This window comes from Balearica regulorum, chromosome 1 (assembly GCF_011004875.1).
Source record: "Balearica regulorum gibbericeps isolate bBalReg1 chromosome 1, bBalReg1.pri, whole genome shotgun sequence".
NCBI lineage: Eukaryota > Metazoa > Chordata > Aves > Gruiformes > Gruidae > Balearica > Balearica regulorum.
In genome coordinates, this window is record NC_046184.1 from 164,687,300 (window position 1) to 164,759,388 (window position 72,089).

Below are 72,089 nucleotides of genomic sequence, written 5' to 3' on the forward strand. Positions count from 1 at the left end.
TCACCAATACATCTAAATTACAAAAATTCTCTGTTTTTGCCTTGTTGGTTGGAAGAAAATTTTCCTTTCTTCCTGCACTTAAACTGACTGTTAACTGAGTGTTACATGAGGTGAAGGTAATTAATCTTTAGGCTCTTTCCTAAAGGAGAGGCTTAATGACTTAGCTAAAATAAGTGTATAAGCATAACATATACATGTGAAAAAAAATCATTACAAATCCAAATGGATCAGTTGATTGTGTAGACACACACACATTGTATATTTTTTTGTTAAGTGAAATAACTCCGGTCAAGGAGAAAAATACAGGTTTTGCATCATTACAGAGAATGAATTAGCAAAAATAAGATCACTAAGATAAAAAAAGACATGCAGCAGGAAAAGAATGAACTATTGGTTAGGATGCTAGCCAGGGGCTTAGCACAACTGATTTTAACTCTTCTGATAGCCCCAGCCTATCTATGGTCCTCTGATAAGACTTTTAGGACTAGACTGAAAATAATATTTTTGATCAGCTCTTTTAGAAAAGGCCTTATTTTAGGCAATCTGGACTTAACATAAAGCAACATTTCAGTGCATTAAGTGCAACGTAGGTGAAACGAGTACATAAAGTCAAGACATCAATATTAAAAAGCCCTGTCTTAAAGTATTTGGGGAACTTGAATCATCTATATCTGTATATAAATGCTGAAAAGGCACCAGCCTGTAATCTGATGCCAAGTGACACTGAATAGTTTTTATATATATTGGGTTGATCTACTCCCTTTGTAATGCCTCTGCCTTGGAAAAAAGATAATTGAGGTGGTAAAGAACACAAACAAAGAATGAACTGACAGATAAATAGGATAGACAATAAGGGGTCCAGTGCATGAGTTTGAGAGAGAAATCTAAGTTTTGTACTGAAAATACCTTAGACACTTGCAATTAGGTTCATTTTACATAAGTTCAGTTTCCTGGAGGTCACATTTCTAGTATAAAATAATTTTTTATTCCTCTTCAGTTCACAGAAAGATATGGGTGTCTCCATAGAACAGTTAATTCTATCTCAAAACAAGAGTTATGGTTCATCTAAAAGAGCTTTTCACTTTGGAGGAAGATTCAGATTTCCAGACTGCAGAACCCAAAAATTAGATTTCTGAAAGTAACCATCTCTATTTGATTTAAATCTATATTTGTATTTTTTACAAAAGTGATCTAGTTCTTGATTCATTGCCTGAACAAAGGAATTTAAAGGAAGAGTGGTTTGGTTTTTGGAGGGTTTTTTGTTTGGTTGTTTTTGTGTTGCTGTTTTTGGTTGTCTTTTTTTTTTCTTTTTTTAAATCAGACTGCTTAAGCATTTTGGAGGCAAGAATGAAATCAAAATGAAATATGCAATGGGGCACCAACAGTATAGTCTCACTGTATCTGAAATAAAGTCTTGAATAATGAATTTCAGGTTGCAGCTACGACTTATGGAACTAGTCCAGGAGAGATGTTAGCATTCAAACCTGTCCCACTGCCCAATATTTTCCATCAGTGGGCTTAAGCTAAAATCAGTGTGGTGATGCTCAGAGATTCCCTGTTTCCTAAAAGATGTAACAAAAGGCTTTCTGAACAACTTGTTTTCTTGGTACTGATTGCTGGAGAATACAGGCTACATCATGTTACACATACTCTGTTTTGTTGGGTTTTTTTAAATAGATGACATTTGAAGCATATAAAATACATTGCAACAAAAAGAAAAACTACATACTTTCCATGTCATTTTGACCTGGAAAGGAAAAAAAAAAAAAACCACAAAAAAACCCCCACAAATAGGATTAGTTATCTAACTTTAAATGTAGGAGAAAAGGGTCTCCAGATCTAAGCTAGTCATCCTTGGATATTTTTATAACCAACTGAGAGAAAAAGGGGCTTCAAGGTCACGATTTGTCTTATCTTGAGGTATATATCTAAAAGTAGGTTTGATCACTTATGGCCTTAACATATTTGTTTCTTTCCACTGACTGTACAGTGATCCAGGATAGAATAGGTGACATGTCCACAACTGGTAAATAGTTTCCTCCCTCACCCCTCTATTGCATTCATTTCATTCAGATCAGAAAGAATCTGAGACACTTCTTTCATCACTTTCTTCTGAAATTTCTTATTTTCTTTTAGAGTACAGATCCAAAGGAACTTAAAAGTAGCTACTTGATCCTAAGACCAATTTTCGATTTCTTTATTTGCCCCTCTTTTTTTATAACTTATGAATACTCTCATTAGGCAAGGAAAGATAATTAGGTATCACTGCAAGAGTCCATGGGTTAATTTACAGATTATCTAGCAAGCTAATCCTTTGTTAAAAAAGATGTTTTCTAAACTCTCCTCCCTGAGAAAGAGAAATTCTAAGGCTTAATAAAATTACTTCTGTGACAATCCTTTCACATTTCTTCCCAGCACAGAGACTGAAAAATTAGAGTGGATTCATGTTCAAAATGGAATATTTAGTTAACCTAAAAGCAAAGTGGACATACATAAATCCATGGGCCGTTATAAGAAGCACTCGTAAGCTCTAGGAAGCTTGCTGATATTGCAAGGACACTCTCAATAATCTTTGATGGTGACTGGGAGAAGTGCCTGAGGACTGAAGGAAAGCAAATGTCACTTCCGTCTTCAAGAAGGTGAATAAGGAGGATCCAGAGAAACACAGGTCTGTCAGTCTCACTTCGATCCCTGGGAACGTGATGGAGCAGCTAATCCTGGAAACCAATTCCAGGCACATGAACAACAAGAAAATAATCAGTAGTCAGCATGTATTCACCAAGGGGAAGTCATGCTTGACCAACTTGATAAACTTCTATAATGAAATAACCAGCCTGGTAGATGAGGGGAGAGCAGCGGATATTCTCTACTCAGATGTTAGTAAGGCCTTTGACTCTGTCTCCGATATGATCCTCATAGACCAGCTGTTGATATATGGGCTGGATGAGGTACGGCAGCAAAGCCATTTGCCTGGCAGCAAAGAGGGCTAATTGTATCCTGGGCTGCATTAGACAAAGTATTGCCAGCAGGTGGAGGGAGGCGATCCTTCCCCTTTATTCAGCACTGGAGATGCCACATATGCAGTACTGTGTCCAGTTCTGAGCTCCCCACTAAACGAGAAGCGTGGGAACACTGGACAGAGTCCAGCAAAGGACCACTAAGATGATTGCTCTGGTTTTGGCTGGGATAGAGTGAGTTTCCTTCCTAGTACCTGGTATGGGGCTGTGTTTTCAATTTATGCTGAAAACAGTGTTGATAATATAGAGATATTTTTGTTACTGCTGAGCAGTGCTTACACAGAGCCAAGGCCTTTTCCGATTCTCACCTCACCCCACCAGCGAGTAGGCTGGGGGTGCACAAGAAGCTGGGAGGGGACACAGCCGGGACAGCTGACCCCAACTGACCAAAGGGATATTCCATACCATATGACATCATGCTCAGCATATAAAGCTGCGAGAAGAAAAAGGAAGGGCGGGACATTCAGACTGATGGCGTTTGTCTTCCCAAGTCACCATTACACGTGACATAGCCCTGCTTTCCTGGAGATGGCTGAACACCTGCCTGCCCATGGGAAGTGGTGAATGAATTCCTGGTTTTGCTTTGCTTGCATACGCAGCTTTTGTTTTACTTATTAAACTGTCTTTATCTCAAGCTATGAGTTTTCTCACTTTTATTCTTCTGATTCTCTGCCCTACCCTGCCAGGGAGAAGTGAGCAAGCGGCTGCATGGTGCTTAGCTACCAGCTGGGGCAAAACCGTGACAGTGGTGAAGGGATTAGATTCTCTCTCCTGTGAGGAAAGGCTGAGAGAGCTGGCACTGTTCAGCCTAGAGAAGAGAAGGCTCAGGGGGATCTTATCGATGTATATATATATACACCTGAAGGGAGGGTACAAAGAAGATGGAACCAGTCTCTTTTCAGTGATAGGACGTAGTGAAAGGGCCAGAGACAATGGGCACAAACTGAAGCATTTAACGTTCTCTCTGAACATCAGGAAACACTGTTTTTTACTTGGAGAGTGACAAAGCACTGGCACAGGTTGCCCAGAGTTGTTGTGGAGTTGCCATCCTTGGAGATATTCAAAAGCCATGATGAGATGGTCCTGGGCAAATGAGCTTGAGCAGGCAGGTTGGACCAGGTGGCCTCCAGAGGTGCCTCCTAGAGTCAACCATTCTGTGATTGTGTGAACCTCAAAACAGAATTCATATTTTGAACATACATGATTCTAAAATCATCTTAAGTGTTACAGTTCTGCCATCTTAATTCTCAGAACAGGTAAATAACTAGGGAAAAATATTTAAATAATATTATAATATTTCATCTGCAGATTCTCAAAAAGTACAACATAACTACATGAAGAGCATGGATTAATATCAGAATTTCTAAGTTGTCTAAAAAATTTGTCTAATAAACAATTGTTATCTTAGGGTAGAAATAGCCTGCAACAGAGTCTACAAAATTGGTTTCTATACTTTTTGTGAAATCAGTGATGAATCTGTAAAGATATGTAATTTTACACGTCAGGCTAAACCCTGTTAACATTCAAATTAATTACTTAACTCTATTCCTTTCCTATCAGTAACATGCTATCTATAAATGAATTACATTTCATGAATTTGTGAAAACATAGAATAGCTAAATTCTTTACAAGAGATTGCACAATATTTTCCATGTTGAATTGAATGACAACTGAAAGCTATTTCTATAGGTAAAGCCTTATACGTAAATAATTGTATAAATACACACTTTTTTGAAAAACAGCTCAGAATATTTACTTCATTAGAATAATAAATATTGACTTCAACATGCTTACTACAATAAGTAGAGTTATAAATGATCTTCTATTTTCCATTCCAACTGTTTTCATTAGTTTTAACAATGTAATATAGTATTCACTTCCAGGAACATTTAAAATGTCTTAATGCTTTCCAAATTTAAAAAAAAAAAAAAAAATAAAAATAAATCTAGTCTATCTATTCTTAAGGCTACCCTTAGGTAACTTGAAAGACTCCAAGTGTACATCCCAGAAATTTTGTTGTTGAGTTGAGAGCTGCCACAGTCTGACTAACTCTCCAAGTCTCTTTTGAAAAAGTTTAAAATCTTGGTACCACATAGTGGCATAACAAAGCAATGGAATAGCAATTCACAGTTTAGATTCATACATCAGTAAATATTTTAAAATTTTATATCCCATAAAATTACACAAAGATCTCATGTCATTTTATGGGGCAAACATACATAAGAAATTAGCTTGATATTGTGGTTTTTTAAAATGTTTTAGCAACGTTAGTATCCATAGAATTAAGGCCTATTGAACTTAACAAAAACAAGAAGGAAAACTAAAAATGCACAAAACAATATAGAAGTTGGTAACTATCAACTCAATCATTTCAATGGAAATGTATTTTTGTCCAAACTGTGTAGCTGTGACTTTTAGTTCCTTGACAAAAGAAAAAAATCCGTCTTCCTCCTGATTTTTGATATTCAATGGGCCAAGCCATACTAGCTGTTTGCCCAAGTCACCAAATGACAACATTGCACCTAGTGGAGAAGTGTGTGATTGTTCAAATAATTCATTTCGAATTAGACATCTTAACTAGCTATTTTCAAACTGAGAAGCACTTTAACATATGTTTTTGTCACAATAGGATGGATAGTTGCTTAAATCAAAATTGGTAAATTATCCTATACCTGGACACAGTGACCTATGTAGTTCAATCCTATTTTTCCCACTAGATTTAATTTAAAGAGGTAGGTATCATGAAAAATCTCTGTACAGATGGAAGTGAGCTAATGAATCAATACATTTACAACTCCAATAAATAAGACACAAGCATCAAGTAAAATAAGTTCCAGTGATTAATTCTTTCAGAACACAGCTGTGAGCATCTTCAATTTAAACCATGACACTTGAGTAGGAATTAATTTGGAAGTTACCATAATGGCTTGATGAAGTTGGGCAGACTACTCTTGCCAGCTGTTTTACCTCATTCTAATACAAAGTTTCTGGAATTCAGTTTAAAGGGGAAAAACTTTGTCAATATACCGCAATTTGTGAGACTAGAACATGATGAAAAGGGCATGCTTATTCCTTGGGTTTGTTTATTCTTTTTTTCCCACACACAATAATGTCTGGGGTTTTTTTTGTTTGGTTGGTTGGGGTTTTTTTAAGTTAAATACCAAACTCAAATACCAGTATTTGTTACTGAAAATCACACAAACTTTTCTTCAGAAAGACGTTTCTTTAGAAGCTTACTTAATTGATTTTTTTTTTCTTTCAGCAGATACTGCTTCACCATATGGCAGCAGGCTTTTAACTAATAAATTGGCACTTAGAGAAGAAAGGGAAGAATATTGTTTATGGTTAACTTTAAATCACAGGTACAGTTCCAGATAAAAGGAGTGTGTTCAAGTGCCAGCAAAGCACAGCAGATTTAATTATATCACTTGCCATCTCAATGAACAAGCAAGGACTGATTATTCAGTTTTGACACGTTTTAAACTATGTTATTTTTCCTCATGTCCATGAAATTTCTTTAGTATCAAAGTGATGAAAGCTTATTAGACTTCACTAAAAATCTCCAGGAAATGCTTTATCGTGATACATCAGAGTCTGGGTGTCCCAGGGAAAGGCATTCTTTAGATGAAAATCTGTTTGAAAAGCTTGTTTGCGTGAAAGTAACTTATTGTTTGCTTCAGTTGGTAATTCTGCTTGTGTCAGGGAATTAGAGGAGGTAGAATTACTTTGTGGATGTGATTATTACTTCTAAATGCCACCTCAATATGGGAAGGTCAGGCTGGCACAGAGGGTCAGACTAAGACCAAGAGACTACCAGCCAATTTAATTTTCAGAAGTGCTCACCTGAAGCCCTACATTAATCTTTAGAGTTGGTCATATATCTACTTGTGCAAACCAAATGACAAGTTAGACATGTTAATTAGAACATCCTCTGGGGGTTACTTTGGATACAAGTAAATGAATAAAATAAAATACTTCTGAACACACAAGGGCGGATAAGATTTGGAAAAAATAGAGTAAGATTGCAGAAATCAAAAGTGGAATTCAACTCCGGATTGTATACCCCTAAATTAAAGTATCTAGATGTGGTGTCTGTCATTTATGAGTTTAAGCTGCTAGAATACTCGAAGAAAAAACAAAACCACAACTCTTTGGTCTCATCATAGGGATCTCATGCCACTTGAGGCTCATTAGAGCAAACCATCTGGCTGTATGCTGGTGATCCAGAAAGACACTAGTCTCCCTTAAGATCTGTATCAGACTCTTCTGCATTATGAGAGTGCTTCAGATACCTAGCCACTAGACATATTATTAAGCAGTTATATTTAACCCTTATTCAATATTGTTGATGGAATATGAAGACCTAAATTGTCTTATGGTAAGTTTAATTGTTTACATTCCAATGCCTGTGATACTATGTTATTCCTTCATTTAAAAAAAAAAAAAAAAAAGTATATTAAATGTTTTTCATCAGTAGCAATGTTGATATTCTGCTATAAAAGCCTCACTTCAGAAAACTTAACAGATCAGTGTTGGAAATACAAATCCAAGTGATATTACTTGATCCCTAAATTCTGTCTTTTGTCCTCACAACATGAATCATCTTCTATTTGTGGAGATGACATCTAATCGAAATGTTCACAACCTCCCCCTTCTGCCCTCCCCGTCCCCCCCAAACTAATAAATCTATGGTGCATTATAACATATATAAAAGTAATTCCAGTGACAATTTATTTGTTGAGTAATCTCTTTTCTCTCCTACAAATTACTACCAGAAGACTTCAATTTTATATTTGAAATAGTGGCATGTTTTATAGTTATTGTTTCTTTCTATTGCTATAAAGAAAGTGAAGTTTAACAGCTTTCATGTTTCACAGAAACTGAAATTAAATGTTTGTAAAGACAAATGTAGATAGATAAATAGTAGTATTGGCTCTGAGCTGTAACATCTGTGTTATGATGTTTACTGCCACAAGTTAGGTATTTCCAGATGGAAAAAATGTTGTAATTGATGAATTTTCTAGGGAAAAGATTATGTATGCTCTTGAAAAGCAGATAGCCACTTCAGTGGCTGCATAAAGAAAATTCCACAGATTGGGTAAGTAAAACCAATTTGTTACCTGAAGGGAGCAAAATCAGATGCTTCTTTATTGTCTTTTGTAAACTGAATAATGGAGCAATGATTCATGTCCAAGGTACCACAATGGTTTCAGAGAGATATGTTGGTATAAAAGCTAGAGTAATACAAGTGAATTAAGACTATGTTTTAATATATATTGCAATCAACAATTTATTATACCCTATTAACAAAGCTGAATGAATAATTGCTTAACTTAATTTAAAGCTTGTTGTCTATCTAAGCTAGTGAGACATCGCTTTTTACTAGAACACCCATATCAGGGAGGGTAAATGGAAACTTATGAATATTGTTATCTATGCTGATTTTTCAAGCTAACCAAAAATGGATTCACAGTGAACATTGGGAAACATTTTCCCTTAATCTTGCAGAGGAATTTGTCTGTTACTTTCTGTGTTTTATTTTTCCTTGAGAACAGGGATCTATATGTTGCACAGATTCAGGAAGTACCATACAAAAGTAAAAATGAAACTGGTACTACTTTAATTGTTTCTGCAAAAGATTTTTTTTTCTCCTTTTTGTAACTCTTCAAATAGACTTTCCACAGAAAATTTCCAAAGACACCAATCAGAAAGAAAATACAAAAAATCCTACTTAATTTCAAAGAAATTAATATTCAGGAAACAAACCATTTTTTTCCAGATGTGTAGTTCCAAAAGTATTGTATTTCTTCCTTAATTTTCTTGGAAAGGCTTACGTACACTTGCAGATACACAAATGGTTTGTAGTGATTCTAAATGGAAGACTATTGCACATGGAGGAGTTAGCGATCCACCCAACAGTTAACGTGAGTACGTGCAGACCTGTGCTGTGCTGCGAATAGCACTTCGCCTTCAGGCCTGTGTTGTGCTGAACATGTTCCTTGGCTGCTGGATAAACCTAGCCAGCTAATCGTAACAGATGGACCTGTAGGCATCTCCCACTTGGCAATGACATTACACCACCTGCGTGTCCTTCTCTTTATGTTCAGGTGAAGCGGAATGTTCTCATGTGAACGTCCTCGTGTTTGACAATAGAAATGATGAATGGAGTTGTTTTCTTCTAAGAGCATGCTATCAAAACTCTAAAGACCAAAACGCCAGGGAACCTCTTCATGGACAGGGTCTGTGCAATATGCTGTACCCGATTTGGAGGTCTGTCCAATGGAGCATAACATGTAAAGTTATGGAAGGGATGTGAGGTTATCTATACTCTTTTTTATTTTTCATGTTGTCTCTAATAAATGATATTTTAATCAATACCTCAGGGTGTTTGAGTGCCTTTTTTATTGGGACTACTAGAAACATTTGCACAGGTGCATTACAACATCCAATTTAGATACAGATCAACAATTTAGCAGATCATAGACCTTTATTTAGGATATTCTTGTGAATAAATTTTGGGGGATTTGTATTTGGTTCTAAATGGTTACATTTTGGCATTAAGCATTCATTTTCAAGGTAAATATGTAGGAAAAGATTAATGACTGTGAAAGCATGCAGCTTACAATATAATACTAATAATTTATTTTGTCTTTAAACACTTTTGAAAAATAGATCACTACCTTCACATCCAGGCACCAAAAAGTATCTGAATAGTAATCGATACTAAGGGCTTTCAGGTTTCTTTATTTTTATATATATTCTAATTATGTAAGCAAATCAAGAAGTTGTTTCCTTCCATATTGATTTATCTGCCTGTATTTCAGAACCCTAAATGTTTAAAAACACGAATACTGTTTATATACTTTGGATCACATTTAAAATAACATCTGAGAGTGATCTTACTTTTTGACTCTTAACTCCAACTTGGAATCACTAGGATTTGTGTGCCTACTTAAATATTTTCTTATGGTACTAAAAAGCACATGGTCCAATTTTTTTCTTTTCATTAAAAAAAAAAAAAAAAAAAAAAAAAAAAAAAAAAGATAGTCCATGAGGCAAGATCTTTGAAATTTTCCCAATCTTTTTTACTAACCTTTCTGGTTACATGCAGTTCATCATAGAAAATATTTTGTTTATTTCAGTACAACTAGTTCTAAATAAAACATGAAAGCATGAGAGACAAATGTTATATTTGAATCTCAGACTTCTTCATCATTAGTGACTTCAGTTTACATTTTGCCTGTTATGCTTTTTCCATTGTGATAAGTTATATGATTATAATGCATGCTTGTTTGGATTTTTTATCTGCAATAGCAGTGGAAAAAAATTAAAGTACCAATATAGATGGCCTACTTAAAACATTAAAACTAATACTGAACATATAAATACCTATAATCTAAGAAATTTAAGCCTCAAGTTTGCTAAATGGGAGAAAAGTCAGTTACATATTTATGACTTTATTAAGAGAGATCTCACAATATTTTCATGTCCCTTCCACACCCTTCTCTAATGGGGCATATGGTATGATTTCTTGTCGTATAAAAAGCAGAGCTACTGTACCATGTGCAAGCCAGCTGTTGATTTTCCTGACAGCTTGCACAAAGCCTACAAAGTTGAACCTTTTTTCTTTTTCTTTTTTCTTCACAAAGTTGGCTTTCTAAGATTGGAGCATTTTAACATCTGATGCAGAGCAAAACAACCATTACTGTATATTTCAGAATGTTTTATTTCAACATATCCTTCTTATTAGAAAATTATTTGGTTCATGTACTATATTTAAAAAAGCTTAATAAATACACTGGTTCATTTAGAGGAGTTCATCATGCTATCAGTCATTCAGTCCTGTTGAAGCAAATGACCAAGACAAATGTTCAGGGATTATATAAAATTAAATTAAATATTTTGATTATAAAAAACCCCTCGGATTGCACACACAGACAAAAAGGGTGTCCTCCCAGAACAGTAATAAGTAGTGGATACGTCATATGAGTGTTCAGAAAAAGGATGACTGTAGTTGAAATAATAAAAAAGTTGGTATTGTACCTTCTAAAGACTTACCAGTGTGCAATTCTTTACATGGTATGCTAAGCTGTACCATGGGACATTAGGGACTGTACCTCACTATGTATTTACTGTATGTGATTTGCCAGAGGGTTTTCTGGTACTGTGACCAACTATGTGCACTCCATTAATCTCTCTTAGCCTTCTGAAGTGGGTGGTCCCGTCCCACTGCTAGTTGTAAATTGTCTCTGGCCAATACCCTACCAGACTATGTGCAGGAGTTTCAGGAGAATGCTTTTTGGCATGGTTCAAAACTGCTACTGGGCGTTATTTGAACAGTTTTGCAATACAAATAGCCAAACTCCAGGGACAGGGTATATTCTGTTACAATATTTAGTTGAGAGAGATGCCTTTTTCAGATAAAAAACAATATTTGCCTTATGATAATACTCTGCTCCCACAGTTATGATCCTGTAACTCTTCACACAGTAGAAAGGGTTTATTCACTCCTTGCCCAAAGGCTTTTTAAGTAAACTCCTCACACCTAATTTTTCAATTCTATATTGAAGATATCTATACTTAGGCTTTCCTTCTAGTCAGCAGGAAAAAATAGGCACTTTAGACCATGAGTCATCTGATTTATTTTAGAATCTACTTTAAAATTAAAGATTAAATGTGCCCTAAAAATACCTATTTGTTCTCTTCACACTCTTCACTTAAAGACTAGATGTTGAGCTCAAATGTAGATGTTTACATTACAGACATTTAGACCAATTCCTCTCCATACTGTAGATACATGGAAGGTTTTTGAAAAAAATCAGACATCCCCCTCCACCACCATTCTTTTAGGATTAGATCTGTTTGCTAGTCTGTGTTAAATCCACTTTTTTTAATGTTATTTTTTTAAGTCCCACTTTCAGCTGCTCTAAAGTGGAAGTATCTGTAATTAGTCCTGAATCTTGTTAAACATACAGATATTGTAATATTGTGGCTATGCATTTCTCTATTTTGCCACAGTCTTGCCCTGTATCATGATGTAAATATGCATTATACTCCACATCATACTATTTACTTAGGTTCTAGTGTTTAAATCTGCATTGAGTTGGAAGGTTTGGTTTCTCAGATGTTATTACTTTAACAAGTTTGGTGCACAAAGGTTATGGAATTTGTCTCATAATGAAAATAAAAAGAAAAAAAGACTTAAAATAGCAGACAAATAACTTTAATCTTTTTTTACTAATTATTAGCAACTATGTCATTTACTTCTGTAAGTTAAGATGGGTTCTGTTCATTAATTAACCACAAATCAATTTGATTTTATGATGTAGGATCTTAAACCCAACAGATGTAAATTTTCGAATCTCTAAACAAAAGTTAAATCATCAGAACTAATCGTGTAGTACATTGCGCATACTCTAGAAAAATAATTTCTTTGTATCTTCAAATCCATAAAAATACATATTCAGTTGCCTTCGGTGCAACATGTTATTAGTTGAATTTATTTCTAAAATCTGAAGGAATAGGTAATGATTTCTTCAGGCTTCAAGTTAATATCTAACATTTGTTCTGGCTACTAAAACATATTGCCTTCTGTGAGTAATCTTCATCATATATGAAGGCTCAGCTAAACAAGAAGACAGAAATAAAATAAATATTTTTCAAATCTAAGCAATTCCAATGACTTTCATTCAAAAAAGAAAGCTGGGAGAGCATACATGGATTTCCAGGCAGCGCACAGAAGCTGAATGCGGTGGGTTGACCTTGGCTGGATTCCAGGTGCCCACCAAGCCACTCTCTCATTTCCATCCTCAGCAGGACAGAGGGAAAGAAAATAAGATGGAAAAAACCACTTATGGGTCAACACAAAAACAGTTTAATAAAGCAAAAGCAAAAGGCCATGCACGAACTAAAGAAAAACAAAAGATTTACTCTCTACTTCCCATCAGCAGGCGATGTCCAGCCACTTCATTGGAAGCAGGGCTTCAGTACGCATAGTGGTTGCTCCAGAAGACAAACATCATAAATAATGAATGCCCCACTTCCTTCTCCTTTCTCTTATCTTCTTATTGCTGAGCAGACGTCATATGGTATGGAATATCCCTGTGGTCAGTTGGGGTCAGCTGTCCTGGCTGTGTACCTTCCCAAGATCTTGTCCACCCCCAGCCTACTTGTGGGCAGGGGAAAATGTTGTAGAGACAGCCTTGGTGCTGTGCCAGCACTGCTCAGCAGCAGCCAAAACCCTGGTGTGTTACCAGCACCTTGCTCAGTACCAACACACAGCACAACACTGTGAGGGCTGCTGTGGGGAAATTGACTCGATCTCAGCCAGACCCAATACAATGGAAAACATTGAAAATATTTTAACTTCTAAAAAGCTTCAGTGTAAACATGATAACATCGAGGAAGGTTTTCAAACATTAATAAAAGAAGAAGAATAAATACCTTAAAAATTTCTGCTGATGGATAAAAACTTTCTGATTTCTGACAGAATTGTTTTCTCCCAATTAGTCTTACACAGAAATTGTAGAGTTGATATTAAAATGTTATTAAATTTAATTAAAAATGAATACAGATTTTTTTTTTTAAAAAATAATTTTCAATAAGTTTATCATTTGGAAAAGGTAAAAAACCAAAACAAAACTAGGTTATCTTTGATTTATTTGTTGACTCAGAAATTACTCCTGTTCATTACAACTTTTCCCTGGGTACAATCTTAGAGGAAGTTTATAAAACTAATGAGTTGAACTAGTGTTATAACTATCTATGAGCAGAATGAAAATTACAAAAAGAGAAAAAATTATCTCTTTTACCTGCATGTCTTAGCTCTGTATTGTAAGGACTGAATGCAAACTCACTGCAATCCAAATGAACAAGGCCTACAAGGGAGTACAAAGGCATCCATTTTTGACAGGCAGTATTGTGAAACAGAGGTAGAACTGTTATTTATAGCATGAAAAAAAATTCTTGAAATTTATATGCAGACTTTTCTTTAGAAAATAAAAGAAGACAGCATAAACCATATTTTTTTGCAAACAATAAAAGCATAGAATCATGAGTTCCAAGTTAAGTGTGGAAAGGAGATTTTACCTGTGTGACAACCTCTGATTTGAAAGTCAGTTTGAGCAACTGCATTGGCAGATGAACTTTTCCTGTGAGAAATTGTAATAATTAGGCTACAAAAATAACTTCTGAAGAGGCAGTACTTATATAAATAGTATTCAACAGAATGAGTTACATGAATTATGACTTCAGGTCTATGCACACAGTGGGAACTATTAAACAATCATTGTCTGAGATTTGTTGTTGCTAGTTTCTTGAAGAAAACCTAGACTAATAATATACAGGATTCAAAGAAACAAAAGAAATAAATCATAAAGCATTATTCACATTTGCAATCGATTTATGTCATATGAGATTCTAAGTAAGTACACAGGATAATAGTAAGCAGGAAAATACGTCAAATATATTTGGATGTTTTAATACATCTTATCAATCATTTTACATGAAATGCAATTAAAAGGTAAAAATTATATAGATATGAGGAGTATGTTAACAAAAAGAAGTTTGATACTGCTTTTCATGCAAACATAGCATTGTTTAGAATTTTTTAAAAATACATTCTTGCCAATCCATAAGACAGGTTAGTACTTAAAAATTTGCCATTATTACTCTGTAATGGAGAGGAATTTCAATAAAATTTCTTCCAATGTAATTTCAAGAATTTGTTGGTTTTGCAGCTCATTTATGCACACTCTTCGATTTTAACAGTATGTATTTCAATTTCTGCACTGCTTTTCTGGTAGTTTTTGGGTTGGTTTTTTTTTTCCTCAAATGACATTGACTTTAAGACCACATGTCAAGTTATGAAGAGAATAATACTTTAGTTGGGGATGATATCTTTGATAATATACATGTATACCATCCGTTGAGTTGAAGTGGAAAAAAAATAGATTTCATTTAAAACCAATAGCTATCCATCATTTAGAAGGTTCTATGGTTTGATTTTCTTTTCTGGTTTTGTTTGATTGATTGTTTTTGTTGTTGTTCTTTTTATCAGTAACTATATTATGTCTTAGAACATAAATTATCTGAAGAAGCAATAACTTTAATGTCATGTCCCTTCTATATTTCACTAGCTAAACATTCATTATCAATGCTTCTGAGATACCATACAATGAAGAAGATCTTTAGTTAATGCAGATTGAAGTAACTGCATCAGCTTGAGTAAAGCACATCAAAATGAACATTTTGAGGCCTAACTCATTATCTATAAATGATAATTTGGTTTCCAGATAAATAATTAAAACATAGCATTTTATTTTAATATTAGATATCTGTGCTTCATTTATATATCTACTAAGGATTGAGCTTCTATAAAGCAAACTTTTAAAATTTCCCAAACCCCAGAACATTTAGACCATCACATCAGTGCTGTCTTATTGCAGCTGCAAGAAAGGAATTACATGACACAGATATGTAAAGAACTGAGGCAATTTGTAGCTAAGAGGAAGTGGTAAATAATACTATTAATGTAACTGTGTTCTTCATTTAGCTATATTATCTGAATTAGTAACCTTCAGAGATTAAAGGATTTTTCTTTAAGAGACAAGTTTAATAACTCATCCATACTTTTACACTAGTGCATGCTGGCTCCACCTGACTAAAATGTCTGGCTTCTTAAAAATGAAGAAAACAAAAATTACTAGGAAGCCATGGAATTAAAAGGTGACAAGTATGTGCTTTTGGACCAGAATGCTTGGAAACATACCAAGGTTTAGTAACATCAATGGAGAATCACATCTTAAGGAGATATACTACATGAAACAAGGTTCAATATACTTTTTCTGAATGATAGATAGGATATCAATCACGAATGATTATTTGATTCCAAGAAAAAAAAAATTACATCTCAACAATCTTCTTACTTGACTGTGGTTTGAACTTTAGAACTATACACTGATGTCCTGGTTCTGGCAAGGATAGAGTTAATTTCCCAAGGAGCCAGGACAGGTGACCCAAGCTGGCCAGGGGCTATTCCATACCATGTGACATCACGCTCACCATAACAGGGGGCTAGTCGGGCAGGGGCGGGTTCAGTGTGTCGCATGGCTCCTGGACTGGTCGAGCGTCTGGTCGGTCGGTCATCGGATCAGTAAATCGTTCTCTGTTATCACCCATTGTGAATATCTGTTACCAGTACTGTTGTTGATTGTTTCCCTCTCCCTTGCTGTCCCAGTAAACTGCCCTTATCCCAACCCTCGAGGCTTTGCCCTTGTTTTTCCGTTCTCCTCCCCATCCCGCCGGGGGAGGGGTGAGCGAGTGGCGCGTGGCACTTAGCTACCAGCTGGGGCTGAACCACGTCAGTCCTTTTTGGTGCCCAACGTGGGGCTCGAGAGGTTGTGATAACGACAAGTCTGACCCAAGTGTGTTAATACAAAGTTGTTATAAGCATTTATAATGTTACTGAAACAGTCACTGGTCATAATGATGTTCTGTTTGGTCACATGGCTCTGGTTTGTAAACCCGTGTTTACTCTATGTCATGCCTGTGGTGCTGTTTATCACCTCTGGGAGAGGGGTTCGTGTTCTCATGTTGTTGTATTGTGTGATAATGACTTATGATATCATTGACAGTCATGGGTCTGAGCTGGTATGTGTATGTAGCATTTCAGTCAGGCCCGTACCTCGGTCAATATCTTTCAGAATTCATTAATAATTGGACCCAATCTATGGGGAAGATGGGGGGGATACCTTCTGCCACTCTTTCACCTCCCCTTTTCCCTTTTGGTCGGTTACAACAATTTTTGAGTATTTTGAATACCCTTGGAATGTTCAGGCCAGTATATTCCTATTGCTAGGTCTCCTGAATGTTTTCCAAGTCCTGTTCAGGGTTAGCAAAAATCTTTTCAAGAGTACCACCCCAGGGATCTTCCCCAAGGCTGAATGGTCAGGGTTGGCATGGCATGTGGGAGAGTATGGGCGGGTATCTAGAGACCTTTTAACCCCCAAAGGTTTGGAGCTTCACTCCTGAACAATTGCAAGACCCTGATAAAATGGTAGAATATTTGAAAGGAAAATGCTGTGGGGATTCTAAGGACACACAACTTACTGCGCTGTGCTGGGCCCTGGCCACAATCTATCAAACACTGCTTGACAGCAGACAGCACCATCCAGAGGGAGAGAGCGGACCAACAGGCACTGCAGCTGCCCAGGCCCCCGCAACTGGCACTGCAGCCAAGCCAAAAGATCAACCCATACCAGTATCAGTCGCCCCCATACACAAAAAGAAATACACAAGGAAATCAGTTCGCTTAGTGAAAGATGATGATGAACCGGGGCCATCATGAGAACAAGAAGAGCCAGAACCAGAAGTGATTACTCAATCCCTGTCCCTGAGTGAGCTGCGAGATATGCGGAAAGATTTCAGCCGCCTTCCAGGGGAGCATATTATTACCCGGCTGCTCCGCTGCTGGGATAATGGGGCCAGTAGCCTGGAACTGGAGGGCAGGGAGGCCAAGCAGCTAGGATCCTTGTCTAGGGAAGGGGGCATTGACAAAGCAATTGGGAAGAAGGCACAGGCCCTTAGCCTCTGGAGGTGCCTCCTGTCAAGTGTGAGGGAAAGGTATCCTTTCAGCGAAGATGTCGTATGTCGGCCAGGCAAGTGGACCACTATGGAGAGAGGTATTCAATATCTGAGGGAATTAGCTGTGCGGGAGATGGTTTATTATGATCCGGACAATGCACAGTTGCCCACAGACCCCGATGAAGTCCAGTGTACCCGACCCATGTGGCGAAAATTTGTGCAAAGTGCACCATCATCGTACGCCAACTCACTGGCGGTAATTGACTGGAAGAGTGAAGAGGCACCCACGGTGGACGAAGTGGCTGGCCGACTCCGGCAGTATGAAGAAAGTGTCTCTTCCTCCCTCATTTCGGCGGTGGAGAAACTGTCTCAGGACGTCCGGCAACTCAAAGAGGATATATCTTACTCCCCACCTGTACAGACCCGCATTTCAGCTGTTAGGAGTAAGCGTTTTTCTGCTCCAGAGAGGGGATATGGAGCATACACACCACGAGGTATCCTGTGGTTTTTCCTGCTTGACCATGGAGAAGACATGAGGAAATGGGATGGGAAGCCCACCTCAACCCTGCGGGCACGCGTACATGAGCTACAAGGCAAGACAGCTGTACAAAGGGACTCTTCCAGAAAGAATGCTGCTCCAGTTTCCACCGGGCAGCCCCCCAGTCCAAGTGAAAGGCCAGATCACACTTCTGATCCTCTTGAAGGGACTTCTAAGTCCTTTTTGCAAGAGGTGAGTAGTGACTATGATGAGCAGGATTAGAGGGGCCCTGCCTTCAGCCAGGTGGAGGAAAGGGACAATAGGGTTTATTGGACTGGGTGGATCCGATGGCCTGGCACATCGAACCCACAAGAGTACAAGGCCCTAGTGGACACTGGTGCACAGTGTACCCTAATGCCATCGAACTATGAAGGGGTGGAACCGATTTCTATTTCTGGTGTGACGGGGGGATCCCAACAGTTGACTCTGTTGGAGGCTGAAGTAAGTCTAACTGGGAATGAGTGGCAAAAGCACCCCATTGTGACTGGGCCAGAGGCTCCGTGCATCCTGGGCACAGACTACCTCCGGAAAGGGTATTTCAAAGACCCAAAAGGTTACCGGTGGGCTTTTGGAATAGCTGCCTTGGAAGCGGAGGAAATTGAACCATTGTCTAGTTTGCCTGGTCTCTCGGAGGACCCTTCTGTCGTAGGGTTGCTGAAGGTTGAAGAGCAACAGGTGCCGATTGCTACTACAACCGTGCACCGGTGGCAATACCACACCAACCAAGACTCCCTGGTTCCCATCCACAAGCTAATTCATCAACTGGAGGGTCAGGGAGTGATCAGCAGAACCCACTCACCCTTTAACAGTCCCATATGGCCAGTGCGGAAGTCCAATGGCGAGTGGAGGCTGACGGTAGACTATCGTGGCCTGAATGAAGTCACACCGCCCATGAGTGCTGCTGTGCCGGATATGCTGGAACTTCAATATGAACTGGAGTGAAAGGCAGCCAAATGGTATGCCACAATTGATATCGCTAATGCATTTTTCTCGATCCCTTTGGCAGCAGAGTGCAGGCCACAGTTTGCCTTCACTTGGAGGGGCGTCTAGTACACCTGGAATCGACTGCCCCAGGGGTGGAAACACAGCCCCACCATTTGCCATGGACTGATCCAGACTGCACTGGAAAAGGGTGAAGCCCCAGAGCACCTGCAATACATTGATGACATCATTGTATGGGGCAACTCAGCAGAGGAAGTTTCTGAGAAAGGGAAGAAAATAATCCAAATCCTACTGCAGGCTGGCTTTGCCATAAAACGAAGTAAGGTGAAGGGGCCTGCGCAGGAAATCCAATTTTTAGGAATAAGGTGGCATGATGGGCGGCGTCAAATCCCTATGGATATTATCAACAAAATAGCAGCCATGTCTCCACCAACCAACAAAAAGGAGACACAGGCCGCCTTAGGCGTTGTGGGTTTCTGGAGAATGCACATTCCGAATTACAGTCTGATAGTAAGCCCTCTCTACCATGTAACCCGGAAGAAGAATGATTTCCAATGGGGCCCTGAGCAACAACAAGTTTTCGAACAAATTAAACAAGAAATAGTTCATGCCGTAGCTCTTGGGCCAGTCCGGGCAGGACCAGATGAAAAAAATGTGCTGTGCACGGCAGCCGGGGAGAATGGCCCTACCTGGAGTCTCTGGCAGAAAGCACCAGGGGAGACTCGAGGTTGACCCCTGGGGTTTTGGAGTCGGGGATACAGAGGATCCGAGGCCCGCTACACTCCAACGGAAAAGGAGATACTGGCAGCCTACGAAGGGGTTCGAGCTGCTTCAGAGGTGATTGGCACTGAAGCACAGCCCCTCTTGGCACCCCAACTGCCAGTGCTGGGTTGGATGTTCAAAGAGAGGGCTCCTTCTACACATCATGCAACCGTTGCTACATGGAGTAAGTGGGTTGCACTGATCACACAACGGGCTAGAATAGGAAGCCCCAGTTGTCCAGGAATTCTGGAAGTGATCACGGACTGGCCAGAAGGGAAAAATTTCAGAATGTCGCCAGAGGAGGAGGTGACACGTGCTGAAGAAGCCCCACCATATAATAAACTAACAGAAGATGAGAAACCATAATGCCCTCTTCACTGATGGGTCCTGTCGCATCGTGGGAAAGCATCGAAGGTGGAAGGCCACTGTATGGAGTCCTACACGGCGAGTTGCAGAAGCTGCTGAAGGAGAAGGTGAATCGAGCCAGTTTGCAGAGGTGAAAGCCATCCAGCTGGCCTTAGATATTGCTGAAAGAGAAAAGAGGCCAACGCTGTACCTCTACACTGACTCATGGATGGTGGCCAATGCCCTGTGGGGGTGGTTACAGCAGTGGAAGCAGAGCAACTGGCAGCGCAGAGGCAAACTCATCTGGGCTGCCCCATTGTGGCAAGATATTGCTGCCCGGCTAGAGAAGCTGGTTATGAAGGTACGTCATGTAGATGCCCACGTACCCAAGAGTTGGGCCACTAAGGAACATCAGAACAACCAGCAGGTAGATCAGGCTGCCAAGATTGAAGTGGCTCAGGTGGATTTGGACTGGCAGCGTAAGGGTGAATTATTTCTAGCTCGGTGGTCCCATGACACATCTCACAGGTCATCCATCAATGTGAAACATGTACCATAACCGAGCAAGCCAAGCGGGTAAAGCCTCTGTGGTATGGAGGCCGATAGTTGAAATATAAATATGGGGAAGCATGGCAAATCGACTACATCATGCTCCCACAAACCCGCCAAGGCAAGCGTTATGTTCTTACAATGGTGGAAGCAACCACTGGGTGGCTGGAAACATATCCTGTGCCCCATGCCACTGCCCGGAACACTATTCTGGGTCTTGAAAAGCAAGTCCTGTGGCAACATGGCACCCCAGAGAGAATTGAGTCAGACAGTGGGACTCATTTTCGGAACAACCTCATAGACACCTGGGCCAAAGAGCATGGTATTGAGTGGGTGTATCAGCCTCTGGGAAAGTTGAAAGGTGCAATGGGCTGCTAAAAACTACCCTGAGGGCAATGGGTGGTGGGACCCTCAAACACTGGGACACACATTTAGCAAAGGCCACCTGGTTAGTTAACACTTGGGGATCTGCCAATCGAGCTGGCCCTGCCCAGTCAAAATTCCCACGCCCAGTAGAAGGGGATAAAGTTCCTGTAGTGCACATGAAAAATATGTTGGGTAAAACAGTTTGGGTTATCCCTGCTTCAGGCAAAGGCAAGCCCATCTGCGGGATTGCTTTTGCTCAGGGACCAGGGTGCACCTGGTGGGTGATGAGAAAAGATGGGGAAGTCCAGTGTGTACCCCAAGGGGATTTGATTTTGGGTGAAAATAGCCAATAAATTAAATTGCATGATATTAATAGTGATATACTGTATCAATGTGTGTTGGTTTTGCGTGGCAAGGTTTTGGTAGCAGGGGGGCTACAGGGGTGGCTTCTGTGAGAAGCTGCTAGAAGCTTCCCCTGTGTCTGATAGAGCTAATGCCAGCCGGCTCCAAGACGGACCCGCCGCTGGCCAAGGCCAAGCCAATCAGTGCCTCTGTGATAACATATTTAAGAAAAAGAAAAACACTTAGAGAGTGCTTTTGCAGCCAGAGAGAGGAGTGAGAAGATGTAAGAAACTCTGCAGACACCAAGGTCAGTGCAGAAGGAGGGGCAGGAGGTGCTCCAGGCGCCGGAGCAAGATCCCCCTGCAGCCTGTGGTGAAGACCATGGTGAAGCAGGCTGTCCCCCTGCAGCCCATGGAGGGAGGATGAGGGGGTGTAGAGATTCCACCTGCAGCCCACGCCAGAGCAGGTGGAGACAGCTGAAGGAGGCTGTGGCCCCGTGGGAAGCCCGCGCTGGAGCAAGCTCCTGGCAGGACCTGTGGATCCGTGGAGAGAGGAGCCCACGCCAGAGCAGGTTTGCTGGCAGGACTTGTGACCCCGTGGAGGACCCACGCTGGAGCAGTTTGCTCCTGAAGGTCTGCACCCCGTGGAGGAGACTCACATTGGAGAAGGTCGTGAAGGACTGTCTCCCGTGAGAGGGACCCCACGCTGGAGCAGGGGAACGATGAGAGGAGTCCTCCCGCTGAGGACGAAGAAGCGGCAGAAACAACGTGTGATGAACTGACCGTAACCCCCACTCTCTGTCCCCCTGTGCCGCTGAGGGGGGCGGAGGTTGAAGCCGGGAGTGAAGTTGAGCCCGGGAAGATGGGAGGGGTGGGGGGAGGTGTTTTAAGATTTGGTTTTATTTCTCATTCCTCTACTCTGTTTTGCTTAGTAATAAATAAGATGAATTCCCTCTCTAAGTTCGGTCTGTTTTGCTCATGATGATAATTAGAGAATGATCTCTCCTTGTCCTTATCTCGACCCACAAGCTTTCCGTTATACCTTGTCTCCCCTGTCTAATGAAGGAGGGGAGTGATAGAGTGGCTCTGGTGGGCACCTGGCCCTCAGCCAGGGTCAACCCACCACACAATGGTATGACCATAAGAATCACCCAAAACTAATGAAGGATGGACTTTGAAACTGAACAAAGTGCCACGATGATGGAATTAGAACTGACTGCAACTGGTGCCCAGAAACTTTATCAAAAAATCACATCTTTGGCATCCAGACTGTGAGCATGGACCATACCAGATACATCGGCTGTGAAAACTCCGGATGCAGCGTGCAACAATCCAGCAGCACGCACCATTGCTCCTGCTCTGAGAGACTGTAATGGCAGATGGAACCCAAAACTATGGACTAAATGAACTCGACAGACATTTTAGAGCGATAGCCCATAGAGTAAGGCAATGAGATCTGTAAAATAATCTGGGCATGACGTAGATGGTATGGAATAAGGGGTGGATAATGTCCTGGTTCTGGCAAGGACAGAGTTAATTTCCCAAGGAGCCAGGACAGGTGAGCCAAGCTGGCCGGGGGCTATTCCATACCATGTGACATCATGCTCACCATAAAATGGGGCTAGTCGGGCAGGGGCAGGTTTGGTGCGGCTCTGGGAGGGGCTGAGTGTGGGCTGAGCATCTGGTCATTCCTTGGAGTGGTAAATTGCTTTCTGTTATCACCCATTGTGAATATCTGTTATCAGTACTGTGATTGTTTCCCTCTCCCTTGCTGTCCCAGTAAACTGCCCTTATCCCAACCCTCGAGGCTTTGCCCTTGTTTTTCCGTTCTCCTCCCCATCCCGCCGGGGGAGGGGTGAGCGAGCGGTGTGTGGCACTTAGCCACCGGCTGGGGCTAAACCACGTCAACTGAAAATGACATCTGTAATAGATCCAGATATTTCATGGCATTGGCTGTGTTTCCAAAAATACTTGGTGATTTGTGTTCATAGATACTTATCAAACACAGTCAATTTTCTGCTAAGATGAGATGGGAACTACAGCTATAAAGGCATGCACAGAAAACAATAAAAAATGTATTGGCACTGTATAATCCACTCAGTATATTAATGAAACATTTAAATTCTGACCAATTTTCACAAAATTTTGGAAGTTTCAGAACTGCAATTCTTTACGCCTGTGTATTTATTTTACAATTCCATACATTAGCTATTACTGTAAAAAGGAATGGAATTTTATGCGGAGTGAAATACTTGCACTTATAGAAGAATCTCATGGCACTGTGGCTCATGGTGCAACCTGATGGTCCCCTAGGCCATATGCTTTCTTCTTAGTATTGTCATTCCGAGATTTATTCACTTGGTCATTTTGAAGTAAAAAAAAAAAAAAAAAAAAAACAACCAAAAAACCAACCAAAAAACCAACAGATCAGCGCTCTGAATAGCAGTTTGATTTGCACTGAAACAACATTATAAAAAACTTCTATGAACAGAAACCCTGTTCTATGTTCTTCAACTTTGATTAACAGTTTAGTAATACAAAATCAATTTTTAAAACCAAGCAGACAACGTTATAAAAAGAATTTCAAGATTAAATATTTTTTTCTTTGTCCTCTTGCCACAGAATATAGGATGTACCAGACTTAATTTTCAGACTTTCCTTAGATCCCCATATTTATGGGAATCAGGAACAGTTTGAGAAATCTGTTCTGAGGACTGTTATGGGGACAATTCTGAGTGGCAGGAAAGTACTGATGAGCAGCAGAGTTTGTTTTCGTATGTTAGGAGGTGGTACTTAGGTCTGAATGTAGAAAAGCTGAGGAACTGGGATGAAAACGGGATTCAAACAGGGCCTGAAAGGAAAAAGAACTAAGTGTTTTTTAAAAAATAGTATCTCTGTGGGATGTGCTTTGAAAGTGTCTATTGTATTCTGAGCCAGAAATAAGCACAGAGTTCAGTGTTCATAAACCTCTGTTCATATCATCTGATTATATCTGTTCATAAACATCTGTAATGACAATACCTAAGGAGACATTTTGGCTACAGTAATCTAAATAACTATTATGTGAAAATATGCCAAATAAATCACATTTAAGGACTGTGGCAATAAGATTAAATAAAAAGGTAATAACCCATTTTTATAACAGATGGGGAAAAAAATCTCTATTAATAGTTAAATAAATGGATAAGTCCTGTTGGGTTTAGCTATTATAGCAGTAAGGGTATCTATTACAAGTGAGAAACGTAGATTATAGCCTGGAGGAATCCAACATGTCAAGCAAGTCTAATGTCCACTTCACCATTCAGTAGATGTTCAGTTGACTGCAAAGAATGATTTCTCAGCTTGAAGTTCATGAAGAAAAACTGCATATTCCGCACAGAACAGATATTTAGGATATCAAACATACGGCCAGTTAAGATAGCTTGGATGCACAGACTCACATCAAAACTCATAATACAGAAATAAGTGGAGAAAAAAATAGCACTCAAAGCATCAAATGAAAACTTAATTATGTTTGTGCTGAATTAGTTGAATGATACAGATAAGTAAGGGATTTTTCTCAGCAAAACCCCTCCTGTTCATTCAGAGATGTACAGGTTGGGTAGAGCATAAACTCCAGCACTTGACACTGGTATTTACACCTACATTGTAGGTGCTTATTCTGTGGAAATGAATAGAAGTTATAGTTCTGCAGATGTTGACATGAATATTACAGCTGAATGAATATATCTCTTTCTTGAAACTGCTAGCAGTTACACAGTGTGAGATTAGATGTATTTTTTTTCCAAAGAAAATTAAGAAAAGGCACTTGTGATAAACATGTATTCAATTATCCCCAAATAGACTAATGTAGTAATTCAAGCTGCATCAAGATATTTTCCTGTTTGTGAGTCCTCTTTTTATATACCACTTACAATGTGCTGTGTGTTGTTTTAAAACACTTTCCAGCACAATTACATTTACAAAAAAACCCCTAATGTCTAGTGGTGTAAATTCAAACCTCCTCCCTTCTGTGATCCATGCTTAAGATTCTTAAATGCCATGCGACTTTCTTTTCAGCTAAGTAGTGTAAAAAGTGCTATAAGAATGCTAGTACTCCTGAAAAATTGTGCTTGAAGTCCAAAAAGTTACGTTAAATATTTTACATCGTTCTAGCCTCTATAGGTTAAATATTTTTTTTACTGCTGTGTGACACTTCACTGTAACATGTATTTATGTGACATTTTGTTGTCTGTGAGCATCACTCAATGAATCACAGAATCACAGCCCCAGTTCCCTCAGCTGCTCCTCATCAGACTTTTGCTCTACACCCTTCACCAAATTTGCTGCCCTTCTTTGGACATGCTTCAGCACCTCAATGTCTTTCTTGCAGTGAGGGGCCCAAAACTGAACACAGGACTCAAGGTGTGGCCTCACCAGTGCCCAGTACAGGGGGATGATCCCTTCCCTAGTCCTGCTGGCCACACTGTTGCTGATACAAGCCAGGATGCTGTTGGCCTTCTTGGCCACCTGGGCACACTGTTGCCTCATATTCAGCCGGCTGTCGACCAACACCCCCAGGTCCTTTGCCTCCAGGCAGCTTTCCAGCCACACTTCCCCAAGCCTGTAGTGTTGCCTGGGGTTGTTCTGACCCAACTGCAGGACCCAGCACTGAGCCTTGTTGAACCTCAATACAGTTGGCCTTGGCCCATTGATCCAGCCTGTTCAGATCCCTCTGTAGACCCTTCCTACCCTCCAGCAGATCAACACTCCTGCCCAGCTTGGTGTCATCTGCAAACTTGCTGCAGGTGCAATCGATCCCCTCATCCAGATCATTGATAAAGATGTTAAACAGAACTGGCCCCAGTACTGAGCCCCAGGGAACACCACTTGTGACCAGCTGTCAACTGCATTTAACTCCATTCACCACAACTTGTTGGGTCCAGTCTTTCAGCTAGTTGTTTACCCAGCAAAATATCCCCCCATCCAAGCCATGAGCAGCTGGTTTCTCTAGGAGAATGCGGCAGGAAATGCTGTCAAAGGCTTTTCAAAGTCCAGGTAGACAACATCCACGGTCTCTCCCTCATCCACTAAGCGAGTCACCTTGTCATAGAAGATCAGGTTAGTCAAGCAGGACCTGCCTTTCATAAACCCATGCTGAGTGGGCCTGATCACCTGGTTGTCCTCTATGTGCGGCGTGATGGCACTCAAGAATATCTGCTATGTAACCTTCCCCAGCACCGAGGTCAGCCTGACAGGCCTGTAGTTCCCCACGTCCAGCTTCTGGCCCTTCTTGTAGATGTGTATCATGTTTTCTAATGTCCAGTCAACTGGGACCGCCCTGGTTAGCCAGGACTGCTGATAAATGATGGAAAGTGGCTTGGTGAGCACTTCCACCAGCTCCCTCAGTACCCTGAAGACCTGTGTGTGTCTAAGTGTTGCAGCAGGTCAGTAACCATTTCCCCTTGGGTTATGGGGGCTTCATTCTGCTCCCCATCCCTGCCTTCCACCTCAGGGGGCTGGGTACCCTGAGAACAACTGGTCTTACTGCTAAAGAGTGAGGCAAAGAAAGCATCAGGTATCTCAGCCTTTTCCTCATCCTTTGTCACTATGTTTCCCTCTGAATCCAATAAAGGATAGAGGTTCTCCTTAGCCCTCCTGTTGTTGTTAATTCATTTACAGAAACATTTTTTTCTTGTCTTTTATAGCAGTAGCCAGATTAAGTTCCAGCTGGGTTTTGGCCCTTCTAATTTTTCCCTGCATAGCCTAATGACATCCTTGTAGTCCTCCTGAGTTGCCTGTGGCTTCTTCCAAAGGCCAGAAACACTCATTTTTTCTTGAGTTCTAGCCAAAGATCTTGGTTCAGCTAGGTTGGTCTTCTTCCTGGGCAATGCGTCTTTCAGCACATGGGGACGGCCTGCTCCTGTACCTTTAAGATTTCTTTCTTGAAGAATATCCAGCCTTCCTGGACTCCTTTGCCCTTCAGGACTGCCTCCCATGAAGTCCAGCTGATCCTCAGGAAAAAAAAAAAAAAAAAGAACACACCCCCCCCCCCCCAAACCACAGCTCTAAAATATCATGTTTACTGGCAGTACTATATCAAAGGAAATAGAAAATGTGAAGAAATAAGGGTTCCATCTCAAAAGCCTCATTTATTTATAGATCACCATAAACTAGCTCTCTACTAGCTATCTAACCCCCATTTTTACCATGCCCTCCTGACATTCTTCTGCTGCCTAGTATGGAATCAGAAATACCACGCACTGTGGTAATTTATTTCCCTTAGTGTTAAAGAATGAATCAATAGACATGACATTAGCAAAAGCTGCAACTTTTTGCTACCATATCATTTTGTTATCTTATATAATTTCTTCCTAATCCTGCCAAACCCCATAATGTCATTTTCCATTTTTACACTGTAAAAATGCTATCTGGTTAATACATATGAAGGATGCTATCAGTCAATCTTATTTGTATGTCCCTTACATATTTCGGTCATAATCCAAATAAAATATTTAGGATTTTTGTCCACTTAGATGAGAACTGTGGTGTGGTCTGAACAGAAAGCAATTTGAATAATCAGCGAGAACTTCAGAAGCCATGACAGTGCATATCAGCTTGTAAGGGCTGTTGTAGTGTTAAATGTTTTTATAACCAGTAGAGGTAAACAGTATTTTCAAAGTCTGTAGAAGAACATTTGTTCTGTTAGGAGTATTTCAGAGGCATCAAGCTCTGTTCGCTGACTGTGAAAGGCATTTAAGAATTTAGGAAGATTGTCTCACTTGACACCTGTAGTTAAGATCCCACGAAGTAGGAAGTCTGGATCTCTTCCCAGGTGACTCAGTGTAACCAGTTCTGTACTGTGAAGGACTTTAAGAACCTTGCCACAGAGAAGCAGAATAAAATCATAATTTCCAAAAAAATGCTACTGCAAGTAACAGAACTAGCTTCTACCTAGAAGATCTGCTAGTATCTGCCATATATGGTTGTTCTGATGTTGCCATTATATTACTAATTAAACTCTTGTCAATTTTGAAAATACATATTATGGGTAGCTATGTTGAAAAAGAAGGATGAGTTCACATGCTTTCCACTTAAAATTTTGCTTTTGTTCACAGCACAGAGAATTGTAATATCCTTCACATACTTACATGTTAAACCATGTTTTTCCATTTTTTATATTTGCTATATTACTTCTGCAAAAACCCTGTGTATACTTAGGATGAATAGCAAATCTAGGAACATATTTGCTGCTGTTTTAAAAGCTAGGGATATAGCACTAACATATTGCTTTCATTCATCTTCAAGATGAATGTTATATTGACAGCTATTGACAGTTTGCTTTTTGGTAACTCACAAAAAATTACCACAGAGAATGTAATTTTTTTGTACTAGTACGTTAATGAAGTTACTGTGACAGAACAGTAAAGGAAATCAAGATCATTTGACTTCCTTTATAGCAGGTGTATAAGTAAAGGATGATGTGTCTTAGATTTTAAATGTCCTTGGTTTTCATCATTTCTGGGAGATGTAGGATCCCTGATATTTTCCACAATGAGATTCTGGTGTCCTAGATCTGGGCATATAATCCCAAATGTTCACCAATACAGGAATGAAGGAGAAAGATGTCCTGTACTTCTTGAATGTTCCCCCTCAGCTTGCAGAGAAAAATATCCGTGTTGAGAATACAGAGAAATGTTTTGGGGTTTTTTTTCACTTTGACTAGCTGGTGTGTAAGGGTAAAAATGAGAGGATTAAGTACTTCAGAATTTTCAAAATTTATTTTATGAACAGATTTTATTCAATATATATATGTACCAATAGAAATTTCTCTAAAACAGAGCCTTAATGTCTTACTCAAAAACTTAGTAGTCAAAGAGGGAAACAAAAAGTTCTGTTTTAGAGCGTTATGGTAACAATTCCTGTATCAGAATGTTTTGGAAAATAACAATTTGTAAGTTTTCCTTGTAGGTAAGAAGAAAATATTACACAACTCTAATATTAAAAAGAAAATATTCCCAATTACCTGACCTGCTATTTTATCATGTGTATATGTACTATTCTTTTCTATAGTCATATTTAATTGTTTATTATTTTAATTTTAATTATTCATAATTATTCATATTATTATTTATTATTTTATTAGAGCTCTTGCATTCTAAGAAAAATATCCTTAACAAACAGCCAGCTTTGTTCAGTTCCTTTATCCCTGAGGGCAGTTTCCCAGGGAGTCCTGTCCGTTAATTCCTTAAACAACTGAAAGTTCAGTCTCCTAAAATACAGGGTCTTGACTTCATTTTTCACCTGGCTCGTATCACTCAAGACTGTGAATTTCACCAGGGCATTCTAACTGCAGCCCAGGCTGCCACCAGTCTTGACCCCTCTAATTAGTTCATCTGTGTTGGTGAGCAACAGGCCAAGAAATGCTTATCCTCTAGTGGGGCTGCCTATCACCTGGATTAAGAAAGTTTACTCAATGCACTCCAGGAGTCTGCTGGGCCACTTGCAGCTTGCTGTGCTGCTTTCCAGCAGATGTCAGGGTGGTTGAAGTCCTCCAGCAGGATCAGAGCAATGCATGCAAGCATGATGCTTCTTGTAGTTCAAGTAAGAAAGCTTAATCTATGGGCTCCCTTTGGTCAGACAGCCTTTAGTAAACACCAGCCATAATGTGTCCTTTGTTGGCTTGGCCCCTAATTTTTACCCATAAGCTCTCAACGTGTATATCACTGTTTTTCAAAGATAGCTCTGTGCAGTCAATCCATATTGTTTTTTCAGAGAGGAGAACCCTCCTGTCCCTCCTTCCTTGCCTGTCCTTTCTGAACAGCTTATAGCTGTCAATTGCAGTGCTCCAGTCATGCGATTTGTCCCACCACGTTTCAGCAATAGCAACTAGATCATAGCTTTCTAGCTCCATAGTGGCTTCCAGCTCCTCCTGTTTGTTACCCTTGCTGTGTGCATTGGTATAGGGGTACTACAGTTGGGCTATCAACTGTGTCACCTTTTCAGAGGAACACACCCTAATTTCTTTGAGGCATTTCACAATTGTATTTCCCTGTTGATTCCTAATACATCAGCAGCCCCTGGCTCTTCTCTGTTACTCAAAACTCTATCCTGTCCCCCGACTAAATCTAGTTTAAAGCTCTCCTTACAAAGCTGGCCAGCTTGTACCTAATCCCCATTTTGAATTTTCTTCTTAAGTCCCTTCTTCTGAAGGAAGTACTTTTCATTTTTCTCCATAAATAAACTAAACAAAGAAATAGTGATATTTATTTCTTTTAGAAAATATCTCACAGGTTAGAGAACTCATCAAAAACATGGGAGATCTGCTAAATCTTTTCTAATCTTAAAGCTCCCCCTTCTTATCACTGTACTTTAAGTACTAGTCCACAGACCACTCTAGGTAAAACAAGGCAGGACAAAAAGCCTCAGTTTCTCCCACCAAAGTAAGTGTACTTCACACCTATAGCAAAAATTGAAAAAAAAAAAGTCCTTAGAAAGTGAAAGTGAGACTCTTCAGCCTTATGTTCAGGATATTCACTTGCACAAAGTCTGTCTTCCTGTTTTAAACAAACAATAGTTTGTTCTACCATTTTTTTGTTTAATTTTTATTCTTGACAGATATTGAATGAAATACACATACTCACTCCAAAGATTTCTTTCCCCTATAGTGAGTGCCTTAAGCACTAGACAAGTAAGTTAGGACAAGTGGAACATTAAAGGAAAATATTTTCCATTAATATCTCATCCTATCTGATGCTTGGCATACAAGGCATATGCACATACAGGTTTGTATTCCCTCAGGCAGAGCTGCAACTCATTTCAATGCTAGTTTAAATGAATCTGATTTTATTTGAAATAGATTGAAGTACTGACACAGTCAATCACCAGTCTCAGCTGAAAGCTATGACTAACAGCTGGAAGTGCAGATGAGTAACTTTCCGAGCTGACTCCTAGCTGGCTTTTTCTAGATAAGAGTTCTAAAGTACACCCTTTGTAGTCACAAACCAACCATAGTACAGTCAGCCTCATGGTCTGTTTGCACACAGGACTTCCTTAGCTCCATCTCTTGAGTTTTCCCTTGTTGGCCAGCGTGGTCTGTGCCCACTCTGGGAGTTGGACCTCATGTGTGGCATCAATATTGGATGAGGGTGACTACAAGTAGGATCTACTTCCTCTTGTGTAAATGACATTACCTACATAATGTTTAATTCCTTTTTAAGAAGAATTACCTAAGTAATATATATATTAAATATACCAGATTAGATTGGCTAGTGACCAAAATGTAATATTGTCTCACAACATTTTGATACTGCCATTTTTCTTCAATGATGTGCTTCGTGTATATTTATACATATCTGCAGACCTACTAAATATATTTTGCATTTTTGCTGCCTTTGAAAAGATTTCTTCCTTCTTTCTTTAACTTTCCCTTTTTTCTAAGAAAAATAAGTTCTCAAGTTTAAAAGGCTTCCTTCTATGAGTAGATAAGGGTAAGCAGTCGTGCCACAGGCAGAAGCAAACCTTTTCCTGGAAGCGTAGCATTGGATGAGATTTTTTTCATAAAATAACTAGACAGTTATTTTATAAACAGAGTAGAACAGAGTGCAAGTTCGAATCTGTTCATCATCATGACTTATAACGTATAAATGTCTAATTAATCAAATACTAAAAAATTAGTACTTCCTGTTCATGATTGTAAAATGTGCTTGACTAGGTCTAACATTTTGATCTCAGCTTTTTTTCTAACTCGATTTTTCTATTGACATCATTACTTTCTCAAATGTAACTTGATAAAACATTATTGATGTTGTAGGTCTGCAAAATGTGTTATATAAAAGCTGCTGTTTGACACCCACCTCTGACGCAATATCTTCCAATGAACACACGAAGCCAGAACTGCACGCATCCTTCACCCATCATATCAATCTGTGTCAATCCACATATTTCCTATTAAGGTTTTCATCTATGTTTATTTGTGTAAGGCTATATTAATTTTACCATTTTAGATATACAAGCTGAAGTCTTGAAATTGACTCCATGGATGTTCTACTACAGATGTTTCTCTTGGAAATTTGCTTTTCAGTTATCTTTTAGTACTTCACAGGTGACTGAGGTTGTTTAAGCTCATATCTTTTGAATTGCAAGAGAGCCAACCTTTCTCGCTTTCATCTGTGTGATTCTAATTGAAATAAGCCTTTCTATATATGTTTTTCCACAGCTGCTATCTACACTGTTTTTTTTCTTTTATTTGATATGATTTATTTCTCCCAGTCCTTGAGGCTTCTAACAATGTTTGAGTCATGCTTCAGATTGTCAAAAGTGGTGGTATACTGTCTACTAATTACTGTCTCTGCTGCCATTCACTTCAGTGCCCAAAGGAATCTTCAGAATAAATTCAGCTTCCATATAATATCCCAAAATAATTATTTATACCCAGATCTGGTAAAAAGACAGGGATTTTGTGGAAGAAGCTTACCTTTTTTTTCATTTAAAGTGAAATTGAAAATTTATTTTTCTAGAAACATATGTGGCAGATTATGTGATAAAAAAATCTTGTCTCCACACCCACAAAGGAACACAGAGAGACCATAGCAGGTAAGGACCCCCAAAATAGCCCTGCCTGGCTATTCCCAGGCCCATCACAGGGGCCATCAGCCCATCAAAAACCCATCTTCACAAGCTCAGAGGAACACAGGGAGACACAAAGACAAGTGGGAACACAAACTGAGGTCTCAGAGAAAAGGACACCTTGTCCACACTCTTCCCAGGGCTGTCCCAGGAGACCCTCAGCTCCAGTGTCCAAGCATGAAACTCATCAGGAAGAGTCAAGGGAAGAAGTTCTCCAGAACACCTTTCGGACTAATGGAGGTTGCTGCCTAGGAGTGAGGGACCCATTACAAGATGCAGAGAAAGAGCATTTTGGGACTGCGCAGGACTCTTTATGGGAGGTTTAGGGAAGGTAACAAAGGCAGGAAAAGGGAGGGGGTTAAATGGTTTGGGGTGGAACAGTTGTGGGAAATAGAGGGATAAGGGAATAACTCGTCTTTGAGTGAGGGCTTTCTGTCCTGTGTGTATGGGGATGTGAGTCAGACCACGGGCTGGATGTGGTTTAGCCTTTTTGAAGTCCACTATCAGCTATTTTCCAGTAAGGGGCTCTTATCCATGTGCATGTGTGTGTATGGGAGTCTGTGTTGCCAGCAACTGGAGGGAGTGCAGGTGTGCGAGCAAGTGTGTGCTCCCAAGTGAAGATCAGGTTGAACAAGCCAGTGAGCAGGTGAATTGACCTGGGAGTGTGTGTGTCTCAAAGGGTCAGCTCTGGCTGTGAAAGTATCCGTGTGTGAGCACACCAGGGGGCTGCCTGTGGTACTGCAGGAGTCTTGGACAGCTTGGGGCGGTGGCGGGGAGAAGGGGTGAGTGTGAATGATGGGGTCTTAATCAGCTGGAGTGGGGCTATGGCTTTGATGGCTCCTATGTTCAGGTGGCAGCAACTGGACAGACTGGGATCCAGGGGCAGCTGCTGAGCAGACTGAATGTCTGAGCCCAGCTGCTGGAGCGGTCCACCTTGTACATGCATACATGCATACTTATAAATTGTCCTGGTTTCGGCTGAGGTAGAGTTAATTTTCTTTCTAGTAGTGCTATAGTGCTGTGGTTTGGATTTTGTATGAGAATAATGTTGGTAACACACTGATGGTTTTAGTTGTTGCTATTTGTTGTAGAAAAGCCAAGGACTGCTCAGCTTCTCACGCCCTGCCAGGGGCACAAGAAGCTGGGAGAGCACAGCCAGGACAGCTGACCAGGCTGGCCAAAGGGATATTCCCTACCATAGAGCGTCATGCTCCGGATAGAACTGGGCAGGCTAGCCGGGAGGCGGGATCACTGCTCGGAAACAGACTGGGCATCAGATTGTGGTTTTTTTTCCTTCTGTATGTAGTGAGCAATTACATTTGTGCATCACTTGTTTTACATATTCTTATTGTCATTATTGTTATTTCTATTATTATTGTTGTTGTCTTCTTTTGTTATCCTATTAAACTGTCTTTATTTCAACCCATGAAGTTGTTTTGTTCCATTCTCCTCCCCATCCCCTCGAGAGGAGGAGGAGTGAGCGAGCAGCTGCGTGGTGCTCAGTTACCAACTGGGGTTACACCATGACAAAATGTACATTCTCACCATTCGACCACCATCTTGCTCAACCAAAGGGAGCAGGATGAGGCCATTGGTGCTGTTTGTGTTCATGTGAGTGCTCTGAATGAATGTCTGTGATCTTTTTGCCATACATACATTTGCCCATGTATGTATGTATGTATGTGTATGTGAGCGGTGTGTGCTCTGTGTGCTTGTGCCTGCTGGGAATTTTCAGCCTCACTATGGGTTTGACCTGGGGGTATGGAGCTGCAGCAGGTTGTCTCATCTCTCTCAGGTTGTTGGATACCGAATGATATATTTTCCTCTAACAATATTAAGCATTAAAATTTGGATTTCAAATTATTATTTTAACTTTTTGTCATTTTTAATACAGTATGGTTTTTTCTGTATTTCATGATCTGTAAGAAATTTTTCATCTGTCCTACTACTGACATTTTATTATCTTATTCTAGACATTAAGAATTGCTGTAATTTAAACATTTAATCTTCCACTTTGATAGAAACAGTGACTGCTGGCTATTCATAATGCTTTAATATATAAACTAAAAGAAATACAATGTGAAAGCACTTTATTATACTTTGACAGTAACAAATAGCAAAACTGCAGAATGTAATAGCAATTTTGCAGTTTTGTGAAATAATGTGAAATGACATTAAAATAAAATTATTTCCAAAATAAATTTAAAAAATAAAAGGTAGAAAAGAACCACAAAAAAATCCTTGAATTGTTTTTCATAAAAAAGTATTAATTGCATTTTTCCCCCTTAATTTTATTTTATTCCTTGCCACTGTAAAGTGGCAATCTGTAAAGCTGATGTCACTACTGGTTTCTAATATTTTAATGTAAAAAACCAATATTATTTTAATGTAAAAATATTTATAAAATTAATCTCAATTCAGTTTTTCAGGTTTAATCCTGAATTTATATGAAAAGTCTTATCAATCACACAGGGTCAATTCATTTATGTAATATGAAAGAGAGGAACTTGAACTGAATCCTTTTAATTTTTCTACTACAAGAGGGGCTAAACTTCTTCAAGAAAATACTATGCTAAAGTAATAATGTAAAGGTATATAGACATTCTTTAAAATAAAATTACTCTAAAAGAAGTGAAACCACAGCCAGTTTTAAGTTAAGAAAGAAACAAACATTTTATACAGAATCTGAATCCTGTGCCTGCATAGTTTAGCAGAACATGATTTCAAACTATTCCTCAAAGTATGTAGGGGAAAAAAACAACAAAACAAAACAAAACAAACAAAAAACCCCAACAAAAACACAGAGAGAAAAGGGATAAATTGCAAGCCGAAATATCAAAAAGGCTTCTCTTCCAACAGACTGCTGGTCAGAGCAATGCTTTGCAATCTTACCAATGTTAACTGACTTACTAAGTTATATTTGCAAAATAGATTTCCACTTGTTTGGACAACTTGTAAAACACTTCCCTTACAGTTCTGGTAAAAAGTTTTATTAGAAATGTAACATGGAATAATATTGTAAATTTTTGAAAAGGAATAACTGCAGGTTGCTTTTCCATGGTACTGTAGTTCTTTATTCACTTTGGTTTTGCTTTCACAGCTCTCCTCAAAGGGCTTGGAAGTGTCAATGTTATTTTTATATAATTTGATTGCAACATTGATGTTATATCTTTCAATAAAAGATGGAGTCTTAATACATCTTGAAAAGCATTTGAGAATCAAAATTTAGCAACCAATTTACCTGTAATAATTTTGCACTTCTATGTCATGTAAGGACTTTGTAGAACCATCCTATAAGACTTAAATATATATCTTATCTTATGAGAGAAACATGAAGAATTCTAAAACAGAAGAACAAAAGTGAACAATCTGTATGTTCTTAAGTCTGCTGTGAAATGTTCAGGATTCACAAAGATGTAGCTAAAAAAAAAGAGCTTGTCCATTATCTATCTAAATTTTTATACCTAAAATTTAATCTAGAAAATATTAAAGTATTTCAAATTTAAAAAAATAATAAAAATTTTGTTTTAATTATGTCTTTGATTGATTTTTTGAACATAAATAGTAACTTTTCAGTACTCCCAAACATGAGTAGAAATGTGAGATGACAAAGTTAAACTTTTATAAATCTCACACTGGAAGACATCTTTTAGTCCAAACTGCTAAACATTATATTAAATAATAAACTCATTTTGAAATTATCTTAATAAGGTCAACTGCTGCTGAATAATGTTTCTAAAACACAGAAGGTATCAAAGACTAGATCACATTATCATGAGAAATAAGCATGGATTTACATTAAAATTTATTTCTATTAATGTTTTTATGGAAGCATTATCATTCATTTATTACATACAATAAACAACAAAGCATTAACACAGCTATGTGGTTTCTTATTCCTAAGCAAATATTTTCTGTTCACAATTAAAATGATTCACATAAATGTCTATCCACATGAGTATTGTATTCCTGAAAACAAGCAGGTTTTCAGTATCTAGAATACTGGAAAAAGATAATTACTAAATAATTACTATCATGTCATAACCTTGAGCAATTAACAGCTTAAAGGACAGCAACTGTACTCATGAAAGTCCCTTTTCTTGAACTAGAGTAATTTAGAGCATGTATTCCATTAAAAATAAATGTGTTTTACTTTCAGGTGTCATCCTTTAGGAAAGGGAGAGCAATACCATGAATATTTATTTATTGCTGAATTCCAAAGATCCTAAGGGAGAGTACTTTCATGCATATATATTTATTAATGAATTCAAATTATTACTAAGGAATAAAAGTGGGAAGAAATACCTAATTATTGTTTTTTATAAGAAGAAACTAAATAGTGTAGACTTCAACTCCAGAGTTTTCCAATTTAAATGTCTAAATGTAATCTAGGGGTGAAATTCAGGTGCTTAAATCTTTATGTCTTAGTACCATTTGAAATGCTCAGGTGTTTCATGCTTCACCTCCACCTACTGCTACAGGAGAGCATGATTATTTTATAGGCACTTTATTTGCCAGCCCAGACAGAGATCCCCTATATCCTAGGACATCTTAAATGACACAAGACCATGCACGTTAAGGCAAATAAGTTCAGCTGAATATGAAATGAAGAGCTAGTTTTATTACTACATTGACTGTTATAGGAGCTTAAGCAGCTTATTCACAAATATGAACACTATGTAAAGCAAAAGGGCAAAATTAAAACAGTCTAAGTGAGTTTAAATTAACATTAACATGACAGTGACTCAGGTGTACAATATTGGATGGAAGAGAGAATACTAAAGATAAATGTGAGACAACTCATGGGTTGAGATAAAGACAGTTTAATAAGTAAAGCAAAAGCCGCGCACACAAGCAAAGCAAAGCAAGGAATTCATTCACCACTTCCCATGGGCAGGCAGGTGTTCAGCCATCTCCAGGAAAACAGGGATCCATCACGCGTAATGGTTACTCGGAAAAACAACCGCAACTCTGAATGTCCCCCCCTTCCTTCTTCTTCCCTCAGATTTTATTGCTGAGCATGACATCATACGGTATGGAATATCCCTTTGGTCAGTTTGGGTCACCTGTCCTGTCTGTGTCCCCTCCCAACTCCTTGTGCACCCCCAGCCTGCTCACTGGTGGGGTGATGTGAGAAGCAGAAAAGGCCTTGGCTCTGTATAAGCACTGCTCAGCAATAGCTATAACATCAGTGTGTTACCAACACTGGTTTTTGTCACAAATCCACAACATAGCACCATATGAGCTACTAAGGAGAAAAGTAACTCTATTCCAACCAAAACTATTATATGTTGCATTTCCCCCCCCCACCCGCCGCGGTTCAAGAGAAAATAGAATGTAAGGATATAAACCCCACACTTTACAATGTTGTGCATCATTATCATTCAAACCCCTTAATATTTCCCCTTGTAGCACAAGCTAACATACTGTTTTATCAGAGGCAAAGTATTCTCTCAAAAACTAAACAACTTCCCCCCCCCCCCCATTATATAACAGGTAATATTATTGAGGAACAAATAAAAATATTTTCTTCCTTTTTCTCTTGGTTGTTTTATTACTGTACCTCTTTTCAGGGAAGAAACTTTCATGAGATCAAATGTGATAGGTACTGTTCTGGTTTTTGAAAAGATCTTGCACTGGAAAAAAAAAAAAGCTGTGTAAATGCAAATGTGAGTCAAGTCCTGTCATGCGGAAATGATTTAGTTACATGGACAGTATCAATGATTTTTCTGTAGAAGATAACTTTTTCAGGGAAAACCTTGCATAATGATGGATGGAACAATATATTGGAAATATTTCTTTCTTAACTTTTTCCTAAGGGGATTTTGTTGTTTTGTACATAAAAGTAGCAACAGCCTCAGTTACTGAAAAACTGTGTCAATCCTCATAAGATACACAAGTTGAGCTGTCTTAACTAATGAAAATAGTAAGAATCAGTATTGTTTGATGTAAGATGGTCTTGAATTTATAAATAATGATCCTAATAATTGCATTTTCAAGGTTAAATTGGTTCTCTTTTTGTTTCCTTTCATTTTAGTTTATCTTAAAAAAGAAAGCAGGAAGGTTGGAATATTGCTTATCTTTTAAAAAATCTTTTGAATTATAAAAAAAAAAGGAATGTATTTATCTGATGAAATATAATATATATATATGTTATAGCTGACTAAATCCTCCTAGGTTCCCTCCCATGGCCATTAAAGAGAAACAGAAAGTATGAGTTTCATCTCACTTCAAGACAGTGTGGTGGATCGACCTTGACCTCAGCAGGACAGGTGGAGAAAATAAGATGAAAAACTCACCAGTTTAGATTAAGGCAGTTTAATGAAGAAAAGGAAAGGCTGCATGCAGAAGTAAAGCAAAAAAAAAAAAAAAAAAAGTATTCTCTACTTTCCATCAGCTGGCAATGTCCAGTCACTTCCTGGAAGACAGGGCCTCAGTATACATGGTGGTTGCTTTGGAAGACAAGCACCTTAATAACAAATGTCCCCCTCGTCCTCCTTCTCCTCCTTTCTCTTAGCTTTTATTGTTGAGCATGACATTGTATGGTATGGAATATCCCTTTAGTCAGTCTGGATCACCTCTCCCAGACTGACACCTCTACCAGACCCCCCTCAAAGCCCCTGCTCCCAATCTGTTGCTCACCCCCAGCCTACTGGCCTTTGGCGGTGGTAGGAAGTTGGACAGACAGCCTTGGTGCTGTGCCAGCACTGCTCAGCAGCAGCCAGAACACTATTGTGTTATCAAGACCTTTCTAGCTACCAATACACAGCACAGCACTATGAGGGCTGCTATGGGGAAAGTTAACTTCATCCCTTCCAGACCCAATACTGATAGAAGTATAAAAAAGGAGGAAATTAGTAACATTCTGCAGGCATCTATTTCTATGTTAATACATACCTACCTCAGACATGTAAATTAGTTGAGAGAAATCCCCACCCTAAACATCTGCCATCAGACCAGATACACTCCTTTCAAAAATTAGGATCTTGATGCTTATCTGAATTAAGAACTCATATGATCACATAAACCTCATCTCAGCAAGATTTACATCTTTCTGGAGGTAGGTGCTGAGAGGAAGCAACAGCGCTGCAAAGCTTTACCTAACAGATATGTGACTAGATTCCTTTTGAGCAAAAAAATACGGATTCTCTGGTTCTTCTCAAGGCCAGGGTCTAATTTCACCACTCCCTCAGGGCAGTAGTTATGGCTGATCATGCTGTACAGCCATTCCTTTTATGTTTGACCACTGACGTACAGATTCAGGAGAGCAGCCAGAAGAAAGCATAACGTATTCCAGGGGTAAAAAAAACTTAACCTGGAAGAATGCATCTTACTGAAAATAGAGAGATCTGGGTTGTGGTCCTGATCTCTAGACTAACTGAGGGTTTGGTTTGTTTGGTTTTTTTTTAACCAGTGTGAAAGAGGAGTTTTAAATTCTCTAAAAGAAAGAAAGTAATTGCGTATCTATGATCCTCTTTGTGTGCAGCTCTTCTTACTACTTTGATATTACATGAAAGATAAGCACAACTTTGCTCCTTCCTATCACTGTGTATACCCAGTTACTTTTAGAAAAGTATAAGTCTACTTTTAGGCTTGTAACCCAAAAGAGAAAGAAACACCTTTCCATAGTTCTGGATAAAGTGCTCAAGAAGTATAACTTACGTCTTGTCCTTTTCCTCAGCACTTTCTAATTAGTGTCTTCATGCAGCCTACACTGAACTTCCTGACTGATCACTGAGGGGTTCAGCATGTAGACTGCTCTGAACTGCCATTTGGGATGCCAAAATCCTGCAATGTAAAATTCAGTTAGCCCAAGTCTTCCTGTCTGTATTGTCAGCACCACAGTGGAAGTAGCTTAATTACACTAAATTCCCTAATTTTCATTTAACTAAATTTATTGAGACCATATCATCTCAGGATATACTATATTTTTTGTTAATATGTGCCCCATGGCATTTCATATCAATCCTATTTGGACATAGGACTATCAGTAAATGTACCAGGACCAGAATTTGGTCCTGTTTGCATATTCTGGATGGTGACTTCCATTTTCCTTGATACTATTTCAAATGTAAGTATATTCTAACATATGTTTGTTTCTGGGTTTTTTTTAAATAAAACTATGAACTTTAAAGTTTATTGACTTTTTTCCCCTATAGAGAACCTAGGTTTAATTTTGAATCTACTAATGTATGCTTTGTTGAAGCCTTCCTGATGACTGTTTATGACTAATGTGTTGCTGCACACTGAAATAAAAAGGCTTAGAAATCTAAAATTGTAATCAAAATAATAAAAGCCATCTCCCGGACTAGTACAGTATTTTCTACACGAATAATTGGAATAATGGAAAAGACAATAGACTATTATTAGGAAATCCTTTATTGCAGTGAGGAGCAGCAATAAAATGGCTTCATTTAGGCTTCTATAATCTCTGTAAATCTGTTCACAATATCAAGGGAAAAGGAAAGAGAAGATCAAAATAAAATATAGGAATAGTAGAAAATATGATACCTTTACTCTTGTACATTTTCATCTTTAGGGACAAAAGTAATGAACGTGTGCCTGAACACTGCCATTCAAAAAACACAGTTACGCACTTTCATGCCTGGAAGGTTAAACCACATTTTCACTTCTAGCCATATCTAAGCTATCTAGCTAATATTGGATAATATGTCAGGTGATAATCAGAGGGGAAACAACAGCTGAGAAATATTCAGGAGGTTCATTTTAGCAAAAATGCCCTGGAGAATGAAAACATATAAAGAATATATTCAAGTTTTGAATTTCTGGCAATGCAAACATATTTTATGCTATCTTTAGGAGCAGTGTTTCAAGGCAAAGACAAATCTCATCTACTTTAAGCATGTTCTTAAAAATGTCTGGTGCAGAACCAATAAGCTTAAAATCTTCTGAAAGTTAATACTCATTTCATTGGAACCCATTAAAAGGAAACAAAATGGAACATTTGTTATGCCCTGAACCATTGACACCTGAGTGTATGTTGTCAGGTCTTAACTTCCCCAAAGAGTTAGTTGGGATAGAGAATGCATAGAGTTCTAGTGAAAAATAAAACATTAGAGCTAGCCACCAAGTTCTACTACATTGTTATTTACAGCTTTCCTAAGTAAATTCTTCAATATCAGTGAATGCTTCATACCACATCAAACAACACCCAATATATTGCCTGTAGTCTTTGTATGCTTTTTTCTCATTTAATTTTTGTGTTTACAGGTGAAATGTTTTATACTTACAGTTTGTGTGCTGTTGTTTTTCCCCCTCCTCCATCTGAAATATGAATGAAAATATAGCTAGACCAGATTTGAGAATATTTGACAAACAGACTGGAAAATACAAGGAAACACCAAAAATAGGAAAAACAGTTAGGAAAACATTCCTTTGCCATCCTATGTTCTGATTGAAAGTCTACTAAACATTTTCATTGGCTGCAGCAAGTTTTAGTTCAGGCTGTAATTAAACAGTTAAGAAATGGTAGCATAAGCAAAAGGCATTTCTGCCTAACAAAGCTGAATGTCTGATTAATATCTTGCACCTTGTTACTTTTCATCACACTACTTAAACCAAAAAGAATCAAAACTGGATTCAAAGAGAATTCAAGTTAAACTTTGAGTTTGTTTTTCAGCTCTGTGATTTGAGCTGTAACATCTGTGTAGTTATTCTACTGTTTTGACTTTGCAGTAGAAATCACTGAGAGGAGCAAGAAATATAAGAAATAGAAGATATTGCCTTTAGTAGGGAGTAGGCAGACATCTTACAGAAAAGAAGGACATTTACATATTCTTTATGTTTGATCACTTTGAGATTTTATGAATGGACACTGAATCTATAAAAAATAAATTATTTTTTTGTATTCTGCGAAACAACGTTCTCTCTAAAAGTGGAAGAATTGCTCTTCAAAAAGAAGCATTATCATGAGATTAGGACTAGGCTTTACATTTCCACACACTTTAAAATGGTGTTGGTAACCTTTTATCCTCTAACCAATGTTAGGTTGTTCAGCCCTTCTCTTTATGCTCTGGTATGTCATGAGTATCAGTTATCTATCCTAATGAATTCAAACTGTGCAGCCTGATATTTTTCTCTCAGATATGACATTTTTCACGTTTATTTTAGTAATGAAGAAAGAGTTAATAAGAAAAAAGCAACACAGTGATGCATTTCATAGATGATTAATTGTATACAATCTATTTACTGTAAAAATTCAAATGTATAGTAATTATAATCAAGTATAAGTGGAAGAAGAAGTAACACTGTCACAGTGTACTATATTATTTAGTTCAAAAGCACTGGGTGCTCTTCACCAGAAAAATAAGATAATAATATGCTTGGTTATATAAATTTTTACTCAATTTTTGTTTGTTTGTTTGAATGATAATTTTAAATACAATATATAGAAAACATGTATTTTATGATTTTTATGATTATATTTACATCTGCAAAATTCTGCTAATTTTATTTATCTTTATACTTGCTACAGTATAAGGGGATGAAAATGTAATCTACTGTCCTTCATATTGTCACATTACTTTATTCTTCAATACTGTCTATAAAACTGAGCACTTTTGGACTCAGAACCAGATGTCTAGCCATCCTTAGTGATGCTTTTTTTCAGTAAGAATGGACCTTGCACTCAAAGCTATGAGATCAGCCCTATGGAATAATTTTGATTTTCGTATTAGTGACAGTAACATTGTATCGTTGCCCTTTAAAATTCAACTTTTAGCAGAAACGTCTTTTGTATGTAGTTTACATGCTTAAGAGATGTTTTGTAGCTAGCTACTATGTATCGATGGCAATAAATTGCATGTTTGTGGGTGGTCACACAGGACCACAGACCAGCTGGACTCTAAGAACTGAGAGGAATAAAAACAAAGGAATCTCTCTGGACCCAGTTGAAGTAACCACTGCAAGGACCCTTGTAAATCCTGTTGCCAATAGGCTGCAACTGGCTGTCCTGTTAGGGACATCCGATTCCCCATGTGAGTGTTATTCTGTTCCAGGGGACTATTCCTGAACTTTTTTTTTTTTTTTTTCATTTGCTCAGCTTAATTACATTAGCAGAATTTCTGCATGACTCCATGAGAAAAACATCAGAAATATATTCAGAAAATGTACTATCTCTTCTGTGTTTCTCTTCTTTTGATCATTTTGTTGAGCTGTACATGTTAATAAAATTATTTTAAACCTAATAACTTTTATGTGAGTTAGTTAAATGGTTTTTGTTAAAAAAATGTTTTACTGCAATTAATTTTGTTAAATTTGTAATCAAATTATTTATTTTTAATTATTAATATTTCACATGAAATATTGATGAAATATTATTTATTAATAATGTTATATATGGATTTAGTCTTGAGCTAAAGATAGTTCTAGAAGGAGCTGTATCTGTTGTAGTATTAGCGATTTTCTTAAATTCATTACCTATTTCACTCTTACTAGAACATTGCTAGTAAGTTATACAAACATTCTAAGCATATCTTTTGGGAGATTGATTTGATATTCAGTTTCAATCAGAAAGCTATTTTGTTAACTGTTGTGGTTTAACCACATCTAGCAACGAAGCCTCACACAGCTGCACATTCATTTCCGCCCCAGTGGGATAGAGAAGAAAATCAGAAGAGTAAAAGTGAGAAAACTCGTGGGCTGAGATAAAGACAGTTGAATAAGTAAAGCAAAAGCCATGCACGCCAACAAACCAAAACAAGGAATTCATGTCCTGGTTTCAGCTGAGAGGGTTGATTTTCTTCATAGTAGCTAGTGTGGGGATATGTTTTGGATTTGTGCTGGAGACAGCATTGATAATATAGAGATGTTTTTGTTCTATGGACTTATTGTTGAGCGGTGTTTACGCGGGGCCAAGGCCTTTTCTGCTTCTCGTACTGCCCTGCCAGCGGGATGGCTGGGGGTGCACAAGAAGTTGGGAGGAGACACAGACAGGACAGGTGACCCAAACTGACCAAAGGGATATTCCATACCATATGATGTCATGCTCAGTTTATAAGGAGCTTGGGGGAAGAGGGGCGGGGGCGGCAGCATTCGGAGTGATGGCGTTTGTCTTCCCAAGTCACCATTACACGTGATGGAGCCCTGGTTTCCTGGAGATGGCTGAACACCTGCCTGCCCATGGGAAGTGGTGAATGAATTCCTTGCTTTGCTTTGTTTGTGCGCGCGGCTTTTGCTTTACCTATTAAACTGTCTTTATCTCAACCCACGAGTTTTCTCACTTCAACTTTTCCAATTCTCTTCCCCATCCTGATGGGGGGGGGGGGGGGAGTGAACGAGTGGCTGCGTGGTGCTCAGCTGCCGGCTGGGGTAAAACCACAACACCACCTCCCATCAGCAGGCAGGTGTTCAGCCATCTCCAGGAAAACAGGGATCCATCATGGGTAGCGGTTACTCGGAAAAACAAACACCGCAACTCCAAATGTCCCCCCCCTTCCTTCTTCTTCCCTCAGAATTTATTGCTGAGCATGACATCATATGGTATGGAATATCCCTTTGGTCAGTTGGGGTCAGCTGTCCCAGCTGTGTCCCCTCCCAACTCCTTGTGCACCCCCAGCCTGCTGGGCCTTGACTCTGTGTAAGCACTATTCAGCAGTAACTAAAACATCCCTGTAATATCAACACTATTTTCAGATTAAATCCAAAACATAGCCCCATACCAGGTACTATGAAGAGTACTTGCTTTTCCTTGCCTTGCCTTGCCTTTCCTTGCCTTGTCTGGCCTTCCCTTCCCACCCTGCCTCACCTCACCTTGCCTGAAAATATGTTGGAGATAATGCAGGAAAGGGCACTAAAATCCAGATGTTATGGCAATTACAGAATCCAAATGAAATACAAATTTAGAAGCCAGAGGTCACCATTTTCAGAAAGATGTAACAGGTGCTGCAGGAAATGCCTAGAACAGCAGAAGGATAAGAGCCAGAGTAATAAATAGAGAAACAGTGTAAGTATTGGTGGAAAAGCAGAACAGGAGAGGACATGGAAGGTGAATAGCAAGGAAGACTATAGCCTCGATCTGTGTTATCAAATATCAAGATAAAGAGGCAAAGGGTAGTAGGTGGAAGCAATACGGGCTGAAAGGTGAGAAAGGAAAGGTAACCTGGAAGGATAAATTGAGTGGAAAGAAAAGAGAATAAAACAGAAGGGTAGAAATAGAAAGCAGGTAGGGTGTGGGAGCATTAAACTATCGTAACAGTTTTCTCTCTGTAAACATATACAAATGTATATACAGATAGAGCCTTGGAGAATTCTACAATGAAACTTCTTAATGATTTTGGTCTTGGGCACAGTTTGTTTTCACCATCAATCTGATGATGTAGCATACTAATACATCATCACAGTGACAGCACTATGACAACATACTACATTAATACATCATAAGAATAACTGTGATAAGAGCTGTCGCTCTGGTGATACATTAGTCTGGTCCATTATAAAAAAAACATGTATTCCAAAGAGATGTAGTATAGATATCACTAATTTTTTGTTGCCTTTGCTTATTTATTCATTCACTTTCATAGAAGGCAATATCAAAAGCAGAATGCTTTTTTAAATTACATTAAGTTAAAACCAATAAAATAGTGTTAAATAAAGGAAGGAATATTTGGGCACAAACAATAAAGGAGGAAGTGGGAACTCCACCATTGACTATGGTTCTTCATAACTTCAAAATAGCACATGCTATCACATTTCTTTAAAACTAATCTAAAACTATCACAAATGTATTCTGGTGTTTTCAACAGTTCTCCCAGAAATAAAGTAATTATTTGATATCCAGACTTACACTTGTAATAACTTATTTCTACATGTATTAATAGACATTTAAAAATACAATGATCTAAAGCATATATAATTGTCAATTAACAAGGGAAGGGAAGGTGTCCTAGGTAAAGAATATATCTTCATATTGTCTCATGCCACTCGGTAGGTGAGGGTCAGGTTAACTTTTTAATTCTCTGCACGGTAATCAGGTGTAACGACAATTACTCTAGAGGTTCAAACAAATCACAAATTTACTTAAAACTCAGTGGAACTACAAAAAAAGATAGAGGCTTGTCAAAAGTTATAACAATACTTAAAACTTAGCAGAACTACGAAAGGTAATGGCTTAGCAAAATTGTAACTATATTACCCTAATGTGCTGAAAATGAAGTTAGAGACAAAGAGAGTGATGGAGAGGAAAAGAAAGAGGGAAAGAAAGAAAGAGAGAGAGAGAGAGGAGAAGAGAAAAGATATCACCACCCTTGGATCCAGCGATTTTCTCTGTTCGTAGTGTAGTCCTCAGGTGGCGGGCACGCACCAAAAACTTGTTTCCCCTTTTTATAACCCAATGTGCCCGCCCCATAGGCGGGGGTCTGTCATCATTGAGCAGGTGCAGTATGTGCTCAGGAATGTTCCAGAAATGAGTCAGTGGGTTGTGGGGGTCTTGGGGGGTCTCACAGTCATCCCCCCCACACTTCAGGGTTGACTGAGTGATGGCCTTTCACAGGCATGCACACACAGGACACAGATGGTCTTTTGTCCAGATGTTTCAGGAATAGGGGAATGGGCTCACAAGACAGTATCCTGCCTCCGCAGGTTCTGTCCTTGGTCAAGATGGATGGCTGTGACGTTCCCTCATTATGAGTTTATCCCTGCTTGGGTCAAGACGGATGTTTGTGACATTCACTTGTTATCAGAGCCTTACACATATCATAGAATTATAGAACTTGAAAAGTTGGAAGGGACCTTAAAGCTCATCTAGTTCCAACACCCCTGCCATGGGCAGGGACACCTTCCACTAGACCAGGTTGCTCAAAGTCCCATCCAACCTGTCTTTAAACGCTTCCAGGGAGGGGGCATCCACAACTTCTCCGGGCAATCTGTATCTGGAAAGTCTGTAATATTCCAGTGATATGTATTATTTTCAGCACAAGTGCTTTTGAAAGGGTAAGCAATCTAAATTATGCCTGAATTTTACTTTATAAGCTCAAAGTGAAAATATCAATCAATACTTCTGACACTAAGTCGCTCCATTGTAGTACCATTGGGCCCTACGTGGAACAGTAGGAATGGATGATAACCTATAGGGTTCACCATGCTCAGCAGTCTCTCAGTGATGTCAGGAATGTGAGCTCCTGGTAGGCAGCAAACTTCTCTAGAGAAATTGTCTGGGTGGCGATGAGTGCTTTGGTGCCTCTCAGTAAGGAATCTATGATTACTTTACATACTTTTCTGGTGACATTGGTTCTAATGTGGGTGGGTAGTTGGATCAACTTTGCATGGTCAGCTTCTCCTGGATTCTCCTCCGTTATTCATGTGCTCTTCATTCATCACCCTCAGAGCATTGTATCTGTTATGTTGGGACACTTTAGGCCAAGGGGGAAGGTTCTTCCTTCTGCCCTGAGCAGTAACTCCTCTTGTGAGTTATTTGTGTCAGCCAGCTCAAGGTTGAACTCAGGCTTACCTTCTCCTTGCACAGGCTTAAGGCCAGGCTGTTCCTCAGCCTGGGACAGTGCACAATACCATGTATTGATCTCCCACTCACATTCCCAGATACTGCACTGCCTGTTGAGTTCCTCTTGTAACATAGCTATTTGTTTGAAGAGTGGAATGCAACCTGGAGCTGCATGCAACCTAAGGTCTGGACAGCTATTTCAGTCCTTGGGACGTCTGTTCGGGTGGAGATGTCAGTACAGCTAGACTGTAGAGTTTCTGTTCGGGTTTCAGCCTCAGCCCTGCAGTTGCAGCAGGTGGACACCATTTTGTTTCAGCATGTCACAGTCACCTTGTAGTTTTATGAAATGGTAATTCTTTTGAAAGATGTCATCCTTCTAATTCTAATTCCCTGGAGACCTCAAGCTTCCAGGTAGGCTTGTGTCCTGTCCCACTCAGGGGGTGAGGGTGAGGTTAACTTTTTAATTCTCTGCACGGTAATCAGAAGTAACAACAATTACTTTAGAGGTTCAAACCAATCATAAATTTACTTAAAACTCAGTGGAACGACAAAAGATAGAGGCTTGGCAAAGGTCATAACAATGCTTAAAATTTAGCAGAACTATGAAAGGTAACATTTTAGCAAAACATGTGACAGTATTACCCTAATGTGCCAACAATTAAGTTACAGACACAGAGAGTGATAAGAGAGGAAAAGAAAGAGAGAAAGAAAAGAGAGAGAGAGAGAAAAGATATCACCACCCTTGGATCCAGAGATTCTCTCTGCTCGTAGTTGTAGTCTTCAGGTGGTGGGTGCGCACTAAAAATTTATGTTTCTGCTTTTTATAACCCAATGTGCCCGCCCCATAGGCGGGGGTCTGTCACCACTGAGCAGGCGCAGTATGTGCTCAGGAATGTTCAGAAATGTTCTAGAAATGAGTCGGTGGGTTGGGGGGGTCCTGGGGATCTCACTGCCCCCCCCTCCCCCCGGGCTGACCAAGTGAGTGGTGATCTGTCACAGGCACATGGCACACAGAGCACAGATGGTCATTGTTTACGTGTTTCAGGAATAGAGGAGTGGTCCCACAAGACGTTACCCTGCCTCCGCAGGCTCCATTCTTGTTCAACACTCCCTGGTCATCATCAGCCCATCCCTGTCCATGTCAAGACGGGTGTTTGCAACATTCACTTGTTATTAGAGCCTCATAGCTTGCATGGCCACCACCTAGCTGGGGTGACCATCAGGATTGCAGCCTAAGCCTGCGGGCAAGCAGAGTAGGCAGCAGCCTGACAGTGGGCAAAGTGCACTACGCTCCATGTGCAAACTTCCAGTGCACACCCTGGTCACTGGATCTCCCTAGGGATCGGTTATATGTGGCCACTCGCAGTCTGAACTGGCTGCAGGGACCCAAGCACTGCTCCACTCTTGTCTGCCCCTCCTGTGAGACCTGTCACCAGCCAGTAAATCCCCCACACACACACACAGAATCTGCCTTACCAGTCAGTTTAAGTTCTGTAGTGTTTAAGGCATACGCTGGGTAGACATGTTAACTGTGAGATGGTATTTTATATAGTGTCCTATTAAATTCCATTGTAATAATCTTAGTTTAAAAAGATCAAAATCACATAGAAATGCAGTTTTTATTCTGCTGACCAGTATTTCTATCTTTTTTAAAACTTTCTAATAAGCTTTTATGCTGACTTGGGTATTTTTACTTGGTATTTTTCCTACTCAGCACTCTTTGAGATCTTAGAGCATAAATTGAATATATTTTAGCAAGCATCAATCTGTCATTCTGCTGGCAATTAATTAATAGCCAGACAGAAACCTTGGAGCACTACATATTTAGTTTATTGATTTTTGTACAATATTGTATGTTATATCTCACTATAGAGAATTTCAGTTGTCATACGTAGAAACTACATTAACTGCTGACAAGTCTGCTTCTTATATTAAAGTGTCTTGACAGAATAAAGCAATGAAATTTGGATGATTAGAGATTAGCGCAAAGAGAATTTGAGGGGGAAAAAAAGTAAAAATATTCATTGTTAAAAGAAATCCAGTATCATATATGTCACTTTATTTTAATACACTTTAAATATCAGCATCAACACCACTTTGTTTAATGTGGGAGCTAGAAAAGCTTTCTCTCTCTTTTTACCAGTGCTTACTAATTTAAAATGAAGTCCTACAATATAAAGATACTAACATTTATAGGCTCGGCAGAGTTACTAATTTTATTACAGACAATTTTGTCCATATCTTGCCCCAGGGAGCTGCTCAGTCTTCCACAGGTGATACTCATCTGCCTTTCCCTCTCTCTGTGAAGGCTAACAGATTCATTACCTTTCCTGTTGCTGACATCCCTTTCTGTTCCCCATTTTCCAATGGTCCTTTTGCCAAATTATTTAACTGATTAATATAATTATTTTAAACTCCATTAGACTGTATACTTAACTTGATTTTTGCAGCTTTTGAAGAATGACCTGTGTGCCCCGCTCCCACAAAGAGTGTGTTTCTTGCCAGCAATCTCACAGTTCTTGACACCATCATAACTGTAAGATATCGGTGCATGTAAAGGAAAAAAATAAGTCAAATAGTGATAGATTCACACAGAAGATAAGATGAAAACAACAAAAAAAAGAAAAAACCCAAAAACATTCTTATATTTTAACTCACATCCAAACCCTTGTGGAAAATCTAAAGGATTAAATGGGGGAGCACAAGTTGCACCGGGTGCAGGTGCCTGGGCGCGGGCAGCAGCGGGGGCTGCAGGGGCCTCTGTGAGGAGAGGCCGGGGCTGCGCCGTGCCGGACACAGCTGGTTCCAGCCAGATCCAACCCACCCACCGCAGGGCACAGCTCAGCTCCCCAGCCAAGAAAATGGTGCCTCTGGGAAAGAATATTTAAGAATGGGCAAAATCCTGTACGGCAATGTGAGAAGTGAGGAAAAAAAAAGTGTGAGAAACAGCGCTGTGAACACCAAGGTGAGAGAAGAAGGAGGGGGAGGAGGTGCACCAGGCACTGGAGTAGATCCTGCAGCCTGTGGAGGACCCAGAGAGGAACTGTTACGAAAAGATTGTGCGTGAGCCGAAACGTTTGTGGACCTGATGCCACATACCTCATGAGAAGCTCAGTCTTCCTGCACTGCCAGTGGAAAGGATGGATATGTGGAGAGTTCAGGGAAACTGAGCTAGAAGCTATCCAGACGTATCTAGAGAACTGAAAGCATCTACCCTCTCATGCTTCCCTGGAGGTTTGAAGATGAACAAGCCTGAGAAACCTGATGCAAACAGATATATATAATACATATTCTTATGGAATGCCTTACAGATTTATGAACTGAACAAGGAAAATTCAGATCTGTGTGAGACAGCTTAAACTGAAAGACATCAAAACTAATGTCTGTCTTTCCCAGAAAGCTGATGCACTCTGGGTCCTTTAGTCTACTCTAGTTTCTTGTTCAGCAAGTTCAATGCTTGCCTGGATTGCAGCACAGCCCCATTGTCACTCTTGAGACTTGACTTCAGAACTGCTCCTTACCAAAGACAGACCTGTAGTTCTGTAGGCATCTCCAAGAGTCAATGCACACTGCCAGCATCCTGCTGCTACATCTGGGTCCTGACATTCCATGAACTTCCTGCCGGACAGGCACAGTTACTTGAAGGAAGAGGCAGTCTCTTCCTTCTAAACATTTCCAGCAAATTTAGTTTGCCACGGACTGGGTATGGCATCACATCCTCCTAAGCAGTTCTTTTAACAATATGCTTTAGGTTCATGTAAATTGTGACCAAACAAATTAAATGGGCGTATACTCCTGTCCTGGTTCTGGCTAGGACAGAGTTAATTTTCACAAGGAGCCAGGACAGGTGAGCCAAGCTGGATGGGGGCTATTCCATACCATGTGACGTCATGCTCACCATAAAAGGGGGCCAGTCGGGCAGGGGTGGGTTTGGTGCAGTTTTGGGATGGTCTGAGTGTGGGCTTAGCATTGGTCCTCAGATCGGTAAATTGCTTTCTGTTATCACCCATTGTGAACATTCTGTTATCAGTACTGTTGTTGTTTCCCTCTCCCTTTGCTGTCTCAGTAAACTGTCCTTATCCCGTATCACGAGGCTTTGCCTTTGTTTTTCCCGTTCTCCCCATTGCACCAGGGGACGGCTGAGTGAGCGGCCACGTGATGCTCAGCTGTTGGCTGGGGCTAAACCACGTCAGCTCCTCACAGAGTTAGACAAGCTTCTGGCTTCATAATGTGGAGTATATAACTGGAAAATGGTAAATTTGAGAGATGTATTTCCTTTTGTTGCTACTGCTCATACTGGTTTTGTTGGTAACCTTCACAGTGCAAGCAAGATTCAGGACAGGGTTAAACCAAAGTGGGAACCCAAGCTGAGAACAGTCCTTCAGTTATGCTTTACTGACAATGTTAAATTCCCAATATATCTCTGTTCTTTCTATTCATTTACGATATCCCAGACAGGCTTTCTTAACATAGTTGTTATTTCATGATTGAAAACTCCAGGCTTAGTCAACATAGTTCCACCAATGTCTGGAGAACTGTCAGGATTTACATTAACTTAGAATATGTAATTTGTATGCAGAGATGTGAAAGGTGGACATGGATGCTGAATTTAGCATCTGAGTATCTCTTTTGGTCTTTCATTTGTACACAACATGAATTTTTTAAAATGATAAACAGAATTATTTTTTATTATTATTTTTGCCAAAGCTTTATTTTTCATTAAAAAACATGTTGCAAGAAAATACCAATGATCTTCACTAAAATCACTAAAGAGATTTATTCTTAAGGGACCTTCCCGTACAGTTGTATTCCAATTCCTACAAACAAGCTGTAAAAACAGATAGTTTTTCTTTTATTCTATGTTCATCACCAAGGATTCTTAGTGACTCCACTGTGGCATTTATGGTAATAAAAATTGCTCAGGCTTTACAAAATATTTATAAGGTGGCTCCTGTTGGGGGCTTTCTGGTATTATGAAGTGCTCTAATTTCTAGGTTAGGTAATATGACGAACAACTCTCCAGCAGTTTTCACTGCTGAAACAGTTCACAGAGGCAATTTATAAAACTAGAAAGAGAAAAGCAGAGGAATACTTATGTAATACAATAAATTTGCTTTCTTTTCCATTCAGCTGCTTATTTCCAAATATAACTTTTGATCTGTCCTCTTCTTTTAGGACATATTGCAGTGTTTGTGTTATTGCTAAGTACAGCACATTAATACACAAAAAGCACAAATACATATATTTGTGTGTGTGGTGGGTTGACCTTGGGTGAATGCTAGGTTCTCAACAAGTCTCTCTATCACTCCCCTCCTCAGCAGGACAGAGGGGAAGAAAATAAGATGGAAAAAAACTCTTGTGGGTCAAGATAAAGGCAGTTTAATAAAGCACGAGTCATGCATGGAAGCAAAGGAAAACAAAAGATTTATTCTCTACTTCCCACCAATAGGCCACTTCCCAGGAAGCAGGGCTTCAGTACGTATAGCAGTTGCTCTGGAAGACAAATGTCGTAAATAACGAATGCCCTCCCTTTCTCTTCCTTTCTCTTAGCATCTTACTGCTGAGCAGATGTCATGTGGTATGGAATATCCCTGTGGTCAGTTTGGGTCAGTTGTCCCAGCTGCGTCCCCTCCTAAGATTGTGCCCACCCCCAGTCTACTGGTGAGGGAGGGCAATGTTGTTAGAGACAGCCTTGGTGCTGTGCCAGCACTGCTCAGCAGCAGCCAAAACCCTGGTGTGTTACCAGCACCTTGCTCAGTACCAGTACACAGCACAGCACTGTGAGGGCTGCTGTGGGGAAAATTAACTCCATCTCAGCCAGACCCAATACAGTTTATGCATAAGTAAGAATTGTAGCAATTTGATGAATGATCAAAAGAGAATTCATCAAACTGTGTCACTGGATATAAATTGCTACATGTCTGACAGTTAAGTTGTTATTCCTACTAACTTTTCCAAGTTTCTTGAATTGTCAAAGAAATCTACTAGTCATAAACCAAGCATCTTTTTTCTTGAATATTGAGTAGACTTATTTATCAGGGACCATTTCCAATATGCCTTGTGGTTAGCCTTACATCCCATTTTGCAGACATTTTGGAACTCTGCAACTCACAATATATTCACAGTATCTGCATAGGGCTTGAAATGCTTCCCAGAGACAACTTCATATGTTAATGAGTAAGGAATTCTGAGATCAAAAGTTTTCAGTGTGGTTCAAATATGATTCTTCTTGCCTGTCTGTGAGTCAGTTCAAACATATGGCTATGGAAGTACATAAAATGCATATGACACTGTATGAATAATTAGACAGATACACTGCATCATGGTATATATATAGAGCTTTATAGTTTGTTCCACCAAACAATTTGTATATTCCACAGAAGTATTATGCAGATTAGAGAATGCCTTATTACATTACTGTGACAAAGTTGACAAAATATATGGCCAATGACATTTGTATGCTGGTTTTTTGTATTAGGTATCATGAAATTTATAATTTTTTCAGTTCAACTTTTTTGCTTCTCCACTTCTTGTCTGCAGCTTAGACCAAATTGATCTAAGTGTAGTTGTACTTTGGGAGTGCTTGAGGGTGCATTTTTTCAGTGTAGAAGTATACTTTATCAGAAAGGTTCTCAAACAATTTATATCATAGAATCATAGAATCACAGAATCACAGAATCATAGAATGGTTTGGGTTGGAAGGGACCTCAAAGATCATCTAGTTCCAACCCCCCTGCTGCAGGCAGGGACACCCCCCACTAGACCACGTTGCCCAAAGCCTCATCTAACCTGGTATTAAACACTTCCAGGGAGGGGGCATCTACAACCTCTCTGGGCAACCTGTTCCAGTGCCTCACCACCCTCACAGTGAAGAATTTCTTTCTAACATCTAATATCTTTTTTAGGTCTGATATTAGCTGATCTTAGTTTGCTCAGTCATGCTTTTGGTTCTTCCTGAAATTAATGTCCAACTTTGCTTAAACCTCTGAAAAGCAGGAGATGAAGAATTAAAGAAGTGTAAATTATGAAAAATTGCCAAACATGCACACTTCAGATCTCTAAAATTTAATTTCATTACCTATAAAGATATTTCAAGGAGCGACTGCTTGTGAAAATAAATAGAGGGCAAGGAAATGTATGCAGTGAAAACTGGCAATATGACTGCAGATAAACTGTGACTCAAAACTTTAATAGGGGAGAACAAGATAATTGTGATATAAAAGGTTTAAGACTAAGTTACTCAAGCTGTCTAGGTACCTATTCAAATAATAAATGCAACATAATTTTGTCTAAGATATAAATTTCCTCAGATGAATTGTGCTATGTTGAATTAGTCTAAAATGAGGTAAAACTAATTTCTCCCAAGCAGCTTGGTTTAGATATTAAGCACCTAGCCCCAGAAAATTGTCTTAATATGGCCAGCATAGCTTCATGGGTGACCTTTATATTTATTGGAATGATACAGGTGTCTCAGAAGAGTTATGCATAGAGCTTGGTCCCTTGTGTTGTTATGTTTTTATGTAATAAAAGTATTACAAATAACTCAAAGTACAAATAGACTTACAAGCATATATCAGAAGCATCAACTATCTTTTTTCAGTATCAATACTATATACCTTTCAGCCAGCCACTAATTTTTAATCATGTACAAATATGTATTTGTTTTTTATATATATAGTCTCCCACTATATTCTTAAATTAATTCATTGCTATTTTCTCTTTACCTATGGTATCTAATGGTATAGAACTACTCTACTTTCTGGTGACTTTTGCAGTATAAATTCCAATACTATATTTTACAAACCATTCTGATCTTCAACTTTACTAAATACTTTATTTAGCTTTCTTTTGGGAAAATAAACAAAACAAAAACCCAACCAAACAATGCCCACCCCCCCAATTCTTAGAAATAGATCTTCTCTAACTTCTTGAGGGAATCTAATTTTATATTTTTGCCATAGGAGGTAACGAAATAATTGAAGTACTTCATTGTATTAAGATACTATTAGCACATGAATTCATATGATGATATAGAACTCTACTTCATTTTCATAGAATCATAGAATCATAGAATGGTTTGGGTTGGAAGGGACCGCAAAGATCATCTAGTTCTCCACTACAACAGGTTTCCCAAAGCCCCATCCAACCTGGCCTTGAACACTTCCAGGGAGGGAGCATCCACAACCTCTCTGGACAACCTGTTCCAGTGCCTCACCACTCTCACAGTAAAGAATTTCTTCCTAATATCTAATCCAAACCTACACTCCTTCAGCTTAAACCCATTACCCCTCGTCCTGTCACTACACTCCCTGATAAACAGTCCCTCTCCATCTTTCCTGTAGGCCCCTTCAGGTACTGGTAAGCCACAATTAGATCTCCCCTGAGCCTTCTCTTCTCCAGGCTGAACAACCCCAACTCTCTCAGCCTGTCCTCATAGGAGAGGTGCTCCAGCCCTCTGATCAGCTTCGTGGCCCTCCTCTGGACTTGCTCCAACAGCTCCATGTCTCTCTTGTACTGGGGCCCCCAGAGCTGGATGCCGTACTCCAGGTGGGGTCTCACAAGAGCGGAGTAGAGGGGCAGGATAACCTCCCTCGACCTGCTGGTCACCCCTCTTTTGATGCAGCCCAGGACACGGTTGGCTTTCTGGGCTGCTAGCGCACACTGCTGGCTCATGTTGAGCTTCTCATCAATCAACACCCCCAAGCCCTTCTCCTCAGGGCTGCTTTCAATCCATTCTCCACCCAGCCTGTAGCTATGATATATTAAAAAGTCCTGGTTCATGGAAACTAGAAACAAAACCAACCATAAAGAATAAAAAGTCTTTGGGTTAATTCTGGTATCTCCTACAAAAGTCTCTGCAGAAAAAAACAGCTGAAGGTGGTACAAATGTACTAGTGGAAAAATGTACAAATAATGTCAACACTATTTCAAGTTATATTATTTTGCTGTAAAATCTAAGATTTATTTTGCAGTTTATTGTATGGTTTTAATTTCTGTTCATTCAAGTAAGCTTTGAGTGTTTTCAGTTATTCAATTACACTGAGAAAATCCTTAGTTAATAAAAGTTTAATACAATTTAAGCTTCCCAAGACCATTAAATCTCAAACTTGTAATGCTATCAAATGCATATGTCACTGGAAGAGATTCAGAATTTAATCTTTAGGCATTCTGCAATTATAATTAATGCAAATCTCTGTAGGAATAAAAGATAATTCAGAATCAGGTACAGAATAGTCTAAGTAAGAATGACCAAACTTTATCTTCATTTAGCACCTTCAGCATTCATAAAATACTGCAAAAAATTAAATGAAAATTACATACTTCTGGACACTTGTTTCTAATAGTTATTGTTAGTGAATGTTCATAATTATACTACTATACAGATATGTTAGATGTTAAATGCATTCTCTTGAAGTAAAGTCAGTGAACATTTGCTGTCCTTAGCACTGATCATTTTTTCTCTAGTTGAGCTAAATTTAAGTGCTATTTTGTTCCATGTAATCTGCATCTAGACTGACTCTCTCTAACCTAAGTAACTGACCAGCCATCTTTAATCAGCAAGTACTTATGCAAGTTTAATAATTTAAAAGAGTATTATTTCACAACAATAGAAGGCCTTTGGTGATTTGATCATTAAAGATCAACACATTTTTGATACCATAAGAGTTGTATGAAACTCATGTAATTTTTAAGATAAAGAATCACCTGATTTATTTTTTACCAGAAAGAATCACTTTCTTTCCTATAGCTTGATGAATGTTGTTGGATGCAATCATCAAAACTCCAAGAATGCCCTTTAAAATGCGTTTTACTGTACCAATTCATCTCAGTGGAATTACACAAAGTTTGGGATTCCTGGGAAGATTTTTACATAAGTTAAATTTATAAAATCGATTCCTGTGCCTTTCTTTTTTAGCTATTAAATGTTTCTAATGATATCCTCACTGCATAGCGTCAGTTGATTGCTTCATTCCCTTCTGATAAAAGTAGAAAGAAGTGAAGCAGTTAATTAATTTTGTTATTAATTTTTCCCTGTTATATAAATATGTATTTCTTATATAAATAAATTATGATCACCTCAATTCCAAGATAATTGTGTCACTTTAAAATGCCTTAAGTTTTTGTGTCTACATATGTACAGTAACATTTCATTCAGAAGCATTGAGAAATTCAGTTATGAACTCTTAATTCAGCCTGACAAGAATTTTAAATCTCATCTAGTCCCTTGATCAGCTAGACTGAACACATATTGATGGGGTGAAACTCTCTCCCACAAAATATAGAAGGGTTGAGACTGTTTATTGCACATGTAAGCCTGAGTGAAATATTTGCTTCCAACCTCAACATTTTCCTGTTGGATTGCTTTAGTCAGGTCTTCATTTAGCATTTCAAGTGATTCCGTTCTGAAGTGCCTAGCTTTGCCTATACTCTCCACATAGAGCTAAGGTATGTAATAGAGCATTAATGTTTACTTCTAAAGGCTTCTAAAGTGCTTTTCTTTTAATTTAGACTTAAGTGACAACCTTTTGCATTAGAACACAGCATGAGTCTGACATGTGGCTGAGGGAGGCCCTTCTGTTGAGTCACGAGGTTCAGAAAGCACCCCCTTGCTTTCTAAACTCCTTTTTCGAGAGGAGTCTAGGTGCGGCTAGGTCCAGTCTTAGTCCCAGGCTTCATCAACAGTTTATGTCTAAAGGATTGTGTGGGTAGCCACTTATCAGCGTCAACATTTGCCTGTCAGAGCCCTCTCAAGGACTGAGACAGTTTCACAAAGTTGAAAAGATAGTTAATTTATTAAGGTGACAGATATAACAAGTTCGGAATTGCCATAAATACACTTACTGCAAAAATCGAGCTCGAGTTAATAGTTCAGCGCTTTTGTTAACAATACTTTCCTGGGGTAACATCCAACGTAGTTGGAGGCATAAGTCTTACCAAAGAGGCGTTCCTGCTTGGGGAAGAAAGAGGTCCAGGCCTGTCAACCTGTCCGGTAGTTGGAGTTCTCATCCTCAGAATGGAGGATTCTAAATGCCAGATTTATATTCTTGGTGGAGCGGGACTAAGTCAATTATCATGTGGTGTGCCAATTGGCTCTTAACAAGGCTTGTTGTGTTGTTGATCAAGGGGGGAATAGTGGAGAACAGAGGCCCTCTGTACAGAGGCACTGTGGTCTTACCTGGTTTTACTGAAGCAACATCAGGCTGTGAGGCCTCCGTCTCACCCCAGGCGTCACTCAGTAAATGCAAGCCATCATGCCTGTCCAGTTCTTTGCAAGATAAGCAAGTTGCTTGACTCTTGCCTTAGTTCTGATCTGGTGCTTGTGATGCTAGATATGCATGTTGCTCAATCTGCAATCTTGCTCAAGATTATATGCTTGCTCAATTATATATTATATAATTACAATATAAGATTATGGTACGGTTCCCCCCAACATCTTTCTCTCTAAATTGGAGAGAGATGAATTTGATGGATGGACTATTTAGTGGATGAGGAATTGGTTGGATGGTTGCATCCAGAGAGTAGTGGTCAATGGCTCAATGTCCAGATAGAGATCAGTGGCAAGTGGTATCCCTCAGGGGTCCATATTGGGACTGGTACTGTTTAACACCTTCATCAATGACATAGTGGGATTGATCTGGTTCAAGATGACACTGCTGATTTCAGGGCGACTGGACTAAATGACCTTTATAGGTCCCTTCCAATCCAAACTATTCTCTGATTCTATGATAATACAAAATAATACAAAACCCTCATTATTACAGGTATAACCCTGGTGGGTATAAATTGCTGAAGTAAGAATGCTTCTGTATTGAAGACTTTTATTTTCATATTGAATGTTTTAGCATAGGGTCCATACCATTCAGTGCTTATTTTTGCAGAAATTATGGAATCTGTGGTGTTTCTGTGGGTGTTTCTCTACTGGTTTTGGCAATCAATGCATTAGGAGATAACAGCTGAATCTAAAAAGTCTTTGACTTCAAATACTTTTGAAACTGAGTGAAAATGAGATTATCATAATAACAGATCCAGCAAAACAATACATCTTCTATTGGCTTTATCTGTTATTGATTTTTGATATATCATATATGTTGATTACACATCCCTATTGACTTCTATTATAGCTATATTTTTAAATATAGTTCTAGTTTAGCCTGAACTAAAGAAGTTTTCCCTTAAGGAGCTTTCATGTTGAGAATAGAAGTTTTGAAGAAAAAAAAATTTTTTTCACCAGCTAATGCTTTTTTTTTTTCATGACAAGGGAATTTTCTCTTAAAAAAAAAAAAGGCAAAAGAAAATTCACAGCTTGTTCACACATGTATAATATTAGTATAAATTCATCATTTTTGAAAGTGATTGCAGATCTTCAAGTTGGTCTAAATAAATTTAAAATATAGACTTTGAAATCCTTTAAAACTGTTGTAACTATTCAAGTGAGAGCAGATGATTTCTTTGACTGAGGATGACTGATCAAACTGTATTTGGCATCTGTTCAAAATATACTTCTAGCACCTCTTAGGTCCTGGATTTCACTAACTATGCAATTTTTTCACCTTCAAATTATGACAGACATTTATCTGTCCAACCTAATCTCTAGATCTCTTAAAAACGTAAGACATAGAATCAGACCAATTAGGGAACCTCGTGGCATTCCTAGGTTTTGTATTTTCAATGCAATGAAAATGAACTGATAGTTTTGGGGGATATGAGGTTGTTTGGGGGTTTTGGGGGGGATTGTTTGTTTGTTTTGCTTCATTTACATCCTTTATATTCATTTACAACCTTTCACATTCATTTACATCCTTTCAGAGTCCTTGGTTTTATATCTTTTAGGTATTTGAGATTAATGGCTTCTTACATCATACTCTATTTAATAGCTCCTTATAAGTGTATTGAGAAAAACTAGGTAAATTAGGTTAACTCACAGTGCTGCCTATCTCACAGATATATTTGCAAAACTGTAATAGATTAGTTGTAACTGACTGAAATCATTCAGCTTACACTTTATTGTGACAGGCCTTCTAGTTGTTCACTTCTGTATTATTTCTGTAAATTTGCCAAACACAGAAACATATATAATGCTGAAGATAGCATTAAGCAAATTTACTGCTATGCATACTCTGCTTATATCTTGGCCTCATTTAAATTAATTGTGCAGTGTTAACTTCAGTCTAATTTTACGTATTTGTTCGCATACATTCAAACATGGATGCACACAGACCCCAAAATGTGCCTGGCTGACTGGATATGAAAGGTGTAATTGAAATATCGCCTTGAACACTGATTCGTTTCAATTCACAACTTGTGAGAAAACAGTGGGCAACATTGTAAGGGTTAATTATATAGTTCTTTTTCCAGGTGAGACATATTTTTAGACAGATATTTTGCATTTCTTGTTTCAATAAATGCCCTACTGTGAAGAGCAGTGCTTGACAACAGCTCCAAGCATCATGAATCCAGATGTCTTAATGGTGGCTCATTACCCTCCTTTCCGAGTAAATGAAACTAGAAATAAACATTCTTTGCATGAAATAATCACCATTAAACATTACTCAATTATAAGCATTAATCTTTGTAGATTTATAGGATTCTGATAGACAACTTATTGAAATAACAAAACAGAAGTCTTTTAGAATCATCAGCATACTAATAAAGTGTTTGGCTGTGAGTAAATGTTTATATATGTGTGTGTGTGTGTGTGTGTGTATGCATATAATGTATGCAAATATATATAAAAATATGTATATGTATACACATACAAGCACAAAAATATATATTGCTAAAGAATATGGGAGTAAACTGACAAAGGATGATATTAACAGAAAGTATTCACCATATTTATTACTATTAAAGACTATTTCAATTTAAATAATCCTTCAATAAGCAGAAAAAATGTCTATCAATATCAAATATTGATAGCTTCATATATGATCTTGTATTTTTATGCACAACTCCTATTGAAAAACATCAAAATTTTATGGTTGTTCCTCTGTGGAGAATGAGATTTTTTTTTACAAATTATACTCTTAATTTTAAGCTGGTTGGCCAGATCTTCATCTTTGTTGATGTTTTGTAATAATGATTTTCACTGATAGCAGACTACACTGAATATATAGCCAAATTTTATTTATGGTGAATTTTAATTTAGTGCAGTTAAGTCTACACTAAATTTATAGCTTAAAGATTCTATGGGCTTTTTTTTTCTTTCAGACTGAGGAAGCAGCCATCAGTGGTATAACTCTCCGCTTGTGTCGCAGTTTGCTCACTGACTTCGTTGTAAACAAGATTATGCCTGCCTTGCAATATATTTGCACCTTGTAGTAGGCAGCAGAATTTGGCAGACAATGTAACTAAATATTTATTACTTTTGTTTTACTCTGATTGATTCTCACCACAGATACTCATCAATCTTTTTAGTTTAAGTTTTTTTACATGCATGTAACAGGTTGCCCAGATTGCAGGGGTATTATTTAAAAACTCTCTCAGGGCACACAAGACTCGAGTATTTCCGGCTTTTCTGTCATTTCCAGCAGATCTTTCCCGATTCCAGCTATGCACTGGAAAGTACTTTTTTCTCTCCTGACTGCCTACACTACTATCTCTAAAATTAGGATATGCAGATTCTGCAGAAATAGTGCTAGATTTCACATACTCTAGAGCCTTGTGTTGGCAGCTGTGCACTTGCCTGGCATGGCCTAGTAGGACAGTGTAAGAACAACATCCCTTTGGGATGGATATACCATGAAAATAAACGCTTACTTGGAAACCACACTTAACAAAACTGAAGGCATGACAAATAGCAATTGAAATATTGATACACAACATTCCAAATTGAACAGCACAATGATAAATCTTTAAAAAATGACAGAGGTCAGGAAAAAAAAGCCCCACAATAATTATTCTGTTTATGCTAAGGTGAAATTTGAAAGGCCACTATTCCTCTCATTGCATTTAGTTCTCTTGAAAAAGATGTATTTTTTGCACAACCAATCAAAGACTCACCTGATGATTCACTTGGCCAAAACTAATTTTCTACAGTGTAGGTTTCTTGTCTATGCTTGCAACTTTAAGGGTTCTTCATCATTATGGAAGAGAAATAGGCACTTCTAGACTCTCATCTTAAAATAGAAATCTAAATTATGCAGATGAATTCTGCCCTTGTATTGTTGTGGGTTTTTTTTCTTTCTTGTTTTTCATTGACTACAAAGGCATCCTAGAGCAATGTGTCCATACTGTAAACATTTCTGACAGATTAATTCCATGCAACAAATCTGCATGTCCAATGTCTCATATTTCTTTCACTGATCTGTTTTCAGTTGAAAAGTAGTTGCTTTTATGCAGTTTTTTTTCTGGAGTCTTCCAAGGATACTGTTTAGATCAATTTATTCCCTAAAACCTAAGTAATTCTAAGTATCTCAGAAGTTAGTTCTCATCTGTCTTACTATGGGCCTACCTTACAGAAGGTAAGAAAAAGAATCATAGAACAGTGCAGCATAGAAGGGACCTGAAAAGATCACCTGGTCCATTTTTTTTGTGGGAAAGGGAGGCTAGATGAGATTATCTATCACCCTGTCCAATTGCATCTTGAAAACCTCCAACAACGGGGACTTTACCACATCCCTGAGGAGGTTGTTCAAGTGATTGATTGTTCTCACTGCAAAAAATTTCTTTCTTATATTGATATGAAACCTCTCCTGGTGCAACTTGTACCTGTTGCCCCTTTGTATTCTCCATGAGATTCCTTGTGAAGAGACAGCCTCCATCCACTTTGTATCTGCCCTTTACATACTGGAACGCTGTGATTAGGTCTCCCCATGCCTTCTCTTCTCCAGGAAGAAAATACATTCAATCTTTCCTTATAGGCAGGTTCTCCAACCCTTGGACCATCTTAATGGCCCTCCTTTGGAACCTCTCCCATCTGTCTGCATCTCTCTTGAATTATGGAGACCTGAACTCAACACAATACTCCAGGTGCAGTCTGGCAAGCACTGAGCACAGTGGGATGATCACATCTCCATTTTTGCTAATAATACCCCTGCAGATGCAGCCTAGTATCTGATTTGGCTTTGTTGTTGCAGCAGCACATTGCTGACTCATGTTCAGTTTGTTGGCCAACAGGACCCCCAGGTCTTTTTCAGCAAGGCTGCTTCCCAGCCACACGGATGCTAGCCTGTACTGGGCTCTTTGGTTATTCCATCCCAGGTGCAGGGACTTGTCTTTATTAAAGTTCATACAATTCTTTCTAGCCCACTCTTCCAGCCTGTCCAGGTCTAGTCCTGTGTTTTGGATTTAGTATGAGAATAATGTTGATAATACACTGATGTTTTTAATTGTTGCTAGGTAATTGTAGTGTCTACACTAAGCCAAGGACTTCCCAGCTTCTCACGCCCTGCCAGGGGCACAAGAAGCTGGGAGAGCACAGCCAGGACAGCTGACCCAGGCTGGCCAAAGGGATATTCCCTACCATAGAGCATCATGCTCCGGATATAACTGAGGAAGCTAGCTGGGAGGCAGAGTTGCTGCTCAGAAGCATCACTTCATTGTTGTTGTTTTAGTTATTGTTGTTTTTATTATTATTATCATCATCATCATCTTCCTTTGTTATCCTATTAAACTGTCTTTATCTGAACCCACAAGTTCATTTTTTTTCCATTCTCCTCCCCATTGCCTTGGGTGGGGAGGAGTGAGCAAGCAGCTGCATGGCACTTAGCTGCCAGCTGTGGCAAAACCACATAACTCATGTATCTGAAAAACCCTTTCTTGTTCTCGACATCTGTCTTGTTCTAGCTGAGCCTTAGCCTTCCTGACTGGGTCTCTACATGCCCTAGAAAGGTTCTTGTAGTCCTTGATGGCTACTTGGCCACCTTTCCATAGCCAGTATGGTTCTTTTTACCTTTGAAGCACATCCAAAAGTTCATTGTTAAGACAGGGTAGTCTTGTTCTGCTTGCTTCCCTTTCTTTTGTGGAGGATGGACTGTTCTTGTGCTTCCAGGAGGCTGTTCTTGAATAACTCCCAGCACTCACAAGCTCCTTTGCCCTCCATGGATGCTTCCCAGAGAATCTCTTGTGGCTGGGCTCTGAGCACATTGAAGTTAGCTCTTCCAAAATCCAGGCGCTTTGTTCTATTGCTGATCTTCATGATCTTAAACTCCACAATCTTGTGATCTCCGTATCCAAAGCTATCATTGGTAGTTATGTTCTCAAGTAAGTCTTCTCAGGCTGTGAGCAGTAAATCCAGCAATGTGCTATTCCTATTTGGCATGTCCAGCATCTGTAGCAGGAAGCAGTCCTCAATGAATTGCAGGAACCCAACGGATGAGTTGTGCACTGCTGTGTTGTTTTCCCAACAATGTCTGGGTAATTGAAGTCACCCGTGATGACCAGGTTCTTGAGCAGCCAAAATAAGTTTTCATTGGCCTCATCATCCTGACTGGATACCTAGCATAAGATTCCTCTAATCCTGATCCAAAGGCATTCAATAGATCTTTCATGGTCTCCATAGCTCCCCTCCATACACTCAAATTTCTCTTCTACATAAAGTGCAACTCCACCTTCTCTTTTTCCTTTCCTATCTTTCTGAAACAGTTTGTAGCCATCCATTGTGGTCTTTCAGTCATGTGAATTTTCCCACCAGGTTTCTGTGATTCCTGTAACATCGTAACTCTCAGACCGGGCACAGTGTTCCATTTCCTCCTGTTTGTTGCCCAGACTACCTGCATTGGTATACATACACTTGAGGTGGCTGGACTTAGGTTTCTTGCATTTGGAAATGGCTGGGGAGCATTCCTGACAACTGTCGTAAGTGCACTCATCCACCCAGCTGCTTTTGAACATGCAGGTGCCACAGCTTTTGACACTATCCCCCAAGTTAGCTTGAAGTACAATTAATTATGTCAGCCAATCTGCTAGTCAAGATTCTCCTGCCTTTTCTAGACAGGTGAATCCCATCACTCCCCAATAGGCTGTATTCATCAAAAAATGTCACATGATTGTAGAAACCAAAGCACTGGCGATGAGACATTTAGCTGACTAGTGTCACTCGGTTAAAAAACCATAAACGAACTCAAAACCTGTTAATGTAGCTATTATTTTCAGCAAATTACCAGTCATTTCATCTGCATCATTGCATGATATTTGCTAGTTACTATCTTCTTTAAACATGTACTACTAGAATTAAACACAGTACTTCAGAAAGTATCACAGATACATACTCACTGGTCCTTTGTACTAAGGCTTTAATTTTTTTCTGTCTCAAATGGAAACAGCTTGTTATCTGGGGTCACATTAGTTTTTCCTGTTCTGAATAATCTCACACATTCAGGTTCCTGCTTCAGTGATATTTGCAGCTGCTGAGCTCCTAGCTGATAGCAGAAATTCTGGGTTTTAGTCCCTACATTCATGATTTTGCACTTTCTACAATTATATCTTTCCTGTTTAATTTAGACCACTATACATACAGGGTTATATACTTCATCCTGGATAGCATTCCAGTCCTCTTCTGTTTTGGCAATATGTCAGAGATTTGCATCATCATGACATTTTGTTAGCAAGTTCTGGATTGTTTTCAGCATAATTAATTAAAATAGTAACAATGGAGAACTAGTCTACTATCAGTGTCTCTAACCTGATTCCCATTGCATCAAAATCAGTTATCTTCTCCAACTTCACTTCTAGTAGGACTTCATAATTTATAACATGTAGGGTTTATTTTCTGTAATTATATCTGGTTAATTACACTTTATTATTGAAGTAAAAGAAAGATTCATTTAGTGCTGTATATACAAAAGTATTATTTCTTTTTTTGGGGTCTCCTAATAGCTGCCAACTGCATTCTTCCATGCTTCAGGAAAAAAAGCACACAAACAAAAGGTAGTAAAAATGAAAGAGTGAAACTTTTTCATTGATCATGGACATGTATTCAGTGACTACACCATCAAGCTTTTAGAAGTATTTAACATGTGAGTAGTCAGGAGATACAATGTGCTCTTGCCACCAATTAAAACTAATCAAAGAAGTGCTATAAAGAAATCCAGAGAAATTACCTGTGCAGAGCAACTTCCTCAGTGACTGACATGGAGAACGCTGCAAGCATTCGCACCAATAACATTATTAATCTCAATGACAAGTAAGAAAAGAAAAGGTAACAATCAATGCTGACAGTGCACACCATGAGCAATGAATCAATTTACTTTGACACTGACAGTTTATAAAGGACATTCATCTGATCACATGGTTAAATACCACCTTTATCCGCATACAAAAGTGGGGCAGCATAGCTTCCCCCCCCCCCCCCCTTTTTTCATATTAAAAGCATTTTTCCTTCCTTCCTTCCTTCCTTCCTTCCTTCCTTCCTTCCTTCCTTCCTTCCTTCCTTCCTTCCTTCCTTCCTTCCTTCCTTCCTTCCTTCCTTCCTTCTCTTCCGTTTATTTTCATGAATTACAGAATGGCTGAGGCTGTAAGGCACCTCCAGAGGTCACCTTGGTCAAACCACCTTCTCAGGCAGGGCCACCTAAAGCAGATTGCCCAGGACTGTGCCCAGACAGCTTGTGAATATCTCCAAGGATAGAGACTCCACAAACTCCCTGGGAAACCTCTGCCAGTACTTGGTGACCCTCACAGTAAAAAAGTGTTTCCTTTTGTTCAGATGGAACCTCCTGTGTTTCAGTTTGTACCCATTGCCTCTGGTCTTCTCTTTGTCTCTCCACCCCACTGCCCTTCCTTCCCTTCTTTTTTTTCTCCCTCTTTCTTTCTCTTGCTTATTTGGACTTTCTGATTTTTTTTTTTTTTAAAATAATTTCACTGTCTTTGGTTAATTATTAAAGCTTTAATTTTTTTTTAATAACTTTCTGGAAAAAACACAGCAAAAATGTATTCATGATCAGTGCCGTCATGTCCATCATACCATCATCATGAGAGAGGGAGGTCATGAAGAATGAGAGCATTGTGTCACAAAATGTTTAGTTCATGCACTGTCATGACCAAAATACTTTACTCAAAATTACAAAAATCACACATTCCCCTATAATGTAACTTGGACCAACTTTGTGTATGGTTACTACTTTTTACAGCACTCTCCTGGGAAGGAGAAAAGATTTATTTCTATTCAAGAAACAAAACTTCCTGGCTCCAGAGAGAGAACTGTTGTCCTAAAGGTATTATATAAAAGCTAGATGATGGCTCAACCAACTGCTCTAGCTGTGCTTTAAAACAAAGGCAAAATTTACTGCCTATAGCAGGTTCCGGGCTGCAAATCTTAATAAAACCTTACTTGAGATTTCAGGTACTAAGTTTCCAGTGCTTTAGGTGGAAAATTTATACAGAAAATGTGTTCATCCTTGTTCTAGAAAAGCTGAAGAATCCTGTGCCACAGTTTCTCCTCTGTACATATTTGGAGAAGTGTAGCAAAAACCTAGGGAGAATGAAAAGTCCTTCTTGAGTTCAGTGTTACTAGTCAATAATACAGGAGGTCTTCTTGATCTGTTTGTTTTAAGGATTTTTGAGAATGTTGAGGGTTTTTTTATTGAATACACATTTACTATACATATTATCAATACTACATAACTGTAGAGGTTTTTAATCGTTTTGAGAGATTTGGTGAATGTTGTCTATTTTTACAGCCATCACTTGTTTTAATAATCATTGCTGCTTACATTATTTAACCAGCTTTAATTGTTTCACATTGTTAGTGAGCACCAGGAGATAACCTTTACTTCCTGTTATTTTTCCTTCTTGTCATGGAGTATTAACATTTTTAGGCGACTTCCATATTTACATATTTTCTATTCTATTTTTAAAGGAAATTACTGAGATAACTCCATTAGACTCCCTCACTGCATATCAGTCTACCTTCCATGTGAATCAATCTCCCTTGAATAAATCAGTAACCCTTGTCATAACTTCCTGCATTATCCAGTCTTGAAAGAATACTTAATTCTTATTTGTCTCTTTAAAATATTCATCCTGGGACCGTTTTCAAAAGGGACCTACCATGTTGCATTGTTTTTTTTAATTATAGTCTGCTTTTGAAATTAATCATAAGGAAATTAATATTTTACCAGTAGAGGGAGATATAATACTAGCAAAATATTTTTCTTTTACATGATTTATTACATCCTGGGGGAAGATTTTTTTATTAGGATTTCTTTGTGTTAATTGACCACAGCTAGACAAATATTTCCAGGGCTGCAAAAACATAAGTGTCCAAATGGCAATGCTCATGGAATATTTACAGCCCAGAGTATTTCCTGGAGACTAACTGAAATTGCACATAACAACAAACATGGAAGCAGATCTACTGGAATCAAGATTAGGTCCATTGTCACTAATTTCCTGCACATGTTAAATTAACAGGTAGTGCTTATGCAAACCATGTGAAGTAGTCCATATTGCTTTAGAATATGATCTTGGAAACCTTTTTATTCCAGTAAAATCATGCCAGCCTTATTTCCACTGCACTTAGGTAATTTCATTAGATATCTGTAGTTTTTATACAGAGGCAGAGGCTCTGTCTTTCAATAAAGCGAGATAGGCATGTCCAGAAAAATCCTATCAATCAAGCTCACACTCCCCCAAAACTCCAGATGAGCTCCTTGCTCCCAAAGGTTCTTATCTACCCCTATTAATTAGAGAGTGGAAAAGTTACTTGACTCCTAATTTAGAGCACCTTTGGAATCTAAAATGTTGTGGATCTTAACATTTCTGTTCCTTTTTCCCTCCCCATTTCATTTGAGCTTTTTAATTTGCTATATCTCTCCAACAGAATCTCTCCTCTGCAACAAATGACATCACACAACCTCAGGAACAATAAGGACACAAATGACATCTCTAATTAATGCTGTAAAAATATAAACCAGCAACATATCCCTTAGGTAGAAAATAGATTACATTAACTAATGTATTCAAGTACAATCTTACCGCCTACAGTGTAGAAGGGCTACTTAAATATTCTCATGGGACAATATTTTAAAGGCTTAGATTGTGTACTCCATGGACTGCCATATGGATTTCAAATTAACTCTTCATGCAAATACAGTAGAACTGACCCCATTATTTATTCTCTCTCTTCTCTCCCTTCTCTCCCTCTTCCTTAACAATTGTATGTTATCTGAATGATATCTGAAGGGCAAAGACTTAGAGGAGTTTTATTTATAAATTTTTATGAGAACTTCTCTAAAAATAAGTGTAACAACAACAGCAGTGTTACCATTACTATTCTTTCTACTACTACTACTATTTACAAAAAAAATTAACTTCCAAAAGCAGAGAAAGATAATTTATCATCTTCACTAACTTATGCATATCAGCATGTCATATATAACTTCTTTGTTCTTCATACCATCCTATTTTTGTCCAGTCTTTTATGCTATTAGGCATTTAAATTGATGTGGCTTTAAATTCTGTATATATGGCTTTATCTTTTTTTATTTTTTTTTTTTTTCAATTGGAATTCGGCAATTTTCTCTGAAGAATCCTTTTAATATGACAGCAAAACCATCCATATGGTGGCATACAGATTGAGAGAAATTGTTCACCTCTGTGAGCTTTCAACTTTAAAGGCCTCATGCTTTATCTGAAACAAACTTTTCTCTTTTAGTTAGTAGCTAATACAAATTGGTGGTTTACAGTCTATGCTTCCTGGAACAGAGAAGCTTTTGTTGAGTAGCTGTTTCCACTTTTAAATCAACATGGACTTTTAAAAGCAGCAGAATTGATGGATGTTTCAATAATTTGGCACATTACCCTGTCTAGTGTTCTCTGTTAGTACCGCAGGGAGAATTAGAAGATAAAATTAAAAAACAATTTACAATGTCTTATAGTATTCTTTTTTTTTTTTTTACCTAAATATTAAATAACAACAACAACAAAAATACTTCTGACAGTGCAATTTTTATGTGGACTATTCTCATCTTGATATCAATATAACAGTTTTAATCATCATTTGAGGACATTTGAGTAAATACTTTTTGGAGCTTGAAGGCAAAAGTAAAATATTGCTTAAATTATTCCTGTTACCAAGGATGTTCACAATAAGATTGATTATATAATCAGAGATGAACATTAGAAATGTCCATTACCTAAGCAAAATGAGACTTGTTATAATTATGCTATATAAGATAAATTAACATACATTTGATTTATTTGTACTGTTTATCTATCACTGACAAACAGATTACACAAAAATACTGTTCACTTAGCAGCTGATTTGATTAAAACTGCAAATGCTGCATCTAAGTGTTGCTGAAGAGTAACCTTTGTTGCTTAGTAACACCACATAAAATCCAAGTGGTGACATAGAAATCTAGAATCCTGCTGACTATTAATCACTGAATTTGCTATGCTTATGAACATTTTGCTTAGTTTGGTTTAATATATTTTACTAGTTTTAATATTTTCTCATAAAATTTGCCATCAGCATTATCACAGTCAATTTTGCATTAATCTGCATATATTATTATTAGAACTTGTATAATAGAGTGCAGCACATTTTTATTAATATATGAGAACTGGTATTTTTGTGTATAATAAAAATGGAAAGTAAAGAGCTTTATCTTCCTATACATAGCGTGGAAAAGACAAAATTTTTT